Genomic DNA, 72089 nt, shown 5'->3' with positions numbered 1-72089 from the left:
CACACCTCAAGGACTGCAGCGGTTCAAGAAGGTAGCTCTCCACCACCTTCTCAAAGGCAATTAAAGATGGGCAATTAAATGCTGGCTCAGCCTGTGAAGCCCACATGTCTTGAATAAATGTGAAAAAGCAAACTGAGAGTGGTCAGTGGCACACACTATTTACCATATTTGGTGCATGCCGCTCATGTATTTGAAAGAACTCATCAAAGTGAGAAGGACAAAATTCAGCAGATCTCACACACACAATTGAGGCAGCTCTATTTCGGTTAAGGGGACAGGTAATCCTCAAGGAGAGCCCTGAGGGTCAAGTATCAGGCAGAACAGGAAATAATGCTGTTCCTGGCCCCACAAATTTCACTTGCATACCAACAAGCCCTCAATGTTGTAGAGCTCTTATGGAGACCTACTAAAGACATTTGCAGGACAGGGTCTGAGACTGAAGTGGAAGAGGATTGTGTGTTGTTTTGTTGAATCATTTGACTGCAAGTGGTCCCTCACCACATAATTCCATTTCACTAATACCTTGAACTTCTAATATGTTAATATATGTATAGTTAAGGTGTTTGTACTTGAGCATGGGAATTTTTTTTGCGAAATAAACCTAGGGGTTTCCTCATTTAGGGCTATTCTATTTCAATTTCTACTTCCTTACACACAGGAGTTTATGTTTTAAAATAGAACCTCAGAACATGTTTGTAACATATCCCCATTTTCCCAATCCCAGTAAGCCATGAACTGTGGTTTGTTCTGAGAATAATGGAAAAGGACAGGCAGGGGTTGTAGTGCATTTTAACTTCCACTTATTAAAGAGACATGAAACATGAAATGCTGGTTGCAGATAAAGTGGCAATGGTATTAGAGGTAACGTTTTTTTAAAATTCATCCACGGGATGCGACGTGAGCCAGCATTTATTGCCCATTCAAAATTATCCCAAAACTATGTGACTTTCCAGGATAGTTCAAAGGCAATTAAGAGTCAACCATATTGAGGTGAGGCAGGTCATGTACATGGCTGGCAGCTTTCCTTCCTTGAAGCATATTAGTGAACAAGGTGGGTTTTACAATAAGGTGGATTCACAGTCACTATTGCTGATACCAGCTTCTTATTTCAGATTCATTTAATTGCTTGAATTTTAATTTCACTTGTGTTGTGCTAAGGGCTGTTAATTCATGGCTCCAGTTTAATTGCCCAAGGTTCTGAATGCTAGTCCAGTGATGTAACCTTTATTTTTTACTCCACTGCCAGAAACTGGGTGGAAACAGCAGCTCAGGATAGAGTGGTAAATCTGACAGTAAATGGATGCTTCTCAGATTGGTAAAATATAGCTAGCAAAGCACTCTACTGTTGGAGCATCTCTCAGTGTGCATTCAGATAAATGTTTTGAACATGGGATAAATAGAATAATATGAAACATTTGCATAGGAGACCAAATCCTAAAAATGTGATAGAGTGCAGGAAGACACAGAAAAATTAGAGTAAGAGCAATTAAATGGAAGAGGCAGTTAAATGGAAGGGTATATACCTTGGAGTGAGGTACAGACAACTGAAATACTCACAAAGTGGCAGACATTCCAGTGGAGTGGAACAACAGATGAACTGAAAGTACAGAGACCTAGGAAAGCTGTTGTAAGAAAAAAAAAATCCGCATTTAATGTTCATTTAATTAAATACAGGTGCAAGGTTGTAATGACGGATTTAGTTAAGCTGCAGCTGGATTGAGTGTATAGTTTTGGCACAGCCACTGTTTAACTTTCACCATTATTGGTTAAAAGAACTTCTTGTTAACATGATATCTCTGACACACCTTTCCCCTCAACCATGAGTTTTTTTGTCTCCATCTCCAACCATTCCTACTCTCTCTATAATTATTTTACTCATGTTACTGCTTAGAAAAGCCTTACAACTTCCAATAGAAAGTTTTACATATTCCCCTTTAGTACTTTTAAACTTCCTTGTTACATTTTCAATATTCCCCTGGTTTGTCTTTGATAAAGACCCTAACTTTATTACATGCATCTTCATTAAGTGTTATTTTAGTTCTAATTCCAGACTTTATTAACAAAACTCTACATTTCAATGCATCACCTTCTTGCATTACAGGACTATATTTATCTGCACCTCATTTGCTGAGTCCTCACTACTGATTCGGCAACTTGTCACATTACCAATTTTATTCAAAAAATAAACTATAGACTGTGAAGTAAAGGGTTAATGTTCAAGGGTTCAGGCTAATGTTTTGGTCAAGTTGAGAGAGTTACAGATGAAGCATTTTTCAGCAGTGAAAGAGGGTAGAGCCTGTAAATGGTCAATTGACAGATTTGATGAAGTTGCCAAGTAAGAGATGTTAGTGAGAAGAATTACAGAGACCAAAGATCTCTCCTGAGAACACTGAAAAGACTCAGCGGGTCAGGCAGGGCTTATGGAGGGAGAAAGTGCTAATGTTTCAGGTTAATGTGGCAGGCAGTGTTTGGAGAGAAGCAGAAATAACAGGGTTGTTGTAATGGGAGACTTCAACTTCCCAAATATAGACTGGAACCTGCTTAGTGCCAAAGGTTTGGATGGGACGGAATTTGTTAAGTGTGTCCAGGAGGGATTCCTGACGCAGTATGTTGACAGGCCGACTAGAAAGAATGCCATGTTAGATCTAGTTTTAGGAAATGAACCGGGACAGGTGAAGGATCTATTGGTGGGTGAGCATTTGGGGGACAGTGACCATTGCTCCATAACCTTTAAAATTGTCATGGACAGGGACAGGTACAGAGAGGACAAGAGGTTTTTCAATTAGGGAAGGGCTAACTACGAGGCTATAAGGAGAGAACTTGGGAGTGTAAATTGGGATGTCCTTTTTGAAGGAAAATGTACCATGGGGATGTGGTCGATATTCAGGGATCTTATGCAGGATGTTAGGGATAAATATGTCCCGGTGAGGCAGAGAAGGAATGGCAGGGTGAAGGAACCGTGGGTGACGAGAGAGGTGGAACGACTTGTTAGGGAGAAGAAGGTAGCATACGTGAGGTATAAGCAGCAAGGTTCAGACAGGGCCCGTGAGGAACATAGGGTAGCGAGGAAGGAACTTAAGAAAGGGCTGAGGAGAGCTAGAAGGGGATATGAAAAGGCTTTGGCTAGTAGGGTTAAGGAAAATCCCAAGGCCTTTTTCAAGTACGTGAAGGGTAGGAGGATGGCTAGGGTGAAGGTAGGTCCGATTAAGGACAAAGGTGGGAGAATTTGCCTGGAGGTGGCGGAAGTGGGAGAAGTTCTGAATGAGTACTTCTCTTCGGTATTCACCAGGGAGAGGGGTCTTGATGATGCGGAAGGGGGTGCTGGTAGGGGTAATGTTCTCGAGGTTGTTGATATCAAGAGAGAGGATGTGTTGAAATTGTTAAATAATATTAAGACAGATAAATCTCCAGGGCCTGATCGGATTTTCCCCAGGCTGCTTTGAGAGGCTAGGGAGGAGACTGCTGAGCCGCTGGTAAGGATCTTTGAGTCCTCGTTGTCTACGGGGGTGGTGCCAGAGGATTGGAGGGTTGCGAATGTGATCCCCTTGTTCAAAAAAGGTAATAGGGATAGGCCAGGGAATTATAGACCGGTGAGTCTCACGTCTGTGGTGGGTAAGCTGTTAGAAAGGATTCTAAGGGATAGGATTTATGAACACCTTGAGAATCATGGACTGATTAGGGACAGCCAGCATGGCTTTGTGAAGGGAAGATCTTGCCTCACAAGCCTGATAGAGTTCTTTGAGGAGGTGACCAGGAAGATTGATGAGGGCAGTGTGGTGGATGTGGTTTACATGGATTTTAGTAAGGCATTTGATAAGGTTCCTCATGGTAGGCTTCTTCAGAAGGTCAGAGGCCAAGGGATCCAAGGAAGCTTGGCTGTGTGGATTAGGAATTGGTTTGCATGTAGAAAGCAGAGGGTTGTGGTGGAAGGAGTGCCCTCGGATTGGAAGGCAGTGACTAGTGGTGTCCCACAGGGATTGGTTCTGGGACATCTACTTTTTGTGATATTTATAGATGACTTAGATGAGGGGGTGGAGGGCTGGGTTAGTAAGTTTGCGGACGACACTAAGATAGGCGGTGTTGTAGATAGTGTGGAGGGCTGTCGGAGCTTACAAAGGGATATTGATAGGATGCAGAGCTGGGCTGACAAGTGGCAGATGGAGTTCAATCCGGAGAAGTGTGAGGTGGTACACTTTGGAAGGACAAACGCCAGGGCAGAGTACAGGGTAAACGGCAAGGTACTTGGCAGTGTGGAGGAGCAGAGGGATCTGGGGGTTCATATTCACAGTTCATTGAAAGTTGCCTCACAGGTGGAAAGAGCAATTAAGAAGGCCAATGGGATGTTGGCTTTCATAAGTCGCGGGATTGAGTTTAAGAGCCGCGAGGTTATGATGCAGCTTTACAAAACTCTAGTTAGGCCACACTTAGAGTACTGTGTTCAGTTCTGGTCGCCTCATTATAGGAAGGATGTGGAGGCATTAGAGAGGGTGCAGAGGAGATTTACCAGGATGCTGCCTGGATTGGAGAGTATTGAATATGAGGAGAGGCTTAAGGTGGTAGGGCTTTATTCACTGGAAAGGAGGAGGATGAGAGGAGACATGATAGAGGTATATAAAATATTGAGAGGAATAGATAGAGTAGACAGTCAGCGCCTCCTTCCCAGGGCACCAATGCTCAAGACGAGAGGTCATGCTTTAAGGTTATGGGTGGGAGGTTCAGGGGAGATGTCAGAGGGAGGTTTTTCACCCAAAGAGTGGTTGGTGCATGGAATGCACTGCCTGGGGTGGTGGTGGAGGCAGATACATTGAACAGGTTCAGGAGCTTGTTGGATAGGCATATGGAGGAATGTGAGATAGAGGGATATGCGGGAGGAAGGGGTTAGGTAGTGTGAGGGTGGTCTGATGGACAGCACAACACGGTGGGCCGAAGGGCCTGTTTTGTGCTGTATGGTTCTATGGTTCTATGGTTTAGTGACCTTGAAGTTTAAGAAATTTTTAATCTCATCAGAGAGATGAACAAAACTTCTACAAGCTGGACTGAGTTTCAATCTGACACTGAATTAAACAATAAAATAAAAGCAAAACATCACTAAAATAAAAGAGACACAAGAGAATGCAGATGCTGGAATCTGGAGAAACAAGCATACCTGGCTGAAGTAATGAGTCTTGGTAAGAATGTGTCAAAGATCCAGAGAGCAGTGGAAACCACAAAGGGGGACCGTCCTAATGCAGAGTTTCAACCTGAATTATTGACAATTTCTTTCCTCATCCACATGCTGCTTAACCTGCTGAGTCCCTCTAGCAGATTGTTTGTTACCACTAAAATAAACATGGTATTTAAAAAATGCTATTTCCCACTTTCTCTGCCCTTAACTGAAATACTCAATATATCTTAACAGACAATATATCCTCCTCACACCTCACTTTCCCACCTAGCTCTTTAGCATTAGCAAACTTACATTATTTCTGTCAAAAGTAATCAATACAGTTGTGAATACTTGAGAGTCAATTTTTGTGGCATCACATTATTAAAAGCCTTGAACCTGTTCTGCCATTTAATAAAATCCTTGTGCATCTGAGCGCAATCTCAGCTTCCCATCTACCTGCACTAACCTTTCACCCCCTTACTAACTGAAAATCTATCATCTTTTGACTTAAAAATATTCAGATTCTGCTTCTACTATCCTTGATCCTTTGACGGTTCTTGAGTTCATGAATCTCCAAGAAAAAAATTGTCTGGTCTCAATCCTAAATAGGTGACCCTTATTTTTAACCTTATGACATGTCTTTGGAAGATCCAGATATACTATATTTACTGCTGCACTTTATACGCTGACTAGTATCTCAGAAATCTCTACTAACTTTGTCAAATTCTATTTCCCTTTCAAGAAAACATGCTGACTCTAATATTATTATTGTTATCAATGTGTCCTATTTCTAAGTAATAACAATGTATTCAAACAATTTCCCAATCTGAAGGTTTGCTATTTTATCTCACCAAACGTCCTTTGAATAGCAGTTTATATTTACATTTGAGAATTAGAGAGAATAGTCACAGACATTCAGGTAAATTGTGAATCTCTTATGGAGAAGAAAACCAATATATACTTGTTCTGCTGGTCCTTGTCTCATCCTGGATCCATCATCAGCTTACCTATGTATTTTTGGCATTTTCATACAACCCAGTATTGTATTTTCATTGCAACCAAATCATATGAATGAACTCTAATTCCTGTCAAAGGCCTCACAAATTTAGGCACTGAAATATCAGCCTGTGGGAGTTGGGTGCAGAGGGGGTCAAACATATTGCCACTGTATTAATTCAGTTAGAATATACAGGCAATGGTCCAACAAGAATACTATGTCCAGCCAATGTAGGGTCAGCCCTCAGCAGACAGGGATCAAACCCAGTGCAAGTCTCTGTTTATATTGATTGATCCATCATACAATATAGAATCATCAGCAGGATGGATCTTGCTTTACCAACACCCCAATCTATATCCATTTCACTTTATTTTCAGAGTAAAGTGGTTTAATTTTGCACCAAACAGATCTCTTTTCCTCTCTATAATAACATGTTTCTTTGTGTACTCCACCCACACTGCAATATGATAGTTGAGAATTTCAGCACTTACAACATAGTACCAAGGTTCATCCTACCACCAGTGCCACATAAAAAAACAGAAAATATACTCTGAAAGTGTATGAGCTGAGTCAATAACCTTATAAACCACAACATCTTTATATACAGAAAAATAATAAGTTAGGGAAATGTAACCAACTAATGCAATAATGAACCGAACTCATGTCACCCAAAAAAACTGCTTCTAACACTGATGTGATAGTTTTTAGGACATAGCACTGAGTTTTGCCAAGTTGGGACAACTGCAGTATTCAGCATGATGGTGCACTCCCTCTTCATTGGTAGCATTATTCATAACCTCTTTATCTCTTGCTGAAATGAATTGAAAGAGAAGGCATGGCCTTCAGCTGGTTTTTACTTTTCACCCAAGACAGTTACATTGGACCTGACTTTACTTTTGAAAGATACAATTGGCTTCCCACCAATGGAAAATAGTTAGTAGCACAGCTGCAGCTATTTTTCTGTAGTGCTCAGAGGGCCATCATTTGAAATTTAAATCTTTCAACAAGGAAAAAGGGAGGAAGACAGAGAATTGGCCCAGAGTATTATAGAGGCTGGATATAAACTTCTTATTTTCTATAAAACGTCAGCCTCCTTTTCCTTAAAAAATAGAAGTTACTCAGCTAAATAAAAGCAAGTCCATAAGGGACACATCCAACACTTAAAAAAAGGTTTTATTAAAAACTGCTTATGATTATTAAATAGCAGTTGTTCTTAGCTACACATTTGTTGGACTTCTTTGTATTGTGTTCATTAATTAACTGAATCACACAATTTGTGTAAGTGTGCCAAGCCAGGTATAAAATAAACCAGTCACATAATAGTTTGATATGGCTGCTTTTCAGAATCCATTTTAAAAAAGTGCTTTATGCTCATTCAAACCCAGGAATATTAGGTGTTAAGGAATAGAATGCTTTTCTATTTTGGATATTTGATGATAGATTCAACTTGTGATAGAAGCCTAGATTTTCTGAGTCTGTAGCAAGGTAGCTCGTCACCAGAGTGGACTAAGAAAACATATTCCTGAGAGTAAATGTCCATTTAGCTTACCTCCAACATGGGGCTATTTTTTTCTTGGGCTATACAGTAAAGTGAGTAATATAATAGTGTGGACTGCTCGACAGTCTGTTCATTGACCTAGGAAAAGGTGAATAACAGCGCTGACAAGGAGAAAGGTGGAGAGGCAGTAACGTTTAGGGAGGTAGTGAAATTAGGGAGATAACCAGACTGAAGCAAAAGAAGTGGGCAATGTAAATAAAGATTAGAAAGAAATGTTGGAGACTTGTTGAGATGGGGGACAGAACAATTAGCAAGATCCAAGTGGATTGAAGAGAAAAGCAAAACAACACGATGCTGGAAGTCTGAAATAAAATAGAAAATAGAAAAAAACACTCAGTAGGTCAGGCAGCGTCTGTGGAGATGAAAACAGAGTGAATTTTCAGGTCAATAACCTTCCATCAGATTGAAAGTAATTGGATTGAGTCATGTGTACACAAAAATAAAATCTTAAATTCAAGCCATTGGAGGATTAGGAGCAACTATGGAACAGTGATGTGTGAATAGGACTCTGTGCAGAATTAGAGCAAGAGCCTTCTTCTTCCTCATGGCTGATTTGAAATTACAATTAAGGATCCAATTTAGGCTAGTTAACCAGGATAAAAGTTACCTTATGTTATGGGAAAAAAATTAGTGGGCTGGAAGAAAAAGAAAGGTAAATTTATTCATGCTTGATGATTTAAGGCCCCTTGTAGTTATTGAATATACTGTAGCTCCCTATGTTATTTTGTATGAGCTGTTTTTAAATGTGACCTGGTACCAGTTGAACATTATTCACTAAACCACAGGGAAACCACTGATTATTCAATGCTGTCCTTCTATTATCAGACTTGGCGAAGAATTTCTGGCACTTGTGAAAGCTCTGAGTTGATCTGTATAGTTATCTAGTCCATTGGCCCATTCAAGGTTTCCAAAAAAAGACATGGTAAATGATCAGCTACATGTGGGCATAATTCAGTAGAATGGTCTATCAACAAAAGTACACACACACACGCACACGCACACAAACTTGGCGGACAGTACATATTGAATTCCACTTTCTCTGGCATCAGGCAGAGCAGGGGTACTATGGAATAGTGGCTAAGTTACTCTTGTCTTAACCAGAGGCTTGGACTATCAATGCAGAGACTGGAGTTCAAATCTTCTGTGCCAGCTATGGAACTTAACATCAAGTAAATAAATAAATCCGTTATTTCTAGCATCAGCAGCGGTGACCAAGTAACTACCGGACTATTCTTAAAATCCAGTCTGGCTCAGCAATGCCCTTCAAGGAAGAAGATCTGGCACCCTTACCTGTCTGGCCTGGCCTTTACATGATACCAGACCAACAATTGCATTTAATTCTTAACCGCTTTCTGAAATGGTCCAGAAAGTCACTTTTCAATTGGGGACAGACAACAAATGCCAGCTTGGCTAACAACATCCATATCCTGCAAGTGAATAAAAAGGAACTAAGAAACAAAAAGATCCAAGAAGAAGAAGGAATAGTTTAGTGAAGTGCTACAGACTGCCACATTCAAAAAGAGTGGGATCAATTTTATTTTGCACCTTGTCCGATTTAGAATGCTTAGAATAAAAAAAAGAATAACGCAATCTTCAAATCAAATAATAACAGAATTTCTAGAACAAAATGTAGATAAATAATGATTTTGGTTTGTACGGTGATGAAGAAATGATATGAGGTTTTGGCACGCTTAAGGATTTAGTCTACATGCCATGATGTAAGTACTTGTTATACAGTTAAAGCTTGCTAGTTAGGTAAAGCAGATTATGGGAAAATGGGTCAAAGTGATAAGTAATGCCCAGTCCACCTTAGGTAGATTTTTAGCTTTAAAAGATTACTTTTTACAGTTCTGCAGATAACAAACAAATGAATGTCACTGAACAAGCTTTTTCAATTTATCATTGCCTAGCTCTTGAGATCTTTTTCATTATCCTGGATCTTTCATGCAAATTACAGCACTGCTGGCATATCCCTGAGCTTTTCAGTGAGTTGGTACTTGTTTGAATTTCTTTTGAAAACACTTAACCTGACATTGCTAGACTCACCTTGCCCTACCTGAGGGCAATACGTTAAATTTATTAAGTATGCATGTGGGAATGAAATGAAGCAGAAAACATTCCGCCACTCCCATCCACAAAAGGGAGATAATGCTATCACCTCAGGTAATAGTGCAGGTTGCATCTTGCTCTTAATCTTGACAGGAGAAACCTGAGCTGGGCTACGTGTCTTCAAACGATGCATGTCAGCACTGTGCTATCAGACAACCCAACCTGTCGAACTAGCCCAGTGGAAAGAAAAAGAATGATGCTATCTCGCAGGAAGTTAGTTAACTCTTGATTCACCAGTTTCACTGAAAGATATATTACATCTCCAGCTTCCTCCTCTCCCTTTGCATTAGTCAATAAATTCACTGCCACTGTGGCACCGGGATCAGCAGATGGGGAGCATCGTGCAGTCAATTCCTAGCATAGATGGAGTGAGTTGATCTTAACCAGAGCGGTAGAAAGGAGACAGCGTATCGCATGAGTTCTCCCCAACATAATAAGAGGACAAAATCAGACAAAGTTCTTTGATTCCTATCAGGTCATTATTGCTGCAAAATGTCATTGAAAACAAAGACAAGAGTAGTTGTCCTGCCTCTACCATCACACAGCTTGATGACAGCCACCCTGCAGGCTCTTTGGTGGTTTTTAGAAGGGTTATCAGATGGAAAGCTGAAGTTTGTGGAATTGACACAATGTTACACTGCAGAAACTGTCAGGTTAGCCCATTACTTATCCCAGAATGAAAATGAAGAAGATGAGGAAATTCTTCTGTTCCATTACCATGTCGTCAGGGCAAGTTTCACTCACAAATGTTGCTGCTAAACTTCTGCTGTGGTTTCACAGGCGGAGCAGGAGAAGCTCTGAGGAAGCTTGCAGAAACCTGGTGTTACCGGGAGCTAAATGGAGGAGCAAATAAAAAGTTGTTTTGAATGTGCAAATGCCCCATGAGTTTTCCTTTCACAGGAGTAAGGATTTGGTGTTGCGCGTCTTGTCATGCACAAAAACACTTGTGTGTCTGCACAATCAGCGGGCAGCTTTGAAAGGGACAGGTTGATAGGTAAAACAACACAGGTGCTGAACATTTCCCTGCAAGTTGCTGACCGATTCTAACCTCTGAATCTTTTGCTGAGATTGCAAAGAGCAGTGGTAGCTGAGAAGTGAGCTTGAGAAATGCAGTATGCGGCAGATTGTGAAACTTGCTGTTTTCTGCAGGTATTTCGGATGTAATAATATGCATTTTATTACTTATGTCAGAAATTGAGATCTAGCAACTGAGTCCTAACTGCATTTGCACTCTAAATGTCTAGCAGCAAAAAAAAACTGCCGGAGGAACTCAATGGCAACAGCATCTGTGGAGGTGAAGAGATGGTCGATGTTTCAGGTCGAGACCCTGCATCAGGACTGAGATTGTAGAGGGAAGATCGTTAGTATAACAAGGTGAGAGGGAGGAGCTGGTAGGTGATAGGTGGAACCAGGTGAAGTGCAGGGTGATGGGCAGATGGAGCCAGATGGGGGGGTGGGGAAGACAAAACATAGACCATAGAAGAACATAGGACATTACAGCACAGTACAGGCCCTTCGGCCCACAATGTTGTGCCGACATTTTATCCTGCTCCAACATCTATCTAACCCTTCCCTCCCATATAGCTCTCCATTTTTCTATCATTCATGTGGCAATCTAAGAGTCTCTTAAATGTCCCTAATGTATCTGCCCCCACAACTTCTGCTGGCAGTGCGTTCCATGCACCCACCACTCTCTGTGTAAAAAACTTACCCCTGACATCCCCCTTATACCTTCCCCCAACCACCTTAAAATTATGCCCCCTCGTGTTAGCCATTTGCGCGCTGGGAGTATTGAGACAGGTGCAGGCAGGTGGGTGTTAGGTGGAAACAGATAAGGAAAAGAAATGAGCAATGTTCCCTTTGCCTCCACTGATGCTGCCTGACCCATTGAGCTCCTCCAGGAGTCTGTTTTGTGCTCTAGATTCCTGCAATCTTGTGTGTCTCAATGGCCTAGCAGGCTGGATTAGCCTTGAAAATAAAAGCCAGCACAGTGTTAACAGAATGCTGGGAACAAAGTGCATTAGGGCTTGTGATTTTACACACAATGAGTTCCCCAATCTCTGTTATATTTTTACAGGGAAACACCAACTCCAAGACAGCTGCTCCCAGACTGTAGATCAAAACATCATACCAAGAGCTTGCTGTGGGTAACTCCATTGCCGAAGTTACTACCTATCATAAAGTATACACAGTTATAAAGGCCTCTGGGAACAAAATTTTCCGTCAATTGATTGAGAAGTGAGAAGTTGACTCTGAGAGGTGGGACTGTGAGAAAAGGATATCATTTGCTGATGAGGCTGTCTGTTTAGCATTATTGCAATTTTCTGTGGGTATCTACGTCAAGTAACAATTTGCTCAGGCCCTATCTAAACAGCATCTCCACAATCTCTAATGCCAAGGCAAAAATTAAATGCAATAATAGCAAACAACTATTGCCAAGAGGGTTGAAGCCGTACTAGTAATGTGGAAGTTGCTCTATTTTTCTGCGCAGTGTTTGGAATATATTAGTGAACATATTCAAACAAAATTAAATTCATCCATTGTACTCAACTTCAAACCACTCTTCTGAAAATCTCTTTATAAATAAATGGGATGGAAAATTCCACTCGTTAACCAGCCTGGGGCAAATGCTTTCCGGTTTTGGGGAGATCAAAAAGAAAACACTTCATTGCCAAGCAAGTTTCCCTCTATCTATAATCCTTCTGTCTGCATTTCTGCCTCATCTGATCTGCCTGGACTTGTTTCTGTTTCTCCTCAACCCTGCTAACACCTCATTCTTTTGCAAGTTTATTTTATTGTTTTCAATGATTGACTTCCAGTAGTTAAAGTTCAAGTTTCAGCTTTGGGTGAGTGAAAAGTTAATATAGACATCTTTGGAAAAAGAAACAAACATTCACACTCAGTAACTTTGTAAGTAATTTTTTTAACACTCTTTTGGTGTGGGCAAGCAGAACCAAAACATTTCACTTGTTGATGCTGGAATGTTGTTTTATTACATTCCTTCTACTATATTTTTGTGAAAACGAGCAATGTTTCAGGGATTTTTTTTGAGATTCACTTCAGTTGTGGATACAACAGGTCAAGAGTTTTGAAAACATTTCAAAATGTTGAATGGTATACATTGTTTTAACTATGCTTGATATTTCAATGGCGCTTTCCAGTAAGGCTTGCAGGCTTATTGAGGTTTTACCAAGTTAATCGCTTTTCCTTTCCCCGGCCCTAAATGCATTGGGATTAAGTTCCAATAGCCCTTCAATATTTTTCATTGACCAAGGTTGTGAGTGTCAGTGTGAGGCACAGTGCCTAGGGTTAAACTTGTCTCACCTGATGTCCACAAACAAAAACTTTCTGACTGGATCACCAGATTGCAATCAGAAGCGGAAACCTTAGCTTGTTAATCTTTCCTCCTCCCTAGCTTAAGGGTGAAGGTCAATTGCTCCAATTATAGCTGTTCCCCATTATGGTAGGATTGTCATTAGGGACATAGGAATAGAAGTAGGACGTTTAGTCTCTTGAGTCAGTTTCATTCATTAAGTAGTCTACCCCTCCTTCTACCACTGCTCAGAGTTGTTCAGAAATGCTAAAAATAAGTGAAACACACAGTCAATTGTTCTGCTTTAAATTCCCAGCATTATACGTAATAATTGAAGGCGAAAATAAAGATGTTTTTTTTCTAATGTTCTCAACACGTATTTTCCCAAAGTTCTTACTTATTCCACAATTGAATCAGGGGTGTGTGTCAGAAATTTTTTGACTGTTTTTAGAAGAGGGACTCATACTTATACATGGAAATCCTTAATGTGCTCAGTGAGTATTGCTCAGCCTCTCTCCCACTCTGAGTACCCACCTGAGTGAGGTAAAAATTCTCTGTAAGGGACAATATTTTAAGTGATTTGATACTCTAGATAGCCTTTGTACGAAACATATGGCATTAGAAAACAATGGGTGAACTGTTACAATTTTCATTTCATTCATTGTGGCACTTGCAATGCACACAAAACAGCAGCAGCTACCTAGAAAACAACAGCAGGTACATTTCAAAAGTAATTCATTGGCTCCTGAGGTGCATTGGGACTACCTCATGACAGAAAGATTCAATATAAATGAAAACTTGCATTATATAGCATCTTTAACATAGCAAAATGACCCAAGGCACATTAGAAGAGTTAAATAAAAGTTGAAAAGAGTTAAATAAATAAGAGTTTAGGGCAGATGATAAAATGTTAGAAAAGTAGGCATCAAAGAGCATATCTTATCTTATCTTATCTTATAAGAACTTCTCTGGTTCCTATCTTATTGTGATGCACAGGATTTCATCGTATGCAAATTTGTTGCAGAATTTCTGATATTATCCACTTCAAAATTGGTTTTGGGCTGATTGCGAAAAGTGCTTCCTGAATGCTTAAGCTCCTTACTTTAATGGACCAGAACGTCCAGCTATCAGCTAACTAACCTTGTATTCCATTTGGAAGGCAGTTAGATCAATGAAGTGCCTCAACAATCACTGAACCATCGACCTTCAGACCTCCCGCCCACTGGTGAACGGTGTCCTTCATTGATCCCCTGCCTCATCCCAACCTCAGCATCAGTGAGTTGCCTTCCCTTTTCAGGAATCCGGGCTCGACTGAGATACTTCAATCCACTGGGATCACTGAGTGGCAAGAGACCTCAGATTGAATGAGCACCTATGCTAACATATGAATTAGGAGCAGGAGAAGGCCACTTGATCTCCTTAATCCTGTTCTGCCATTTAATAAGATCAAGGCTGATCTGATTGGGAAGGAATAGTGTATCTAGGTTAGTCTGGAAGGCTGGGAAGGGGAAGGAATGCAGTGCTGAGCTTTGGTCTCATGATGGAAGTGCTGGGAGATGTGTGTGCTAGTATACTTCAAAAGAGAGTTAAGTTGGCGCTAGAATTAATTGTAAACATATATATATATATATATACTTTTAAATATACCCTTGCCCCCCAATAATAGACATGGGGACATTTCTCAGCTGTGTCTTTGTCTAGGGTGGGAGTGGGCGTGAAGCTGAGAAAAGTTTCCAAGAGTTTCCCCATCGGTCACTGGGAGGGAATAGCATTATATGTTATGCATCATCGGGGTGCACAGGAATCAGTCACTTGGCCTTCCTGTTCGACAAGCAGCACGGACAGGGAGTGGCATCGGAGGCCTAGTTTTTGAATTATATGTGGAGTTCGACAGGACCACCAGTGGGCAGGGAGTGGCGTACATTTTGGCCACAAACTATCAGTGAGTTGTGAATAGATGTCCAAATCAGACAATCCGTCCAAGAACTCTGAGGGCAGAAGATCAACACGTGATGTCTTTGTGCCAGATTGAATTCTTGAAGACCACAGAAACTGATTCTCAAGGAGTCCAAGAGGGGGGAAATGCATAATAATGAAATTATCTTATCTCCATTATTATAGCTGGGATTTAGAAGTACTGCTTATTTAGTCTTTTCTTTTCCTTATGTGGGAAATATAGCAATGTCAATTTGGCATACATACACAACATGATGTAAGAGTTCTACAAGACATTCAAGATACCCCCTTCTGGAAGCATATTGGCTGATGACTCTCCCAGCACCAAACTATCTCCCAGGAATAGAAGATAGAACATTTTTGGAACATTGACGTAAGTCAATAACAGTACTTAGTGTTTCACTAAACATCCCAAAGTGCTGCATAGGAGCATTTTCAAACAAAACTTAACAAAATTAGGCATTGAGCCACCTAAGGAAATAGTATACAATAACCATAAAATTTATGGAAAACAGTCATACTTGTCAAACAATAAATATTAACAATGACAGTCCCCATGGAACACTAATGACAAATCATTTTGAAAATTATAATTAAATTAAATATAAATCATGAGCTCCTCCAGACCTTAAATGCAATAGATCAATTTCTGCCTGTCTTTCCAATGTCCATTCACACAGCATTCTTTCTCACAAACCTTGTCGCTTCTATAAACCAACTTGCTGGCTCTCTCTATCAGGACTATGGGTACGAAAGTAAGTGTTTTACGGATGCTGATTTCTTCATGCCAGCAGTTCCACTACATTATGAGTTTTTGTTATGTGTGGCTTTGACCATGGAACTATCTATTATGCTGACAGCATGTGGAATTTAGATTGTTGCATGGGAGTACATTGTGATCCAGGAACAATTGCTGAATGAAGGTGAATGTTGGACTGTACAATTCAATATTGACAATTTCTGCATCACTGAAACATGTCAATTGGGACACAGATAAAATGAAGCAGCTTCATTTATCCCTATTTAGAAAACGAAATGTATTGTGGTTCACTTCTTATTATTGTCCCAAAATTAAGATTTAACTTTTAGCATAATGTGAAGACAGTTCTACCAGAGAGAAATGACTGTGGTTTTTATGAGATATTCTCACACTCAAATAACCTGCCAACATTCCCTAACCTAAGTTCACAGAAGGAGTATCTTTATGAGTAGTATTTGAAGCCTGTCTGCTCCAGAAAGGAGATGAAGTTTGGGGAATAGCAAGTAAGTAGGGATTATTAACTGGTTTGCAACCATTGAATAGAAATCAACACATTGTTATTGTATTTGAATGCAACAACTTCTTATCTATTTATTTATTTATTTATTAGTCACATGTACATCGAAACACACAGTGAAATACGTCTTTTTGCATTGCTAAGGATGTGCTGGAGGCGGCCCACAAGTGTCGCCACTCTTCCGGCGCCAACATAGCATGCCCACAGCTCCTAACCAGTACGTCTTTGGAATGTGGGAGGAAACCGGAGCACCTGGAGGAAACCCACGCAGACACAGGGAGAACGCACAAACTCCTTACAGACAGCAGCGGGAATTGAACCCAGGTTGCTGGCGCTGTAATAGCATTATGCTAACCGCTATGCTACCGTGCCGCCCCTTGTTTTTCTGACTATTTGAACAAATTCCATTAAAGTGGAAGCAAAATATCTATTTACCCACCAGAACATTGCTCTCCCTTTTCAAAATGCCCACAGTAACCTTTCAGTTACAGTTGAATTGGTGGGTTAATCTGCAGCTAAGGACCAGCATAATTCAACCAAAATAAATCAAACAGTATATTTCTACCTTCCAGGGAATGACTCGCTTAACAATGAAAATGCATGCAAGTTAGATAAGAGTAGTTGAATAACAAGTTGCCTAGAGTTTTTGGGCTAATTTGCTGCTTGGGTAAGAATCACTTTTACCAGTTATGCATATACTGAGTGAGTAGATATCCTGAACACTGCGTAGCAACTCATTCAGGCAGGTTCATCGTGGAGGGACATAGGAAGGGGAAGCATTGATGCCAGTTGTTCTCTCAGCATGCTGATTTTACATGAGAAAGGATAATCTGCTTCATAAATGACCCCAAGCTTCTGCAATTTACCCTTCAAATTTTTTGTCCCAGTCTCAGTCCAACCTCTCTGCCCAAAGCCTCCTGTATTGTCCAAATGACGCTCAAGTGCAGTACCTCACCTTTCCTTAGGGACAACACAATCTTCCAAATTTGACATTGAGCTTTGTGTAGTATATTGAGTTATGCAACCTTATGTGTTTGTCTGCCTTGGATTACCATAACGTTGGTTTATCAGCAGTTAACCAGCAGGAGGATTAAGGAAGAGAAGAATAATAGGGTTTAATATGGTTTTTATTATCAGGGTTGATTTTATAAGGTTCTTTTTTAAGTTGTTTTATAAGTTGTTAGTCGGGAATAGTGGGGGCCGGACTGCGCAGGCGTGTGATGTCGGCAGGTAAGGCACGGGCAGTTTAAAAAGCAAACCGCCATATCCAGCAGGCAGCGTCAGAGCGGGCAGCAGAGTGAGAGGGAGCAGAGTGGTCGGGCTTTGGCTTAAGGGGCTTAGGCGTAAAGGGGCAAGGCAGGTGAGTAGCTGGTAGGTAGGTAAAGGTAAGGTTTACCTGTTATCTGTTATAAATTTTTAAGTAGAAAAACTAGGGGGAAAAAAGAATTAGTTCAGATGGAGGACATGGTGGTGTGCTGCAGCTGCTTGATATGGGAGCTAGTGGACCTTGCTGCGGTCCACGATGGCCACATCTTCAGTAAGTGCTTGAGGCTGGAGAAACTTCAGCTCACAATCGATGAGCTGGAGTTGCAGCTTCAAACACTGTGCAGCATCAGGGAGGGAGAGAGTTTTGTAGATACTGTACATAAGGAGACTGTCACCCCCCTTAGAGCAGGTACTACTGGAGTCCAGGAAGTAGATAGAATGGTGACTGTCAGGGGAGGGAAAAGGAGAAAGAAAACGAACAGGCAGATAGAGCAGAGGACCCCGGAGGCTGTTCCCCTCAGTAACAGGTTTTCCACTTTGGAGGCTGTTGACGGAGATGACCTGCTGGGGCCTAGCAGCAGTAGCCAGGTCTATGGCACTGGGATCGGTCCTGCTGCTCAGAAGGGAAGGGAGGAGAAGAGGAAGACAGTAGTGATAGGGGAGTCGCTAGTCAGGGAAACAGATAGGAGGTTCTGTGGCAGTGAGCATGAATCCCGGATGGTATGTTGCCTCCCAGGTGCCATGGTCCGGGATGTCACTGATCGGGTCCACAGGATTCTAGAGCGGGAGGGAGAACAGCCAGAAGTCGTGGTTCATGTTGGTAACAACGACATAGGTGGGAAGAGGGATAAGGTCCTGAAAAGTGAGTTTAGCAAGCTAGGCAGAAGGCTGAAGAACAGGACCTCGAGGGCAGCGATCTCGGGATTGCTGCCAGTGCCACGCGACAGTGAAGGTAGGAATAGGAGGAGATGGCAAATAAATGCATGGCTGAGAAGTTGGTGCAGGAGGGAGGGTTTTAGATTTTTGAATCATTGAGATCTCTTCTGGGGAAGGTGGGACCTGTACAGAGAGGATGAGTTACACCTGAACCTGAGGGGGGCCAATATCCTTGTGGCCAGGTTTGCTAGGGTGGTTCAGGAGGGTTTAAACTAGATTGCAAGGGGGAAGGGAACTGGAGGAGTAGGTCAGAGGAAGAAGGGGATGGGGAAAAGTCAGATCTGACAGGTAGAGAGGCTTTGAGGAAGGAGAAGCAGAGTACAGGCTATAAAAGTAGTAAGGTGGATGGGCTAAAGTGCATTTACTTAAATGTGAGAAGCATCAGGAAAAAGGGAGATGAACTGAGAGCTTGGATAAGTACATGGGACTATGATATTGTGGCTATTACAGAGACATGGCTGACATCAGGGCAGGAATGGATATTGAATATTCCTGGTTTTCAGTGTTTTAAAAGGGATAGGGAGTGGGGGAGAAGAGGAGGAGGGGTGGCGGTACTGGTCAGGGACACTGTTACAGCTGCAGAAAGGGTAGATAATGTAGAAGGATCCTCTCTAGAGTCAATATGGGTAGAAGTTAGGAATAAGAAAGGGGCAGTTACCCTCCTGGGAGTATTCTATAGGCCCCCCGGTAGCAGAAGGGATACTGAGGAGCAGATTGGGAGGCAGTTTTTGGAAAGATGCGAAAATAACAGGGTTATTATAATAGGAGACTTCAACTTTCCAAATATTGATTGGCACCTACTTAGTGCCAAGGGTTTAGATGGGGTGCAGTTTGTTAAGTGTGTCCAGGATGGATTCCTGACACAGTATGTTGACAGGCCAACTAGAGGGAATGCCATATTAGATCTAGTTTTAAGTAATGAACCAGAACAGGTGACAGATCTATCAGTGGGTGAGCATTTGGGGGACAGGGACCATTGCTCCATAACCTTTAGAATTGTCATGGACAGGGATAGGAGCAAAGAGGACGGGAAGATATTTAATTGGTGAAAGGCAAATTATGAGGCTATAAGGTGAGAACTTTGGAGTGTAAATTGGCATGACATTTTTGAAGGGAAATGTACTATGGAGATGTGGTCGATGTTCAGGGATCTTTTGCAGGATGTTAGGGATAAATTTGTCCCGGTAAGGCAGAGGAGGTATGGTAGGGTGAAGGAACCGTGGGTGACTAGAAAGGTGGAACAACTAGTTAGGAAGAAGAAGGCAGCATACATAAGGTGTAAGCAGCAAGGATTGGACAGGGCCTGTGAGGAATATAGAGTAGCAAGGAAGGAACTTAAGAAAGGGCTGAGGAGAGCGAGAAGGGGACATGAAAAGGCTTTGGCGAGTAGGGTTAAGGAGAATTCCAAGGCTTTTTTTCTCGTATGTAAAGAACAGAAGGATGGCTAGGGTAAAGGTAGGTCCGATTAAAGACAAAGGTGGGAGGATGTGCTTGGAAGCTGTGGAAGTGGCTGAGGTTCTCAATGAATACTTCTCTTCAGTATCCACCAAGGAGAGGGGTCTTGATGTTACTGAGGACAGTGTTGGTGAGGGTAATGTTCTAGAGTATGTAGATATTAAGAGAGAGGATGTGTTGGAGTTGTTAGAAAATATTAGGACAGATAAGTCCCTGGGGCCCGACGGAATATTCCCCAGGCTGCTTCGGGAGGCAAGGGAGGAGATTGCTGAACCATTGGTTAGGATCCTTGAGTGCTCGTTGTCCACAGGGATGGTACCAGAGGATTGGAGGGTGGCGAATGTTGTCCCCTTATTCAAAAAAGGTAGTAGGGATAGTCCAGGGAATTACAGGCCGGTGAGCCTTATGTCTGTGGTGGGTAAGCTGTTAGAAAGGATTCTAAGAGATAGGATCTATGAGCATTTAGAGAATCATAGACTGATTAGGACAGCCAGCATGGCTTTGTGAAGGGAAGATCTTGCCTCACAAGCCTGATAGGGTTCTTTGAGGAAGTGACCAGGAAGATTGATGAGGGTAGTGCAGTGGATGTGGTCTACGTGGATTTTAGTAAGGCGTTTGACAAGGTTCCGCATGGTAGGCTCCTTCAGAAGGTCAGAGGCCAAGGGATCCAGGGAGGCTTGCCTGTAGAAAGCAGAGGGTTGTGGTGGAGGGAGTGCATTCGGAGTGGAGGGCTGTGACTAGTGGTGTCCCACAGGGATCGGTTCTGAGACCTCTACTTTTTGTGATATTTATTAATGACTTAGATGAGGGGGTGGAAGGGTGGTTTAGCAAGTTTGCAAATGACACAAAGATTGGTGGTGTTGTGGATAGTGTGGACGATTGTCGAAGCTTGCAGAGGGATATTGATAGGATGCAGAGCTGGGCTGACAAGTGGCAGATGGAGTTCAATCCAGAGAAGTGTGAGGTGGTACACTTTGGAAGGACAAACTCCAAGGCAGAGTACAAGGTAAATGGCAGGATTCTGGGCAGTGTGGAGGAGCAGAGGGATCTGAGAGTTCATATCCCCAGATCACTGTAAGTCACCTCACAGGTAGATAGGGTAGTTAAGAAGGATGTTAGCTTTCATAAGTCAGGGGATCGAGTTTAAGAGCCGCGAAGTAATGATGCAGCTTTACAAAACTCTGGTTAGGCCACACTTAGAGTACTGTGTCCAGTTCTGGTCGCCTCATTATAGGAAGGATGTGGAGGCATTGGAAAGGGTGCAGAGGAGATTTACTAGGATGCTGCCTGGATTAGAGAGTATGGATTATGAGGAGAGACTAAAGGAGCTAGGGCTGTTCCCATTGGAGAGAAGGAGGATGAAGGGAGACATGATAGAGGTGTACAAGATATTGAGAGGAATAGATAGAGTGGACAGCCAGAGCCTCTTTCCCAGGGCACCAATGCTCAAAACAAGAGGGCATGGCTTTAAGGTAATGGGTGGGAAGTTCAAGGGAGATGTCAGGGGGAGTTTTTTCACCCAGAGAGTGTTTGGTGCATGGAATGCACTGCCTGGGGTGGTGGTGGAGGCTGATACATTGGACAAGTTCAAGAGATTGTTAGATAAGCATATGGAGGAATTTAAGATAGAGGGATATGTGGGAGGAAGGGGTTAGATAGTTTTAGGATTGGTTTGAAGGGTGGCACAACATGGTGGGCCGAAGGGCCTGTATTGTGCTGTATTGTTCTATGGTTCTAATAAAGATGGCTGCACGCGGATGTACAGCACATGTCTCTGTCTCCTTCTCTGTATTATTATAATGGAGACTTTTGGTGACAATGCTGTAAAATTAACCTGGATCAGCCACTGCAAAGTCCTGTTCATTGTTTTGGAATGTATGATTAATCAACAATGCTTCCTCATTACAATTAAACCCTCCACAGCTGGGAAGAAAAACAAACTACAGATCAATAAAATGGTATCAATTGGGCATGTACTACAGCTTGAGAGACTGGAAAAACATTTTGATTCTTATGTGGTATGTTTTGAATAGTTGTTAGTGGCCAATGATATTGCAGATGAGAGGCAGATATATTGCTTGCTCTGTTGGGCTCTACAGACTTTGGATTTCTCAAAATTCTGACTGCACCAATGAAATTGATGGATTTGTTTCACACGGACTCACTAAGATGCTGTTAGGCATTTCTAACCCAACCTAAATCATCTTAACAGAGCACATGTGCAAGGAGAAGCTTATGATGAGCTCCTTGTGCTCTGGTAAAGTGATAGGGATGCTCTGGTGTTCAGCTGTATGCCTAGTGAGGTTCTTCTCAGGGCTAACTTGAGCTAAGTTCCATCTCTGCTCCCTTCAGTTGTGTAGGCAGTCGATAACCCAAATTAGTCTTCCTCTGACTGAGTTGCCCTTAGTGAGAATCTGTGCATGAGTTGTGTGTTTTGCATTTCTGCATTTTCACTGTACGTGACCTATTTTTCCACCTTTGTAGCATCTTTTCTGTTGAAACCTACAAGACATTTGTTGGTAGTTTCCAATGCAACGGCAACATGACTGCTTGTGTCATTGTTTGAAGAGTGCTTCTGAGGGCACTGTATTTGCTGATAAAATGGAGGAGGCTCACTTTGGCATTTGATTGACCTCTGAACATAAGTGAGGAGACAGAATTATTTTTGTGGGAGAGATTCAAGTTCCAGTGAGGTACAGAGGCAACAGTTGGATCCTGTTCTGGTGGTGGTGAAAGGGGCCTAACATTACTGGGGCAAAACTGGCTGAGAGATCAAGCTGGACTTGGAAAATATCTTCATCTTATAAAGCAAAGAAAATATCCCACAACATACCCTGCGGGAAGTGTTGGATAGATAAGCTTCTATCTTTAAGGAGGGCATTGGGGAGATAAATAAATTCAAAGCAAAGATCCAGCTAGAAGCAGAAGCTACTCCCATCTTCAAGGAACCTTGACCTAAGACCAATGCCTTGAAAGAAGAGGCTAAAAATAAACTGGATCACGTCGCATGTGGAAAAAAGTAATTGTAGCCTTATTAATACAAGACAGTGAGCCATTGTGGTGATGACAAGGTCATGGTAAATTGTTGCATAAAAGCTGAAACATCTCCATTACCCAAAGCAGAGAATTTATTTGTTACCTAGGCAGGCAGAAGGTATCCTTTCCTTTCAAAGGTCTTGGGTTTAACTCTAATGGGCTGGCTCAACCTCCTGAAGAATAAATAGTGCATTCTTTCTTTGATATTAAGGACTAGCTATCCACAGAGCAAAGCTACAGTCATGCCACATTGGCCCTATTTTCTCCTCTGTTCCACTCCATTCACAGGATTTCCCATTTGCTCTTCCCACTGACCTCCAAAACACCCCCTGCTACTGCAGTTGCTTAAAACTTGGACTGATGTCTTTTTCTGTCTTTTTTAAGTTCTTGTGAAAGTTCATCAGCCTGAAATGGTAATACTGTTTCTCCAAATACTGATGCTATCTGACTCTGAAAATTTCCAGCATTTCCTGTTTTTATTTATTGTAGAAGCTTTGATGAACACTGAGACTACCTTTCTATCCAAATAGATTGGACTTGTCCTTTGAAGCCAAGTTCCCTATCGAGTTTGATATTTTGTTTGGCAAAAGACAGTAGTCTAATGAACTAAAAATAGCCTGTCTAGCTCCTAGAGAACCCATGAAAGGCACTTGATCACCTCATGCAAGGCAATCATATGTGTTTTTGACAGGAGGTGATGAGAAAGATTTGAAATGTCTTTCCACCAGTAACTTCAGTGAAGATTCCACCTGTGGAGAGAATCACATCTGTTGATTACAAAATGCTTTTACTTTAAAGTGTATTTGTTGTTTAGGATGTGAGTGTCACTTACAAGGCCATCCTTAACTGACCTTATAGTGGTGAACTGCCATCTGGTGAAGCTACTCCCACAACGTTGCTAGGGAGGGAGACTCCAGGATTTAGATCCAGTGATGATGAAGATACAGCAATATACTTCCAGGTGCATCTAGGGGAGGAACTTACTGGCTCCCATGCATCCATTGCTCTTGCTGTCTTCAAGAGAGAAGTCATGGGCTTAGGAAAATCATAGAAATTTATGGCACATTAAGGCCCATTTGGCCCATCACATACGTCATGATTGAAAGAGACCTACCAATCTAATCCCACCTTCCAGCACTAGGTCCACAGCTGTGTAGCTTCAAGCACACATTCGAGTACCATCTTTCCAAGCAATGAGTTCCAGATCCTTACCACGCTCTTCTTTTAAATTTTTAAATTTTTAAAAAAATTTTATTTACAGCGTGGTAACAGGCCCTTCCGGCCCAACGAGTCCGCGCTGCCCATTTTAAACCCAAATTAACCACCCGTATGTCTTTGCAATGTGGGAGCAAACCGGAGAACCGGAGGAAACCCATGCAGACACAGGAGAACATACAAACTCCTTACAGACAGCGACGGGAATCGAACCCCGATCGCTGGTGCTGTAACATCATCGCGCTAACCGCTACACTACCGTGCCACCACAATCTTGGTGAAAGATTTTTCCTCACCTCCCCTCTACTTATTACTTTTAATCTACACCCTCTCGTTTTTGCCACTTCTACTAAAGGATGTGGATCCTTCCTATTTATTTTATCTATACTCATCATGACTTTACATACCTCAATTCTGTTTACCATAACTTCGTCTGCTCTAAAGAAAACAACTACACCCTAAACAATCTTTCCTTGTAGCTAACATTATCCAGTCTATGTAACATGCTTGTAAATCTCCTCTACACTCTCTTCAGTACAATCACATCTTTCAGGTAATATGATGACCAGAACTGTACACAGTACTCAAGCAGTATCCTAACTAATGTGTACAGTTCTTGCATAACCTCTCTTCTTACATACTGTGGCCTGGCTAATAAGAAATAGCATCCCATATGTCCCCTTAGCCACCTTATCAACCAGCCTCGCTACCTTTAGGAATCTGTATCATTCCAATGTTCCTTTGTTCCTCCATACCACGCAGTAATTTCCTATGTACTGTGTATTGTGCAGTTGGAGACAGCTTCATTCAGTCTAAATTGAGAAAAAAATGCTCTGAAAGGTGCTTTCAAACTGGGGCTTTGAGTACCTCGCTGTGCAGTGGCCGGTTGAAATAAAGGTAATTTTGTTCCTATGGAAACCACAGCAACTACTAGAAAGTGGTCTGACTAATTGAAAGATTACCGGATGCCTTCAGTAATTTATTTTTTTTTTTTTGCTGGGTTTGATGAGGACATGTGCCAACTGGAGTAAACCACAAGCTGCTTACAAATCTTGCCAAGATGATATCATACAACAGTGTCAACAAGCTGTCTTGTTTATACAAACATGCCACTCGTGATCTGAAGGCCCAAGTTCTATGGAGTAATACGGAGTCACCAAGAATAAGGTAGTCAGTGAAAACTTCAGTGTGTTCTGTTGTTTTTTTTTCCCCCAGTGTCATTTATTAGAAGGAGGTACTGATAAATCCATTTGGATTTGCATTACATTAAAACATTTCCATACTAATCTGTTAAAAATTATTTTCCTCCCAAATTCTCAGGGATTATGATGTATGGGCAAATGTTCACTCCAAACCAATTCCATTTAAAAGTTACTGACACCTCTGCTTCTGTCTGTACAGGTGTTTCCAAGCCAGCTGAGAGTTTTCCACTATTGCCTGTTTTTTATTTTGCTTCTTTAGTGTGCAGGGTACACATCTACCAGTTCAGTACTGCTCAACAGCTTACAGCTTAAAACAATGGCAATGAGAGAACTTCGAAACAGAACATAAATCAACGTCCCTTTAATGATCAAAGAGTTTCAGCTGAGCTGGAAGTCCCCAAGATTAGATGACAAGAACTAGAAGCAAGAGTAGCCCTTTGTACCTTCTCCAATATTCCGGCTGATCGTTTGCCTCAGCGCCACTTTCCTGCTCTAACCCCAGATCCCTTGGTTTCTTTAATATCCAAACAGCTATTGAGTTTGAAATTACTCCTGAAAATACTCAGCAACTGACATCCACAGCCCTCTTGGAATTCCAAAGATTCACAGCCCTCTGGGTGAAGAATTTTCTTCTCATCTCTGTCTTCAGTGCCTGACACCTTATTCTGAGACTGTGATCCCTGCTCTAGATACTACAGCATAAGGAAGCATCATCCCTGCATCTATCCTGTCTACACTATAGGAACTTTGTACATTTCTATGAGATCAGCTTTTATTCTCCTAAACTCGAGAAAGTATGGCCTCAGTCTGCTTAACCTCTCCTCATAGGACAATTTTCACATTCCAGCAATCAATCTGGTGATGCCTTGCTATATGCCATCCAGACCAAGCACATCTTTCCTGAGATAAGGAGACCAGACCTGTGCATAACAATCCAAGTGCAGGCTCACAAGGGCCCCACAGTAAGATATCTTTACTCTTGTACACAAATTCTCTTACAATAATGACAAATACACGGTATACCTTCTTTATTGCTTCATGTACCTTTTGCCTGCTTTTTTTGGACTGGGATAATCCTAACTGAAATTGCAGTATGAGTACAGTTTAATGGGCCTGAATTTGTTTGATGGCATATTAACAATGCATTAATTGTATGTGCCATTATTTAAAGAGAGTCTCCAAGGCCTTCAGCCTTGCTGGGATGGAGGCATCACTCGATCAATACCCTCGCCTAAACTGATCAGAATATTTTGACATTGCACACCCCTCCATTCAGTCAATGGCAATTGTATATTGGCAGGATTTACATTCACTTTCATGCCATTTGACTAAAAAATGATAGAATAGGTTAACTAGTTCAATTTGGAATTCTGGCCCTCAGCTGGTCCTCGGCCTGGGAGATTGCTAAAGGGATTATGGAAATGAAGAAGTTTAGGCCCCATAGCCTGGAATATGCTATATTTATTTTGCTATTTTTCATTTTTTATCAGTCTCTTCTTGCCAGTTTAGCCCATTACTACTTGAAGACAATCACAGAATCCAAATCTATATTCTACTCATCACCCCTCACCAACCACCACCACCATCTCTTTCTGCACATTGAAGTAAATGCACTTCAATATCTCCAGTAAAACCAGGATGAAAATGCTATTGTCATATCACTCTCAGCCATGAATGTGCACATGACTTTTAACTCAATTACCTCAAAGCATGCACTCAGTCTAAGCGTGTCACACATAGGGAAGAACCAAAACAAAGATGTTGTTTCCAAAAATTGCAGAGTGAGAATTCTTACTTGCAGTGCATACAATATGTAGGAGCAACTGGATGAGCCCCTGAATCGCCAAGGCACAGTAGGCTATAGACCAAGTACTGGTCAATGAAAATGGTATAGAGAGGTTTTTGATGGTAGGTATGGACGTGGTGGGTTGAATGCTTGTTTCTGTGTTGTCTGGCTCTATGTCTCTTAAATCATTGTCCTGCACAAAAATAATGCCAAACCTTTATAAAAAAAAACATCTGGCCTGTAGATTACCTCTTTCCTTCATTTTAATTGGATGACAAAACAGTGCTGTCAACAGATTCCTGCTACCTCCTCACCCCTACCACCCATTATCTCCCTCCTTATTGATGGAAAACATAAAGGGGTATTCAAAGCAAGGGAATAGTTATCAGAAGCATCAACCAATCAGTGCATCATCTCTGTCCATCAATCACCAGGCACTTCACACAACTCTTCATCTGGATAGTCACTGTTGCCTCAAACTCACACTTCTGAGTGGCAGAAACTGCTATTGTAAACATGTTTAAAACCAGATGAAGATAGGTCCAGATGTCGATTGTCCATTTCCTTCCGTAGATTCTGCCTGACTTGTTGAGTTCCTCCAGCACTTTGTGTGTTGCTCCAGATTCCAGCATCTGTAGTCTCTTGTGTCTCCATGTTTAAAACCATGTCCTTTGGATATTTCCATAATTCCTTTTGATGTAGAAGGAGGCTATTAAGCTCATCAAGTTTATGCCAGTTTACAGAGCAATTCCATTCCTCCACTAATTTTCTCCTTCATACTGGTCATGATGCACCTTAAGAAAGCAGAAGCAAAAAAAAATCAAAAACTCACATGCTTAAAAAAAAGCAAAGGAAGATCAAAATGGACCAATCTGCCATTAGAATAATGCACAAAGATAGAAAGGCTTAATTCCAACCTGTGTAGATTGCACCATGCTAATTTATTCACAGCTAATTGCATCAAACTGTAGACTTTTTTCTTTCATGTGATCTGGAACATCAAAGGATTTGATCAGTACAGAAGGAGAGTCCTAAACGAACCCACTTGACGCAGACAACATAAGACCTTAACCTTTAGCTTTCTTAGACAAGTGGTGCATGAATCATTTGATTTTCGCCAGTGATAATCGTGTGGCAAAAGGCCGTGAGCAATTTCTTCTGGCACTGTACATATGTTGGTTGGAGGAAAGGGGAAAGGTAAGGTTTGTGACCCAGTCAAAAGATAAATTAGCATTATTAATCAGTGTACCCTTAAGAATAAGGCAGAATCATGACTTCCTCTATCAAGAAATAGCTCTGCATGTACAGTTGAGATACTGCAAGCCCTTGATATAAACACACCTTCAACAGAAGAAGGATCGCAATATCTCAAAATAGCTATATCCTGTTTAGCCGGAATATTCTTGTGTTTTTGTGATAACTATCTCCAATTAGTAGTCCTTATGTTACAATAAAATGCATCTGTAAATTATACTGCAGCTTTGACAACATTCAGAATCTCAACAGCACACAATATGAAAACAAAAAGGGCAAAATCTTTAAGTATTTTTCTGTGATTGTCATAAAGAAGCAAGGAAATGTTATCTTGGTGTTTGTGACCATCTATATGATACCTTTAATCATATTCTTTTCTTTAAATCTTTTTTCTGTTTAGTAGTGTAGGCACCTTAGAACCTCTTTTTACACTACTGTATATCATGCTATAATGTTATAACTTTCTTCTGAGGGCATTGGCACTCAAGTCAATAAAGGTAGGGATGGACCCTCTACATCAGAGGATCGGGTAACCTTGAACTTTAGCTGGAACATAGAACAATTACAGCACATTTCAGTCCCTTCGGCCCACAAAGCTGTGCCAAACATGTCCCTACCCTAGAAATTACTAGGCTTACCCATAGCCCTCTATTTTACTCAGCTCCATATACCGATCCAACAGTCTCTTGAAAGACCCTATTGTATCAGCCTCCACCACAATTTCCCGCAGCCCATTCCACGCACTCACCACTCTCTGAGTAAAAAACGTACCCCTGACATCTCCTCTATATCTACTCACCAGCACCTTAAACCTATGTCCTCTCGTGACCATCAATTCAGCCCTGGGGAAAAGCCTCTGACTATCTACCCTATCAATACCCCTCATCATCTTATACACCTCTATCAGGTCCCCCCTCATCCTCCGTTTCTCCAAGGAGAAAAGGCCAAGTTCCCTCAACCTGCTTTTATAAGGCATGCTCCGCATCCCAGGAAGCATCCTTGTAAATCTCTTCTGTACCCTCTCTATGGCTTCCACATATTTCCTGTAGTGAGGCGACCAGAACTGAGCACAGTACTCCAAGTGGGGTCTGACCAGGGACCGATATAGCTGCAACAATACCTCACAGCTCCTAAATTCAATTCCCCGATTGATGAAGGACAATACACCATATGCCTTCTTAACCACAGAGTCAACCTGTGCCGCTACTTATCTTGATTTAGTTGATGCAGATTCAGCTTTTAAGATAAAGAAGCTTGCAGAGCAGTAAACATATGTTCAGGAACTGTGGTCAACCTCCACGAATAGGGAAAAATGCCCTTGGTCTGTTGAAGAAGTCTGCTAACCAGATCTGCAGCATCACAACATCTGGCTAAGTAGCATTTCTGCCAGTATTGGAGTGTGAGACAACTTGAAAGCATTCGAAAGTGGATCACCCATCACAAATGTCATAAGGGATGTTTTAACTTCTGCTGTGTATGTTCAGATAGGCATCATGAAGAGCCTAGGCACCTGAGTCATAGAGTTGTACAGCACGAGAAAAGGGCCTTAAACCCATACTTGTCCATGACGACCAAAATGTATATTCAAGCTAATCCCATTTCCCAGCAGTTGGCTCTATCCCTCTAAACTCTTGTCATCCATATACCTGTCCACATACTTCTTAAATGTATCTAATATGCCTGACTCAACCATTTCCTCTGGCAACTGGTTTCATATACAGTGTCTACCACCCGCTGTGTAAAAAAGTTACAACTTGACAAAAGCTACAACTTTCTGCATTGGCAAGTTACAGACAGTCACCTTGGGACTCCACTGATCTGATTAGTTCAGGTGATGGGATTTCCTTGGACATTCCTCTAAAATCTCTGCCTGAGAAATCCCACTACTGCATTATCCACCTATATAAACATTCCACTGAGGAACCATTCAGGAGGTCACTGGAGCTGGAGCCCAAGCCAAGTTCTCCCCCCACCCAGTTCAGGAACTCTGGGGTCAGTGTAGCACATCCAAATGTTAGGCTGTTCTTGGTTGAGTATACATTTCAGCTCATTTTTGGTTCATGTCCACACTCATTAACAGACTTATAGATCATCCATTATAGAGTCAGATATTAAATAATTCGTTAGGAGTTGTGCTGCAGTTAATCTATCATTTTATTAGGGCAGTGACAGTTTCTCAGGAAGTTTTCAAGGAAGTCTTGAAAGCTGAACTGTGAGATTTCATCAGATCATTTCATCACTGGTCTTATTATGGTTCCCTAGTTTCTGTATAATCATGGTTATGTCTTGAAAGACACTTGCTGTTTGAGTAGAAATGGTCAGAATGAAAATGGAACTCTGGTTAGTCAGAAAGTTTTATTCAGAAAAGTTCCATGATTCTGGGCACACAGTATTCGACTGAGTATGAAATACTGCTGTTTGGCACATTGGTTCTGGGAACTGAGTTGGACTACTTTTATGTCAGTAACAATGTCCTTTTTATAAAACTAATATTACGCCCTTTAGTTCTGGAATCTCTAGCTAGCGGAACCAATCTCCCAGCATTTAAGGTTGGAAGGTATATTAAGTCATTGCACAGGAAAGTCACCAAACGGAATTTGACACCAAGCCACATAAGCAGATTTTAGAGCAGACATTTTAAGGCAGGTCTTAAAGGAGGAATCGGAAAGGAACTGAAGACCATAAGGCTTTGGCAGCTGAAGGCATGACTGGCAATGCTTGAGTGATTCAAACATGGGATGATTTGATGAGGCAAGAAATGAATGAGCCTAGATATCTTGTTGGGGCTGAAGAAGGTTCCAAAGAACATAGAACATAGAACACTACAGCACAGTACAAGCCCTTTGGCCCTCAATGTTGTGCCAACATTTTATCCTACTCTAAGATCTATCTAACCCTTCCCTTCCACATATCCCCCTCTTTTTCTATCATTTATGTGTCTATCTAAGAGTCTCTTAGATGTCCCTAATGTATCTGCCCCCACAACCTCAGCCGGCAGTGCATTCCACGCACCCACCACTCTCTGTGTAAAAAACTTACCCTTCATATCCCCCTTCTACCTTCCTCCAATCACCTTAAAATTATGTCCCCTCGTGTTAGCCATTGTTGCACTGGGAAAAAGTCTCTGCCTGTCCACCTCTATCAAGTCACCTCTCATTCTCCTTCTCTCCAAAGAGAAAAGCTCTAGCTTGCTCAACCTATCCTCATAAGATAAAGAGGGGCAAGGCATGGTGGGATTTGAAATTAAGGAGGTGATTTTTTTTAACTGCTGCCACACCAGAGAAGGTTATTCATTGTAGGGGACAAGTAGGTGTCTGAAGTTAGGCACTGCCAAAAAGTCCAATGCTTGGACCAGTCATTAAGTGATTTAAACTTGAAACTGCACATTATTATACTTTTAATACCAAGGAACAGGAGAGAGCAAATAAGATTTATCAAAATAAGAAAAGCACAGGTCATTGAAACTTTTTGCCTCCATGCATAATTGAAGGAGTGTTAACCTGTCAGAGGTCTCATACTCTGGATGAAATGCTAGATGAGCAGATGAGGTCTTTGGATTTGCCTCTTCGTGGATCATCTCAAATGCTTAATTATTCAGGAAATATTTAAATAGCTACCTGATTGTAATGATCTGGATGACTGCAATATTAAGTGGCAAATGTCAAAAACAACACTTAAAAAGCAAACACTAAAGACTCCATGCTACAATTCAAGGAAGAGTGATTTCTCCTGCTGCCATTATCAGCATTCTTTGATTAGAAAACTTATGAAGTAGTCCTTCAATACATTGCTATTCAGGGAGACTTTACTTGCTTTGAATTGGTGCTATATTTGCATACATAACTATAGGCTTGCTACCTCAAAAATAACAAGCCATTTGACATTTGCTGGCAACATAATAAGATGCTTTACAACTGAAGTTTTCCTTTTATAAAACATAGCAAGTTCAATTTTATTGTATGCTGTGCAATCTTTAGCATTCTCTTGGTCAATATCCTTCTAGTACTAACAAAAAATATAAAGCACTCATCCTACTTTTTGGGACCAATTGAGTTGAATTGAGAGTTAACTACCAATGCAATGCAGCTTTTGGAAGGCTTATTGGTCCCAAAAGAAAGATGAACAGTTAGTAGTTCTTTGTTACTACTGGAAGCATATTTGCCAGGATACAGAGTCAACTTCCTTCTTCATGGCATCCTTTCCATCCACTTGATCCGGTAAACTAGACATCACTTCAGTACTTCATCAACCTAAAGGTGAATTTGTCCTTGGTTAAGTGTGTTACACATACATATACAGCAGGGGTGCATGTTGCAATTTGCTCCTGTAATTCAATTCCAGCAACTCACTGTGACTTCAAAGGAATTGAGGTTTGCTTATCAAATACAAAACGCAGCCTTATATAAACATGCGCAGTTGTCACAAATGACCAAGGTCAAATTTCTACAGGGTAGCAATAGCTCTGTCTAAGCGTCAGCCCAAGTTTCATAGATTCATAGATTCATAGAGTCATACAGCACGGAAACAGGCCCTTTGGCCCAAATGGTCCATGTCGACCAAGATGCCTCATCCCAAGCTAGTCCCATTTGCCAGCATTTGGCCCATAACCTTTTAAACCTTTCCTATCTATGTGCCTGTCCAGCTGTCTTTTAAAACCTCGACCACTTTCTCTGGCAGCTCGTTCCACGTACAGACCACCCTTTGTGTAAAAAAAGTTGTCCCTCAAGTTCCTCTTAAATCTGTCCCCCCTCACCTTAAACCTATGCCCTTTAGTTCTTGATACCCCAACTCTGGGACAAAGACTAAGTGCATTCACCCTATCTATGCCCCTCATGATTTTATACACCTCAAGAAGATCACATCTCAGTCTCCTACAGTCCAAGGAATAAAGTCCCAGCCTGTCCAACCTCTCCCTATAGCTCAGTCCCTCAAGTCCTGGCAACATCCTTGTAAATCTTTTCTGCACTCTTTCCAGTATAATAACATCTTTCCTACAGCAGGGCAACCAAAACTAACCACAATACTCCAAGTGCGGCCTCACCAGCATCCTGTACAACCGCACCATGACCTCCCAACTTTTATACTCAGTGCCCTGACAGATGAAGGCCAGCGTGCCAAAAACCTTCTTCACCACCCTGTCTACCTGTGACTCCACTTTCAGTGAGCCTTGTACTTGTACTCCACAGTCTCTCTGTTCTACAATATTCCCAGTACCCTGCCGTTCACTGTGAAAGTCCTACCTGGATTTGACTTTCCAAGATGCAATACCTCGCACCTATCCGAATTAAACTCCATCTGCCATTCCTCGGCCCACTTACCCAGCTGATCAAGAACCCCCTGTAATTTTTGATAACCTTCTTCACTGTCCACTATACCACCTACCTTAGTGTCATCTGCAAACTTACTAACTATGCCTTATACATTCTTATTGATAAGGATGACAAACAACAATGGGCCCAGCACCGACCCCTGAGACACACCACTAGTCACGGGCCTCCAGTCCGAGAAACGACCTTCCACCATCACCCTCTGCTTCCTACTATCAAGCCAATTGTGTATCCAATTAGATACACAATCCCTGGATTCCCTGTGATCTAACCTTCCAGAGCAGCCTACCATGTGGAACCTTATCAAAGGCCTTACTGAAGTCCATATAGACCACGTCTACTGTCCTGCCCTCATTAACTTTCTTGGTCACCTCATGAAAAATCTCAATCAAGTTCATAAGACATGATCTCCCATGCACAGAGCCATGCTCACTACTCCTGATCAACCACTGTCTTTCCAGATGTATGTATATCTTATCCCTCAGAATCCTCTCCAGTAACTTACCTCCGACAGATGTTCGACTCACTGGTCTAAAGTTCCCTGTTTTTTCTTTGCTGCCTTCTTTAAATAAAGGCACAACATTCTCTATTCTCCAGTCTACCATCACCTCAACCGTGGCTAACGACAATGCAAATAATGAACAAACAATTGCCTTAGCCTTCTGAGGATGTGCTTCCATAGTGTCTACGTGGTTGGACCAGGACAGGCTGTTGGTGATGTTTACACCAAGAGACCTGAAGCTCTCAACCATCTCCATCTCAGCACTACTGGTATATACAGGGGCGTGTCCTCTGATCTGAGAGCAGGTTTTCTTGGAAGGCTATCAATTTTCCTGTTAGATCAATACAAAATAAAACAGGAAAACTGCATCCAGACTGTGTGGTTCAAATTATAAGATATCTTTATTAGTCACATGTACATTGAAACACACAGTGAAATGCATTTTTTGTGTAGCATGTTCTGGGGGCAGCCCGCAAGTGTCACCACGCTTCCGGCGCCAACAACTTTCCAACCCATACGTCTTTGGAATGTGGGAGGAAACTGGGATACCCAGAGGAAACCCACGCAGACACCGGGAGAATGTACAAACTCCTTACAGACAGTGGCCGGAATTGAACCTGGGTTGCTGGCGATGGGGTTAAATATAAAATATGAGTAGGAGATGTGGCCCTCTGCTGTGGTAAAGTCGCTTACCTGTGCAAGCATTCAAAAGCAAGTAACCCAGATCTATATAAGTGCTGTACAAGTGACCTGCATGACCTGCCACAAGACAGTGCAAAATATATTCACACTTTGTGCAGCTGATCAGTCATAAGTTAACACAGCCCAAGGCCATAGCACACTATGCAAGCCTATAGTATGGGCATAATAATGCCTGCATTTAAGCCCAAAGATTATCTGAAATGCTGAATTAACATGTGTATTTCAAAAACAATTCAGGAAATAATTAAATAGCTGCCTGATTGCTATGATTCAGATGACTGCAATATTAAATGGCAAATGTCAAAGACAACTCTCAAATGGTAAAGGGATCCTTTTTGAAATATGCTCCGACTGACCACATCAAGAGCCAATGGCAATATTAACCCAAGGCCTGGGTTGGGAAGTGGGAAATGTTTGCTCCCCAAGCCAAAGTGCTGGGAATGAATCTGAGGACTGAAGAGGTCTGTTAAGATGAGCTTTGAAAGGGAAAGTAGAATATGGAGAAAATCCAGCATGAAATCCAAAAACAGAGTGTAACGCCTTTAAATATGTAAAAATAAAAGCAGTAATGAATGTGAGTCCCTTTAAGTTGAGAAAAGAGAAATTATATTGGGGAATAAGGAAATGGCAGGGAATTAAACAAATAAATTAAACCACTCAAAAAGTCTGGAGTGAATGAGGAACTCGAAGAAATTAGCCTTAATAGAAAAGTAAATATTGCAGAAATTATTGGATTGAAAACCAGTAAGTCCCCTAACCTGATGACCTGGATCTCAAGGTTTTGAAAGAGGTTACTGTGAAGATATTGGATATTGTCATCTTCCGAAATTCCAGATTCTAGAGTAGTTCTGACAGAAGATAGCAAATGTAACCCCATTACATAAGAAAGGAGGGAGAGAGAAAATAAGGAAGGATATATTTGCAATAGTGGGAGTACAATGAAAGTTCACCAGATTGATTCCTAGGTGGAGATAGGGAATGTCCTTTGAGGAGATATGAAGCAGACTGGGCCCATTCTCTCTTGAGCTTGGAAGCATGAAAGGTGATCTCAATGAAACACACAAAATTCTTATCTGGACTGACAGTGTGGAAGCAGGGATAACGTTTCCCCTGGATGAGTGTCTAAAACCAAATCACAATCTCAAAATAAGGCCATTCAGGTCAGAAGTTTCTTCATGCAGAGAGTGGTGAATCTTTGATATCCTCTACCTATCTAAGAAGGATTTGGAAGCTCAGCTGCTGAGTTTATTCAATACAGACACTGATAGGATTAAACATATTAAGGGAATTTCAATAGAGTTTGTTCATGAAAGTGGCAATGAGGTAAAAGATCAGCCATAGTATTATTGAAAGGCAGAACAGGCGCAAGGGGCTTACTCCAAGTACGATTTGATATGTCCTTATGTTGAAAATGTTAAAATGTTTCCTTATGGGTTCAAGGTGAAAGTGCTCCTCCAAACCTCACGAGTAAACCTTCTTCCTGAAGCCTCCTTCCCCCAGCAAGGATTCTTGCTGGAATCTGGACTCTCTCCCTCAATCACCTGGGTGCCAGGAACAGTTCATCAATTAATAAAAAGGGAAATAAAAAAAACAACATTGGAAGAAATGGCAGACAAAAGCCAAAGAAAAATAATCCAACTGTTACAAAAATATACACTCCTTGAAGTTTACAATCTTACTTGGTTTTGCCTGAAGCATCCACTGATTGATCAGAACTTTTACTGCTAACTTGTTTAACTTATTGCTTTGCTCACATCAGACTGAAACCATGTTGTTTAATTTCCTGTTTGCTATCCTATTTATTGGGAATTGACAAATTTCAGTTGTAATCTAAGCCACACATTGTAGGCTAAGTGAAGTAGCTCTTGAAAGGGGGCATTGGGATAGGGATATGTGATTCACACAGGGCCAGTGGTTGCATGGCTGAGAACATATCAGCTTTGTGTAGATTACTGATGTCAATGATTTCAGCATCTGGCCAATGCAGCTCACTTTGTAGATTGATCGGATGGATCAAAGAGGAGCCAGGGAGTGAATCACTTTGGTAAAATCCAGCCTGTAGTGTTTAAAGTTAGCTTACACCTCTTAAAAGGGAGGTGCTTTGTTGCTGGAACAAGTGCTGATTGATGTCATAAGACCATGAGAAGTGGAAGCAGAAGTGGGCCGTAAGTTCTTTTGAACTTGCTCAGCCATTTAATAAGATCGCGGCTGATCTGATGTGATCTTAGCTTTAGCTCCATTTTCCTACCTATTCCCCATGACCTTCATTCCCCTATGGTCCAGAAGTACATTCAATGACTGGGCCTTCATAGCTCTCTGGGGATAGAGTTCTTAAGCTTCACAACTCCCTGAGAGAAGAAATTCCTCCTTCCCAGTTGTAGATTCACCCAGGAATGCTAAAACATCCTCTTAGAATCTACCTTGTCAAGCCCGATCAGAATCCTATGGGTTTCAGTAAGGTCACCTCTCCCTTCATCTAAACTCCAATGAGAATAAGCCTACTCTTTCAGGAATTGAAGCCGACTGTGAAAACGTTGAATGGCACCACAGATTCCAAGGTTCTCACACACACTAGAGGTCTTGATGGAAGAGTTACAAAGTAGGAGAGATGTCTTACAGATGCATGGGGCCAGAAAGCCCTCCAGGCGTACATCTGGAAGACATTGGGTGCAGAAACCATTATGATCAATGGCATAAATGAAGCCCTGAGGACTTTGCAGTGCTGCAGTGGTCAAGATCACAGCATGCATCTTCAAACACTGTATTCCAGCAGCTGGACCATTAGCCACAAACATGGCTCAATTCATCATCATGCACCCACCTACAATCAGTGCCAGTATTTGTTTGCTCCACAACATCCACACACAGTGAGTTTAATTACTTCCTTAGGGCATAGAAGGAAGCCATTCAAGTCTCTACCAGCTCATAGAGCAGTCCCAACAATCCCATTCCTCAGTATATTTCCCTGTAACCTACTCCCTCACACACTCATTACTTCTGCCTCAACTGTCACCCACCGCCCCCACACCAAATCCTCCCACCAGCTACCTACATCAGGTGCAATTTACAGTTGCCAATTGAGCTACCAGCATGTCTTTGAGATGTAGGAGCAAACCAGAGCACTTGGGGGAAAATCCGCGCAGTCACAGGGAGAATGTGCAAACTCCACATAAGAGCACCAGAGGTCAGGATCAAACGCAGGTCACAGGAGCTGTGAGACTGCTGCAGGAGCTGCAGCAACACTGTCTTACCCATTAACATCGCATGGTACGGTACGGCACGGTAGTGTAGTGGTTAGCGTAATGCTATTACAGCGCCAGCGACCTGGGTTCAATTCTGGCCCCTGTCTGTAAGGAGTTTGTACGTTCTCCCCATGTCTGCATGGGTTTCCTCCGGGTGCTCCGGTTTCCTCCCACATTCCAAAGACGTACAGGTTAGGAAGTTGAAGGCGTGCTATGTTGGCGCTGGAAGCGTGGCGACATTTGTGGGCTGTCCCCAGAACACTCTATGCAAAAGATGCATTTCACTGTGTGTTTTGATGTACATGTGACCAACATATCTTATTGTGGCCGTACGCAACGCACTACCGAAGAAACACACGGAGGCAGAGGGTGCTGAACTCAAGACTCTTTACTCCAAGAACAGAAAAACATGCAAAACTCTCTACCCATGGGCAACTGTGACCCGCGGGGCAGACATGACATCCAACTGTTCCCCGAAGATCCACCCCGAACAGGTAGTTTAAAACACGCTACTGCGCGTCTGCCCCCAGCTCCTGATGGTGGTTCGAGTCCCGCATGTACAGGCCGCCACACCACCTCCCCCCCCCCCCCCCCCCCCCAGAAATGTCCATCGGGGGAGTGGAGCCCCCAGTCCGTGTGGTTTGCTTGGGTGGCCGGCCATGCTGGCGCGGTGCGGGTACCCTCACTGGTTGCTCAATGTCCAAGTCCGCCAGTTTGAGGCCGTCCACTGTAAAAGTCTCTTTCCGGCCACCCACCTCCACGACACACGTAGATCTGTTGTGCCAGATCACCTTGAAGGGTCCTTCGTACGGCCGCTGTAGAGGTGACTTGAGCATGCCCCTGCGAATAAAAACATACTCACAGTCTCGGAGGTCTTTAGGGGTGAAGGATGGTGTGGGACCATGCCTGGAGGTCGGGACAGGTGCCAAGGTCCCTACCTTGTCCCGCAGCTTCATTAGCACCTCTGCTGGAGTTACTGCCGAACCTCGGGGCTCTGGTACGAACTCGCCCGGGACCGTCAGGGAAATGCCGTAGACCAATTCCACCGAGGAGGTGCCCAGGTCCTCCTTGGGGGCTGTGAGGATGCTCAATAAGACCCAGGGAAGCTCATCTGTCCAGTAGGGGCCCCTGAGGCGCGCCATCAAGGCCGACTTGAGATGCCAGTGGAATCGCTTGACCAACCCGTTGGACTGGGGATGGTACACTGTGGTGTGATGCAACTGGGTGCCCAGGAGCTGCACCAGTGCTGTCCACAAACCAGACATGAACTGTGCTCCTCTGTCGGAGGTGATGTCCGTTGGGAGGCCGAACCCGTCGATCAAGTTTGCAATGAGCGTCCTGGCGCAGCACTCAGTGGACGTGTCTGTGAGCGGTACGGCCTCCAGCCATCTGGTGAACCTGTCTACCATGGTAAAGATATACCTGGTGCCCCAGGAGACAGGCAGGGGGCCGACAATGTCCACGTGGAGGTGTTGGAACCTCCTGTGCGTTGGCTGGAACTGCTGGAGGGGAGCCTTCACGTGCCGCTGGACTTTGGCGGTCCGGCAGTGTACGCAGGTCCTGGCCCAGTGTCCGACCTGTTTGCGCAAACCGTGCTAGACGAATGTGTCCGCTACTAGCTTGATGGATGCCTGGATGGACGGGTGGGCCAGGTCGTGCATCGTGTTGAACACCCGGCGCCTCCATGCTGCTGGTACCACGGGTCGTGGTCTGCCAGTAGACACGTCGCACGGGAGTTGAATCGCTGCCAGGCCGATGGGGATGTCCTCCAACTGGAGTCCCGAAATGGTGGTGCGGTAAGCCGGGATCTCGGTGTCCGACTGTTGCGCTTCTGCCAGCGCTGCATAGTCTATTGCTGAGGACGATATGCCTGCTGAGTGGAGGCAGGGGCGAGACAGTGTGTCGGCGATGACGTTGTTCTTCCCTGCGATGTGGCGGACGTCCGTGGTGAACTCTGAAATAAAGGACAGGTGCCTCTGCTGCCGAGCCGACCATGGGTCCAATACCTTGGCTGGTGCGAAGGTGAGGGGCTTGTGGTCTATATACACGGTGAACTCCCTTCCCTCGAGGAAATACCAGAAATGCTAGACAGCCAGGTAGAGTGCTAGCAACTCTCTGTCGAAAGTGCTGTACCTCACCTCTGGTGGCCGTAGGTGCTGGCTGAAGAAAGCGAGTAGTCGCCACTGGCCCTCGACGAGCTGCTCCAGGACTCCGCTGACCGCCGTGTCGGAAGCGTTGACTGTCAGTGCTATGGGTACATCGACCCTCAGGTGTACTAGGAGGGTCGCCTTTGCCAGCGCCTCCTTGGCCTGCTCGAAGGCCTCTGTGAAATCCACGTCCCATGCCACCTCTTTGGCCTTGCCGGCCATTAGGCTGAACAAGGGTCTCATGATGCGTGCCGCCGCCGGCACGAACCGATGATAAAAGTTGACCATCCCTATGAACTCCTGCAGGCCCTTGACTGTGCTGGGCTTGGGGAACTGGCGGATGGCCTGGACCTTGTCCAGTAGGGGAACTGCGCCATGTCGGTTGACTCTGTGGCCCAAGAAGTCAATCTCTGTCAGCCCGAATTGGCACTTCGCGAGGTTGATTGCCAATCTGTGGTTGCTCAGGCGTTGGCAGAGCTGACGCAAATGTGCCACATGTTCTTGGTGTGAACTGCTGGCCACCAGGATATCGCCCAAGTAAATGAAAACGAAATCCAGGCTGTGTCCCACCGAGTCCATGAGCCTTTGGAAATTTTGGGCAGCGTTCTTGAGACCGAAAGGCATCCTCAGGAATTCGAACAAATCAAACGGGGTGATGAGGGCTGTCTTGGGCACATCGTCGGGGTGCACTGGGATCTGATGGTATCCCCTGACCAGGTCAATTTTCAAGAAGATGGTCACTCCGTGCAGGTTCGCCGTGAAGTCCTGGATGTGGGGCACCAGGTATCGGTCAGCGATTGTGGCGTCATTGAGCCTTCTGTAGTCTCTGCAGGGCCTCCAACCTCCTGCGGACTTGGGCACCATGTGCAGCGGGGATGCCTACGGGCTGTCCGAGCGGCATATGATTCCCATCTCTTCCATCTTACGGAACTCCTCCTTGGCGAGTTGGAGCTTGTCGGGTGGGAGCCTGCGAGCTCGGGCATGCAGTGGTGGTCCTTGCGTGGGGACGTGGTGCTGCACGCAGTGCTTGAGGTGACTATGGAGGGGAATTCTGCCAACACCCTGGCGAATTTGTTACCTGAGAGGGTCACGGAATCCAGGTCGACGGCCGGTAGCTGGGCTTCTCTGAGCTGGAAAGTCTGGAACGTCTCGGTGTGGACCAAACGCCGGCCCTTTAGGTCGACCAGGAGGCAGTTGGCTCATAGGAAATCTGCCCCTAGTAGTGGCTGTGACACCACTGCCAATGTGAAAGTCCAAGTGAAGTGGCTGGACCCGAAATGCAGTGGGATAGTTCGTGAGCCGTACGTCCAAATACTAGTGCCATTTGCAGCGGTGAGCTCAGGGCCTGGGACCGTGTTACGAGTGTCCATGTTCAAGGGGGGCGGTACGCTGACTTCGGCTCCGGTGTCTACAGGAAAGTGCCGCCCAGAGTGTCGGTCCCAGAGGTACAGGAGGCATTAGCGACAGCTGGCCCTGGCATTTCCCGGAAAAACACATGGTGGACGGCAGGGGCGCGTGCTTGAACCCCATCTTTGGTGATAGAAACACCATTGTTCGGAACCTTCGTCCTTTTCCCCCCGGGTCACGATGGCTTCGATTGCAGGGCCCGGGCTTTGGTCCACGCTGTCATGGCTAGGCCGATGGAGGCTGCTCTACGTTGTTTACTCTGCCAAAGGACATCAGCTTTAGCCGCGACCCTACGTGGGTCGCTGAAATCCTCGCTCACGAGGAGGAGGCGAATGTCCTCTGACATTTGCTCGAGGAACAACTGCTCAAATAAAAGTCACGGCTTATGGCCGTCCATGAGCGCCAGCATATCGTTCATGAGCTCGGATGACATGCGGTCGCGCAGACCGTCCATGTGTAGGAGCCACACGGCCCGTTCGCGGCAGGAGAGTCCAAAGGAACGGATCAGGAGCACCTTAATCTTAGTGTACCTGTCCTCCATTGGTGGCTGGTGTAGGAAGTCGATGATCCAGCCTGCCGTGTCCTGGTCGAGCGCGCTGACCACGTAGTAGTACCGTGTGGCATCGGCTGTAATGTCTCTGATATTGAACTGGGCCTCAGCCTGCTCGAACCAAACGTGGGGCTGAGTGGCCCAGAAAGTTGGGAGCTTCAGAGAGACCACGCTGTGCGAGTTGCTCGAACTCATGTCTGGTTGCTGAGTCGCAGGTTCCAGATGCCGTCTGGAATGTCGGGGTCACCAATGTGGCCGTACGCTATGCGCTACCGAAGAAACACACGGAGGCAGAGGGTGCTGAACTCAAGACTCTTTACTCCAAGAACAGAAAAGCGCGCGAAACTCTCTACCCATGGGCAAATGCGACCTGCGGGGCGGACGTGACGTCTGATTGTTCTCGGAAGGTCCACCCCACCCGCGGCTCCCAATGGCGGTTCAAGACCCACATGTGCAGGCTGCCACATTATCATCATTTATCATTATCGTAAGGCCTAGATTCACACCTGGCACAAACTGTTCAACCATCGTCAAACAGTTCTGCACAACACTCACTTCCGAACTACATTTATCTTCCAGGACAAGGTGGCAAAACTAAAAGCAGTGGGAAAAGTTGAAGAGAGCCAGACACGCAACTGTGTCATGAACCCTATGGAGGAAGCAGTACAGGCCATTATTGAGACAGCCTTTGCTGCGGCTCAGACCAAGCCAAGACATAGCGGCACAGTGGTGCAGCTAATAGAGCAGCTGCCTCACAGCACCAGTGACCAGATTCAATCCAGGCCTCAGGTATGCTCTGCGTGGAGTTTGCACGTTCTCCGTGTGACAGAGCAGGATTCCCAGTGTTAACAGTTTCCTCTCACATCCCAAGGATGCACAGATTTAATTGGCCACTGTAAATTTCTCCTGGTAGGATCTGGAGAGAATAAAGTGGATTCGTGTAGGATTAGCGTAAATGGGTGACTGATGGTCTGTGTGGATTTGTGGGCCGAAGCATATTTTTGTGTGCTGTATCTGTCTACAGCTTGATGGCTCTAAAACCATTGCAGTGATTTTGAATCCTCCTTCTCACTTTGTAAGACAGGATATGAGACCAGATGTATATAATGACTACTTATCGAAATGATGCACGAAAATTAATAGAGCCTGGACTAGATAATTCAGAGATATTAAGTGCAGCTTTCAGTGAAGAGTTCAACAAATGAAGAGACAAGAGATACTTAGTCAATTACTTTTACAACTGTATATTTCAAATATGTAATTAATATCTTGTATTTTTTTTTAAATAGAAGCATCATAACATATAGAAAGGTAGAAGTGCATCTTTAAGGACTGAATATGCCATGTGTACCTTTAATACATTGTTCCAGGAGTCCTTGCTGTTTATTTGAGAGATTGCTTCATTAAAAGATGTTGTGTTGATAGCTCGATATTTGCTTATTTGCTAATTCATGCAGTAACATGAAAGAGCCTACAAATACAGCACTTTATGCAGTTTTCATTTCAGATACTCAAGAACTCTGTCCTCACCAGGAAATGGACGAATTGCAATTGACAGTGATGTTAAAGATAAATTACCATCAATCTTTCACTTGCAGCCACAAGCTCAGTTACTCACATTGCTGACACACGCTGGCATGAGTAGTCCACGATCAAGACATGGACAAAGCCAAAGCCAGTACCAGCTTACTACAGAGTGAAACTGCACACAGATTCTGCTGCAAAGGACTCAGATGAGAACATTGATTGCACAGACCACAGGGAAGATTGATGGCTATGCACAATGAAATGCAGGGTGTATAGACTGAAGTGCCTGGAAACCTGCGCTTAATGTCAAGGCATGTGGAGGAAGCCAGCTTTAACCTGGCATTGGGTTTTGTGCAGGGCATAGGACTGATTTTTTGCATCATGTAAGCAAAAGCCAATGCTGTTCACATACCTATCGACTCAAGCCTAATGTAGGTCCCTTGGCCAACTTTGCAGCTTCCACTGCAGTGTAAACCATACAAACAGCTGTGGATTGCCGTGTGCAAAGGGGTTGCAGGTTTTTATAGTATTCTAGCAATCTGTCGTCCAATAGGTTAGCAAGTTTCCTGAGGGGCTGCCCCAAGGGTAGGGGCATGTGCTCTATGGGCCACCCTTTGGGCCTCTCCAATCCAAGGTCTTTGCAGCCTCCTCTCTGCCGACTGACCTGGTCATGATGGAAAACTATCACAAATCTTGTCATTGTTCCTCCAAAGGTCCTCCGGCACAAGCCAGGCATGTTGTTGCCACACATCAAAGCTCTGCCCTGATTTTAAGTGGGAAGCTAATTCTCATTCTATGCCTGGGTTGTGCCCTGGAGTCAAAAGCCATGAGTTCAGCCCTATGGTCTACCATGGTGGCCCAAGTCTGACTGACATAGGTGACTGGAGTGGAGTTATCCCAGCTGTTGATAGGATACTGAGCACTGACCTGCATGATCCACTGCCTTAGCTCATTGACTAACTGGATGCTAAGGCAGTGGAATCCTTTTCACTTCCACCAAAGGGAAGAGTTGACATAAGACACCCACAAAGTGACGTATGCAGACATCAGCGCCCCAGCAAAGACATCAGCTCCCCCTTTCCACCCACTGAGGTAATGTCATGTAATTATCTTTTCCTGAATAGCGACCTCCCTTATGCAACAGATAATGGGAACTTGCAATTTATTGCAAAAATCTTCAGCTCCAGTCTCAAGTGAGGCAAATGAATTACAATCATCTTGACAGCCACTGACAATGCTGGACTCTAAGGCTGGACTTGTGTCTTGCTAACACATTGTTCCTTGCTGGGGTTCATGTAAGAGAATAGATCCTTGAACACACTGGGCAGAAGTGGCTTCCTATTGATAATTCTACCACCTCTCATTCACCCTCTTCACCTTCTCTGCCTGCCTTCTGTGTGACCTCTCAGTCATCCTGCAGTGAGGGGAATGTCAATTGACACACCCACATCTGGGGACAATGGCATAGGGCAGGCACTGTAGTGCAGCGGTTAGCATCACGCTTTACAGCACCAGAGACTCGGGTTCAATTCCGGCCACTGTCTGTAAGAAGTTTGTATGTTCTCCCCGTGTCTGTGTGGGTTTCTGCCGGGTGCTCCGGTTTCCTCCCACGTTCCAAAGACGTATGGGTTAGGAAGTTGTGGGCATACTACTTTGGCGCTGGAAGCGTGGCGACATTTGCGGGATGCCCCCAGAACACTCTACGCAAAAGATGCATTTCACTCTGTGTTTCGATGTACATGTGACTAATAAAGATATCTTATCTTATCTTATCTTGTCTTGTCTTATCTTATCTTATCTTATCTTATCTTATCTTATCTTACTTGGCTTGTGCAAAACCCATGAAGCCAAGGAAAAGCTTTCCATTACATGCCACACTGCTCCCAAAACAACTTTACAACTTGATAACAATATAGAGAGCATTTGTAGAATCAAAAGCAGCAGCCAGGAATTGTACAGCTAATGCTGGATAAGCCACTAAAATTGTATTGTTGGAGAGTCCTTCCTATTGCTGAACATGCGTTGCAGAAGATAAGGGAAGGCCATGAGCTGGAATCAACATTGCAATTAAATGATATCATGTACAGTCTTCCCTGGTGAATATTCACCATGTATATGGACATCGCAGTAACTGGAGTGAGTGCAGAGGAGATTCACCAGGATGTTGCCCAGGATAGAACATTTCAGTTATGATGAGAGAATGGATAGGCTGGCTTTGTTTTCCTTGGAGCAGAGGAAGCTGTGTGGGGATCTGATGGAGATACGCAAAATTGTAAGAAGCCCAGATAGGATAGAGAGTAAAAACTCTTCCCCATGGCAGGCTGTCTAAGACCAGAGGGCATAAGTTTGTGAGGAGTAAGAGGTCTAAAGGGGATGATACGAGGATGGTGGGATTTGAGGGTGGTGGAGACAGATTCTCTCAGAAAATTTAAGCAGCATCCGGACAAACGTTTGAATTGCCGTAGAAGGCTATGGATAAAGTGCTGGTTAATGGGATTGGCATAGATAGTTAATTGATAGTTGGTAAAGACATGGAGGGCCAAAGGGCCTTCTTCTGTGGTATATGACTCTATAACTCTATCTATGACTCTACATGGCATCCAGAATGATTCACCTCACCCTTGTAGTGGTCAAAAAGCACAAATGATCCCAATTTCTCAGTGACTGTATGCAATGCACAGCAAATTCCTTTCTCTTCCAATTCACCAAGTTACTTTGGTACAATCTAGTGAAATAGTGTTTTTGACCATTGTCAAACCAATTTCTCATAACACAACTCTTCACATTTATAATATTGTCTGTCATGTAGTATAAATGCAATGCACAATTTAAGATTGATTCTAGAGCTTACCTGACTGCTCAGAAGGTCATTGGAGGTATAAGAACAATAAAAAAAAACGAGGAGGAGGCTATATGCACCCTCTGACAATCAATAATACTTGGCCTCATGTCCATTTCCATTCAATCCCATTATACTTTGGTTTCCAGGGAGTAAAACAATCTTTCTTGGCCTTATGTTGTAGCCCGCAAGTGCAGAGCATTCCAAAGAACTGTTGTATGAGGACACTTATTTTCAGTTCTTGTTGATTGATCCACTGTTTTGAGTCTATACTCTCCAGTTCTTCACTCTGCAGTCCAAGGAAGCTAATTCTCATTATCTGATAGAATGTGTGGTTAGTATCGAGCAGTACAGGTCCAGAAGGTACCAGCTTCATTTTGATTTAGCTGAGATCGTTCATCTTCCCGAACAGAATGGTATGGCTCTTCATTGGAAAAGTTGTCTGGACCAAATTTCAGAAAACCCTGACCATCCTTGAAAATAATTGTATCAACTTCAAGGATCTTTCAAGAGAACTCAGTTCTTGGAGCAAAACAATTGCAGATTCTGGAATTGTGAAACTTAAAGAACTTAAAGATCCTTCAGTTGAAGAAAAGGTTTGTAAAGCAGAAATGCTGCACTTACCACAGCACAATATTTATATTCAATTTTTAGTAAAACTACAAGACAAACATTTTAAACTTGTAATGGAGAAGATGTGGTGTTTCCTCCATTTATCTCAGTGAATCCACATGAAAGACATTCAGCCAGAAAAATTGAAATTTTTAACAACTGAAAGGAAAGAAAACTCTCCTTTGAAGTCACCAGAAGCCCAAATTTAACTGCCCTCCCCACCAGAAAGAAGGCAGTTAAAATAATGGGAGTCACTTGCCCCCATTGAGCATGTACCCTCAATCCCAGTCCAAATAAGAACCCACTCACTTGAGCAGGTGAGCAAGGTAGAAACTAGAAGGAACTGGGCTCCTGTTCTGAGTGTGTAGATTGTGTCCAAATTTGTCATCAGTTCCTGGTCTGGAAAATCAGTTAGAGACCTGATCTGTTGGGGCTGGAGTGATGGTGCTTGTATTTAGATCCCATCTCTCATAAGGTAAAACCAGCTGGATTCAGAATAAGAAGATGCCAAAATAGTTAAGTTTGACATTTATTTTCCAGATTTCCCTCAGATCAGAGGAGGTGAAAGTGTTCCTCTGGAGTTCTCAAGGAAGCATTGGGCTTCTCTTGCGCTAGTCTACTCCCCACAAACCATTCCCCCCTCCCCACTCACACCATGACAACTTCTCAAACAAAGACCTAACACTCAGATTCCCCCCATCCTCCTCAGTTTTGTCCAGGTGTCTGTGACATGTATTGTAAGCACAATGCAATGAACTGTCAAAAGAGACCAGCTACAACTTATGGTAGTAAGTGGCTTGTCTTGGAATTAGATTTCTCCCTCCTCTGGCATGTTAAAACTATGAAATGCACAGCAATGAAATCGGGCAAAAAACATGTTAAAACGGCACTATGGCAGTTGGCACGCAGAGTCATGTGCTGAAACAGGACTTGTGCAGTTCCCATCGGCAGCTGCATGAAGAGCTCACAGCTGCCATGCCATTGCCATGCTGATTGCTAAGAAAATCTTCAGGCCATAGAGAAGCTCCCTCCATGGAAGCCACAGAGCAGCTGCATTGAAGGCTGCCATGGAGGTGAGGCAAAATGTGAGAGATAGGAAAAGAACAATTTCCTCTGTGTGGGCACTGCTCCATGCAATGGGTCTGTTGACTGCCCTCACACCACTGTGAGGTGTGGGATGATGAAGGGGGCAGAGAATGCACGTGCAGCTGTGATGTGATTTGTAAAATAAGGTTGCGAACAGGAAAGGGAAAACCAGTTTCCATTATCGTAAGCACTGAAAACTAAGGCTGGCAGATGGTGTGTGCAAGAGAGTAATGTCACAGTGCAGGCACTTTATGTCTGACTACCAATCTTGTGCAATGTGCTCCAATTTATGTTAGTAAGAGAGGACACATGCAGTGTATCATTAGATGCATGACTGATGCCAGGAAAATCTCAGTGTGCCTGTGGGAATCACACACAGAAGTGCATGGATCAATTTCTTGATGGGCACAATTTCACCTAGATCAGTTCACGCAATCAATCCTTTGAGTTAAACCACTTTTATGTGCCATTTATGCATGAAAAATGTGTGCAGATTGATCCAAATTTCTAGGCTTGCATTGACTAATCTTTCTTTTTGAATCAATATTATTACATCACGCAAATATTGATTTTTGATTTGGGAGAAATGGAGCTTTGATGAATTGGCTAACTCTGTGAAAATCATAATGGATTAGTGTATTTTATTACCTAACAGAGCATGATGGCACCATGTAGCACAATATTTATGATCACCATACATCTGAATTTCTGTGAGAAGTTACTTGATAATGAAAGCTGGAGAAGTGCAACGTGGATTGCGAAGTCTGTATTTTTCTTTCCAAGTCTTATGTGCATCTGGCACTAATGCACAAAGCCAGGCAGATATGCCCTGTGGCAATTAATGTGGCAGACCTGTAATTTTTAAGCGTGCCGGCATAACCCCTTTGTTGTCACAGTCCCTTCATGCGGAAGCTGTTCTTCAGAACACATGCAAGTCCTGTTTTCCCCTTTAGTTAAAGGCAACCTAAATGAGCAGGTCCCCTGCCAAAGTCTGGATGTGGGAACTAGCCTCTGGTATATTCTCTTCAAGTTAAAGATATCCCTTGGATCAATCTCCCTTGGACATCCAAACCCTAACCCCAGTGACAACTCACACCCAAAACCAGATTGCAAACCCAACTCTTGAATTTCATCTTCTTCCTAAGCTATTTTTCCCTCATGACCAACACGATTTCCCATACTCTCCCGCACCGGTTACCCCACCACTTTCTCTCTCCCACCACTCTCACATGACTGGGGCCTGTGAACTACCTATTTTCCTTTGCACACTCTATTTCGTGCCTTAGGACTATAAAATAATTTCTATACCTATTTATTTACCTAAAAGACCCTCTTCATTGAACAAATAATTGGTTAACACAAAATTGTATCATGTCATTGTAACACTTGCAGCATGTTTACCAAATTCCATGTGCATTATCTTCACTTCAGGCATCAGTTATATAACTAAGGGAAACCAGACCTCAGTGGTGAAGTACTTGTCATTCTTCACTGGTAGCACAACTGGTAGTACAACTGGTAGTACACTGGTACACAAGCACGGTAGTGTAGTGGTTAGCGTTATGCTATTACAGTGACAGCAACCGGGGTTCAATCCCGGCCGCTGTCTGTAAGGAGTTTGTACGTTCTCCCTGTGTTTGCGTGGGTTTCCTCCTGGTGCTCCGGTTTCCTCCCACATTCCAAAGACGTACGAGTTAGGAAGTTGTGAGCATGTTATGTTGGCGCCAGAAGCGTGGCAACACTTGTGGGCTGCCCCCAGAACACTCTGCACAAAAGATGCATTTCACTGTGTGTTTTGATGTACATGTGACTAATAAAGAAATCTCATCTCATCTTAAAAGAATCAAAACTAACATGAGTAATTTGTTTTATGCAACAAGTGCTTAGGATGTGGGATGCATTACCAAGCATATTAATGGAGGCAGATACAATTACTGCATTCAAAAGGGAGCTGGATACATTTTGAAAAGAAGGAATTGTAGGGCTATGCGGAGAGGGTAACAGAGTGAGAGTACCTGGGTTCTCTAACATAAGGACAACATAAACTCGACAGGCTGAATGACCTGCTTCTGTGCTAAAGCCAATCTGCGAATTCTGTGATTCATATTTATTTATAAAAACACATTTAATGGTATTTTTCCATACAGAGCTCACAGTGTTCATTTATTAAGCCAGCTTCAGTTTCCATAACATTTTTGTCTCACTAGAAAACAAGAGTGAGATGATTCGGTGCAGACTGATACCTATTGAACTTATGAAGAAATAATCAAATCGTTGTTTAAGGGACCAGTTTTGAACTGTGAACTGGGTCATCAATTATGCTATTTTCTCCAACATTCCCAGTAAAGAAAGCATGCCTGATCAAATTAGCAGATAAACCATCAAAGTGATTTTCCCAGAAGAATTAAAATGGAAATACTGTATATCTTCCGGAATGGAGTCAGCATTGAAAATAGTGAAGATAGTGGAATGATCATTTATTTTAATTTGAAGGAAGATGTGTTTCTTATTAAACCATAATTCAAGCCTCTCCAGCATGAAATGCACTACACATTACCTTTTGTCCAGTTTCAATGGCATGGTAATGCTCAGCAAGTGGTGCTAATGCATCGGGTTTGAATTCTATGCATTAATTTCCTTTGAACCTATGAGTGGCTGCTGATATCCAGGATAAGACCACCTTGCAGGGAATAAATTTACAATGCCTGGAATGTTGCTTACGTTCAACATAAATGAAAAAGCAAATTGTGTGTTAGATTTTGGATGTTTGAAAATTTTAACATCCCAGTAAAAGGATAAAAATTCAAAGAAAACTGCAATGAATGCCGAAGAGACTAAAGTTCACTGATATACTTACTAATTATGTTGGAAATTCTTTCTTTTTCAATCTTTTTATTGATTTTCAAATTAATACAGAATAATACATATAACATCGGTAATTATATACGTAATACAAAGAGATCGGGAGGACAATCATGACATATATAGTCATAAAGAATAAAAAATATATATTCTAAGCCCCACGGTTTCTTAGTAAACGAACATATTACGAAAAAAATCAGAACGAGAAAGACAAAGATTTATTATATAAAAAAACCCAAATTGAAAAAAAAAGTTATAAGTAATAAAACGAAACAAACTAGAAATAAATTTCAGAAGAAATAAAAACTGGACTGACATTTCTTGATAAACAAAGAGCATTATTATGTCGTCAACTCCACTCCTCTAAGTTCAAAGATTATTGAAAAGGGATCTATATCATATGAAAATATTGAATGAATGGACTCAAACTTCCTCAAATTTAAGCGAAGAATCCACAGTGCCACTCCTAATTTTTTCTAAGTTTAAACATGATATAGTTTGAGAAAACTATTGAAAAGTAATGGGAGATTATGTTGGAAATTTATCAGAATTATCTACCACTTACTGTTCAACATTCATCTCCCAGATATTGATGGATGCTCTAATTTCCCCTTCAAAATGTGTTCTTATTTACTTCTTGTTTACTCACATAACCTTCTATTCAAGAAGAAACTGTGAAATAAATGAAGGTTTCTTAACTGAGAGAGTCAAATGAAGTAGAATCAGATTACTTGGCTCCAAACAGCAATGCCACCAAGATAGCTGGTCATGATATTATGAAACCTTAGTTGTTATTATTGTTGACTGCAGATATTCTCCTCCACATTAATCACAGCCTTAATCCAGCTCAGTGCTGTGTTGCATTGTCATTCATGACATTGTGCCCAGAGCAAGACATTTAATACATCACGTCTCCATAAACGCTTAACATACTGCGATCTCAGGTCAGATCAAGGGCACAAACTTAAAATGGGAACTAAATCATTCAGGAGTGAAATCATGAAGTACGAAAGGGTTGCGGAATTTGGAATTCTCTCTGGCGAAGTAATTTGAACTTTCAAGACTGAATATAATGGACTTTTGTAAAGTAGCGGCATCATTGGAAATGGAAGAGAGTAGAGATACAAATTCAACATGAGCTATTTGAACATCAGACGGGCTTGAGGGGCTATCTAGCTTATTCCTTCCTGTTCCTTTACCTTTACCTGGTCTATGATTAAGGATGGCAATATCATTCTCAAACCTGAATAAGCAACTCAGTACAACAGAATGCTGGTGATATCCTCAAAAATCCACTGTGGTTAATCATCCCAGACACCACAAATCGATCCTCTCTTTGATCAAGTGTTCAATTATTCTTGCCTTGAGTTGGGATCACATAGCAACATCATATTAGCAGAGCACATTTCTTATGTTATACTAATATTATGCTATGCTATTATTATATTACGTTTATGCTATGTTATGTTATGCAAGCTCATTTCGATGACAAATGGAATACTGGTAGCACTCTGTTTCTCTCCTCTAGAATGGTGCTTGACCTAATCAGTGTTTCTAGCATTTTCTGTTTTTGTTTCTGCTTTTCAGCATCTGCATATTTTTGTTCCAATCAATGAAAAACAAAATGTAAGCACGAGGAATGACTGTGATGTTCACTAAGTCCACAATGCTGCTGCAGAAGTCCTCGGTGCATTACTGTCTTGGAAATTCACAGTGGCTTCTAACAATGTGGAAGTACCGGCCTGGATGTCACTCCCAGGTTTGTGTGGTCAGCAGACAGCACAAGGCACATAAAGGTTGAAGCCTTCACAGTGCTTGTGTGGCCTACTTCAGCCTTCCTTAGGGAGACCCTAACTGAGCAAGTAGCAGCCTGTGGAATGCTGCCCTAGGAACCTACCTCTGGTAGACCCCCTTTAAGTAATGTGCTTATGTTGTACCCCCTCAGTCCCTATTCTGCAACACACCTTTCTCTCATTCATGCATTGAGGCACTGGAGAACAGCTGGTTATTTGAACCTGCACCGGGTAAAGCAGCATTTCTCCACAGTAGTGCCTACTCCCCACAGGCGGCAGATTAACTCCAGAGTGTCTATGGAATATTCTATCCTAAATATTGTTGCAATGTGTGCACAGAGTACAAGCAGTCATGATACAATTTTTAAAGTGATACTAACCAACATTACACAAGCTACAAATAGTACAGAAAAGCGCTTGGGCTTCGTGTGCTAGTGTACTTCCTAGCGAGTAACGCACCACATCTCAACAGTTTAACACGCTCAAGCTGATGCCATTTAATTTCTCAGCACGTGTCCTGATGACAGATTCCACAGCTGGAATTAGACTGAACAGATGGAGTTATCTGGCCACCACTTAACTTTCTTTTTAAACACTGGAGAGAAATTAGCAGTTATCCAGTCCCAGTTACTGAACCTGGAGAGCTCTAGTAAACCATGACTAATGCATCCGTAATATTCTCCTTTTTCATAACCTTGGGTGGAAATTATCCAGTCCTGGAAATTCATCCATATTAAGGTTTGAATGGACTGCCAACTTTTCAAAATCCAGTCTAACACATGTAGAATGGTCAATTGACCAAGATGTCCAAAGGCTGATGTTACCTGGAGCACCTCACAAGCGACTCCAAGGGTTATTTTGGCTGAAGGATAAAGACAAGCACTAAATGGATACAGTATTCACGAAGATAGGCTGTTCTGGAATTCTGGATTTAGCACAAAGTGACCGCGTGGAGGTGCTAACCAAAAACCTGAGGACTGAAATTTGTCATGCGCACAAGTCAGTGGATCCAGTAATATTGGTTTATTGTTGTCACTTGTACCGAGATACAGTGAAAAACTCGTCTTGCATACCATTCGTACAGATCAATTCATTACACAGTGCATTGAGGTAGTACAGAATGCATTGAGGTAGTACAGGGTAAGAACAATAACAGAATATAGAGCAAGGTGTCACAGCTACAGGGAAGTGCATTGCAAGTAGATTGTGAGGTCAAGAGTCCATCTCATCCATTCTTGGAGGTTGGAAGATCGCCAGCCCTGTAAGAAGATTTAAAAGAACATTATTAGTAATATTAAGTGACATAAAATTTAAATTTAAAAGTGTAGAACGATTATAATAAAAGTAATGAGTAGGTCTGCAGAGAGCAGCTTGCAATGAGTCGCCATGTTCTGGTTGTGAACACAATAAATGGGTGAAGCTCCACCAGGCGTTAAACAAATTTGACCAAAGAGGTATTTCTCCCTCCCTTACAGGTTTAACACCCAAGAGGTGACCAGATGCAACTTTCAAGGAACAGAATGTGAGGCTCCTTGAACCCACTTCTACCAATGACGTACATGGCTTTCAGTGGATTGCAGCACAACTCAAGGTTTAATACCATGGAACCCAAAGGTTCTCACATGCAGTATTGGAGCTCCGAGTGTTGGAGGACAAACGTCCTGAACAAGCAAGTGTAAGGAAGTTTTGCTGCAATTGTACATCAGTTTATAGGGACAATACCTGGCAGCATTATGGTCCTTTCATCTAAGGAAGGATACATTTGCCTTGCCGCCGTTGCAACTTTGACTTATTTGACTGAGCTGCTGCTATACTCATTCAGGTTTAAAAGAATGAGAAGTGATCTCTTTGAAACATTCATTAATTCTCAGAGAAATCGACAAGAGTAGATGCTGAGAGGCAATTTGCTTTGGTTGGAAAATCTACAACTGGGGGACATCGTGACAGGATAAAGTTTGGTCATTTAGTACTGGGATAAAGAGAAATGTCTCTATTCAGAGAGCTGTGTATCTTTGGAATTCCCTCTGCCAGAGGGCTTTGGATGCTCTATAGATGCTGAGATCTATCGTATTTGGACACTAAGGGAATCAATGGATATGCGCTTGAGGTTGGACTCAATAGATGATTAGCCATCAACTTATTAAATTTCAGAGTCATAGAGTCATACAGCAGGGAAACAGGCCCTTCAGCCCAACTCACCCATGCCGACTGTGTTGCCCAGTGAGCTTGTCCTATCTGCCTGCATTTGGCCCATAGCCTTCTGAACCTCTCCTATCCATGTACTTATCTAGATGGCTTTTAAATGTTGCTAATGTGCCTGCCTCAACCACTATTTCTGGCAACTCATTCTAAATATGCACCACCTTTTATGTGAAGAAGCTGCTCCTGATGTCCATTTCAAATGCCTCACCTCTGATCTTAAACCTATGGTCTCTTGTTTTTAGCACCCCCTCCCTGGGAAAAAGACTGTGTGTTTTCACCCTGTCTATGCTCCTCACAATCTTATATATATCTATGAGGTCACCTCTCAATCTCCCATGTTCCAGGGAATAAAGTCCTAGTCTACGCAACCTCTCCTTGTAACTCAGGGCCCCAAGTCCAGGTAACATCTTGGTAAATCTTTTCTGCACTCTTTCTAGTTTAATAACATCTTTCCTATAACAGGACAACCAAAACTGTACACGATACTCCAAGTGAAGCCTCACCGATGTCTTTTATAACTGCAACATTACTTCCCAACACCTATACTCATTGCTCTGGCTGATGAAGGCCAGCGTACCCAATGCCTTCTGCACCACTCTATCTACCTGTGCTACCACTTTCATTGAACAATGCAATTGCACTCCTAGGTCCCTCTGTTCCGTAACACTCCCCAGGGCCCAAGCATTCACTGTATAAGTCCTACCCTGGTTTGATCTCCCAAAATGTAATACCTTACACTTATCCAGATTGAAAGCCATTTGCCAGTCCTCAGCCCACATACCCAGCTGATCAAGATACCCCTGTAATTTTTCATAATCTTCTACACTATCTATAACCCCACCTATTTTAGTGTCATCTGCAAACTTACGAACCATGCCTTGTACATTCACATCTAAATTGTTTATATAAATTACAAACAACAAAGGTCCCAGCGCCGACCCCTGTGGCACAGCTCTAGACACAGGCCTCCGGTCTGAGAAACAACCCTCGACCATCACCCTCTGCCTCCTACCACTGAGCCAGTTATGAATCCAATCCACTATCTTGCCCTGGATCCCATGCGATCTGACCTTCCACATTAGCCTGCCATTAGGAACCTTATCAAAGGCCTTATTAAAGTCCATGTAGACAACATCCAGTGCCCTCTCGGTTACCTCCTCAAAGAACTCCGAGAGATTTGTCAGACACAACTTCCCATGCACAAAGCCATGCTGACTGTCCCAAATCAAAGCTGACTTGAGAGGCTGCACAGTCTCCTCCTGCTTCTTGTGTTCTCCCTTCACTAGCCCACCCTACTTTTCCCCTTGTTCTACTCTCCTGCACCAGGTTGTGTTTTCTTCCCACTCCTCATCCAGACCAAATGCAGACCTTAGCAAGATAACGTTGACTAGGCAATCTCTTTTCCTTGGTGACTCCCGTAATGTGAAATAGCACATTACTTAGAGAAACAAAGGACTGCAGATGCTGGAATCTAGACGAAAAACACAATGATGCTGGAGGAATTCAGAAGGCCAGGCAGCATCTGTGGAGGAAAGCAGGTGGTCAACATTTTGGGCCAGGACCCTGGCAGAGTCTTGAAGAAGTGTCCTGACCCAAAACGACTGCCTGCTTTTCTCCACAGATGCTGCCTTTCCTGCTGAATTCCTCCAGCATCATAGCACATTACTTATTTTAGGTTAAGTCTTCAGAGGATACCTGTAATAAATATATTTTTGAGTGTTGGTGAAGTCTTGTAAAGATCATGGAGTTACACAGCACAGAAACAGGTCCTGCAGCCCGCCAAGTCCACACCAACCATCTAGCACCCACCTACACTAATCTCACTTTATTCTTCCCCACAATCTCATCAAATCTCCCCCCATCCCCAGCTTCTCATGGAGTTATAGAGCACAGAAACAGGACTTTTGGCCCAATTTGTCCATGCTGACCAAAATGTCTTCCTGAGCTAGTCCCATTTGCTTGCATTTAGCCCATATTCCTCAAAACCTTTCCTATCCATGTACCTGTCCAAATGCCTTTTAAACGTTGTAATTGTACCCACCTCTACCACTTCTTCTGGTAGCTCGTTTCATATACCCACCACCCTCTGTGTGAAAAACTTGCCCCACAGTTCCCCTTTAAATCCATACCCTGGAAAAAAGATTGACAATTCATCTTATCTATACCTCTCATGTTTATACAAACCTCTGTAAGGTTGCCCCTCAGCCTTCAACGCTCCAGGGAGAATAGTCGCAGCCTATCCAGTCTCTCCTTATAACTCAAACCCCCCAGTCCCAACAGCATCTTTCTGAATCTTTTCTGCACCCTCTCTAGCTTAATCACATCCTTCCTGTAGTATGGCGAACAGAACTGCACACAATACTCCAGGGACAGTCTCACCAGCATCTTATACAGCCGTAACGTGATATCCCAACTCTTGTACTCAGTGCTCCGTCAGATGAAGGCAAGCATGTCATATGCCTTCTTCATATCTTGTTTACCTGTTTCACCACTTTCAGGTAATTATGTACATGTACCCCTTGGTCTTTCTGTTCTACAACACTCCTCAGGGCCCTGCCATTTACTGTGTCTGTCCTGCCATGATTTAACTCCCCAAAATGCATCATTTCCCACTTGTCTGAGTTAAATACCATCTGCCATTCCTTGGCCCACTTTCCTATTTGATCTGGATCCTGTTGTAGCCTTAGACAACCTTCTTTACCGTTCACCACACCACCAATTTTGATGTCATTTCCACAAAATTACAAATCATGCCACTGACATTCTCATCTAAATCATTAATATATATGGAAAAACCAGTGGACCCAGCACCAATCCCTGCAGCACACCCCTAGTTACAGGTGTCCAATCTGAATAACAAACCTCTACCACCACACTCTTAAAATCTTTCCACCAAACCAATTTTGCATCCAACTGGCTAGCTCACCCTGGATCCCATGTGATCTAACCTTTTGGACCAGCCTACCACACAGAATCTTGTCTAAAGATTTGCTGAAGTCCGGGCAGATAATGTCTACAACCCTGCCTTCATCAATCTTCTTGGCCACCTCTTCAAAAACTCAACCAAATTCATGTGACAATTTCCCACACACAAAGCAAGCTATGCTGATTATCCCTAATTTGTCATTCCCTTTCCAAATGCAGATAGATCCTGTCTCTCAGAATCCCATCCAGTAACTTTCCGACCACTGATGTTAGGTTGTAGTTCCCTGGCTTGTCTTTACAGCCCTTCTTAAATAAAGGCACAACATTAGCCACCCTCAAGTCTCTCTGGTACCTCACCCATGGCTAAGGAAGGTACAAAAATCTCTGCCAGGGCCCCTGTAATTTCTTCCTTTGCTTCCTACAACATCCTAGGATACACTTGGTCAAGCCCCGGGGATTTATCCACCTTTGTGCGCCTCAACACCACCACTCACTACACATGAAGTGCAAATTACACTGGCCAATTAATCTACCAACCTGCTCTTTGAGATGTGGACGGAAAGCAGAGCACCTGGAGGATACCCACACAGTCACAGAGAGATTGTGCAAATTCCACTCAGACAACACCTGAGGTTAGTATGGAACCTGGGTCATTGGAGCTGTGAGGCAACAGCTCTATTGGTTGTGCTATTGTTCTACCCCAGCAGTCCCAGTGTTCCAGAGGTCCTCCTCACAGGTCCAGCAACAACACTCAAGAAGAGGTCACTTTCCCTTTAAGTAATCCATGAAATTGAGATCAATGTCGCATTCACTACTTAACAGCTATTGTTATTAGAAGTGAGTGTTTGATGAGGTATTAGCAGCCAAAATGCTTTGCAACCACTTTCATGAGGCTAGGGAAGATGAAGAAGGATTAAGGACCAAAGGGAGGCACTTAAAATTATGAGGAATAAAGGAGAAGGTTCTGGCAAATGTTTTGGTAACCAAAGGTCACAGCTTTGAATTGTTGAGGTGAGAAGATTAGGGGAGAGAAAAGAAGTGAATAAACTAAAAGGGAATTGCCAATTTTCTCTCTATTCATACACAATAGTTTTGATTTAAACAAGAGAAATTTAACAGGAAATTAAAATGTCAGTGATTTGAATAACCTGTATGTGGTTTGGTGTTCATTTGTATGTACGCCACAAATTATCAACTGCTCCTTTGATGTGTTAAGCATAGGTTGTTGATTTTACGTAGGACAATTGAATTAGGCAAAGCAAGAGCTTTTAGTAGGAGCACTCAGCGGTGGAGGAGCAGTGAGCCGTGAGTTACTGGAATTGGGCTCGGCAGAAGAAAGGAATGATGGAAGACTCTGCACTCTGAACTGACTGAAATCAGCCATTCTTTCCAGGTTGGGGGGCATTCTTACCTCAGCATAACCTATGCAAAGTACCATCATTAAAAACAAATCTGTTGAAACATGAAGTTTTGAACTGTCTCATTGTCAGCAGGAGCAGAAATACAATGAGATTTGAACCAATGCCAAAATCAGAAAACTCCTTTTGAATTTACAAAGCTCAACAAAAGTAGCCATTAATTCTACAGGCTATTTTTTTGGCAGCAACGACTGCACTTAGCAAATCAATTCACTTTGAAGTCAAATCACTTCTCCAGTGCAATTCAAGTTTCAGTAATTGATGGGGGTAGAGGCAGATTTGGTGATGACTTTACCATTCATGCGAAAACTGAATTTGAAAATGAAAAGCATCATCTACTTTGTGCTATTTCTTTGACTTTTTACTACAACCTGTTCAGAATTGTGTAACAATTTTTGCCCTTTGATTGAAGTTCACAGAGGTGATTAGCACAAAGGCATTTACCTTACTTGCTAGCCGACCTCATTCCTGGCCCATTTGATTGACCTCTACCATTTATGAAGCAGACACTAACATCTCCAAACCTCCATGCCTGTTAGATGAGTGCCCTCTACAATGAAAAAACTGAACCACCAATTAATTTCCCAGAGTTAAACAACCACATTTTGAAATAAAATACCTCCATGTAATCCATTTCCTTTAGTGGAATAATTTCAAAGTACATGTCTAATTGCCTTTTGTAAGTAACTGTAGAACCAGCTTCCACTGCTCTTTCAGGTCACATATTCTAGACCTTAATCATCCTTAATGTCGAAAAAAGTCTTCCTTTTCCCTCTTTGATTACTGTCGCACTCACTAGAGGAAGCAGTTACTCTCTTGTTCCAGCAAAATCCTTTGCGATTTTGAATACCTTTATTAGATGTCCACTTGAGCTTCTCTATCTCTGAAGAACAATCCCAGCCTCACCAGTCTCCTCACCCAGTGAAGTTATTCTTATGATGGTACACCTCCCCTCTAAGTTTTCCCAGGCCTTGACTTTATTTTAAATGGATTTTCCAGGATTGCACACAATATTCAGGCCCAGGTCTAATCAGTAATTTGTAAAGGTTTAGCATGACTTATTTGTTAATCCCTATTTACAAAGTCCAGTATCTCACACACTTTCTTAATCACCTTACTAATTTGCCCTACCACCTGAAATATACAAGCAATTCATTTTCTGTAGTCATTTTCATATTGTTAAATGTGAATGGTTGCTGGTTGTAGTAAGGCAACATTGTTGGAATACTTCATCTGCTATCTTTATACATATACCAGAGTCACGAACAGAAGGTGTGTGTATATCAGCTGAACAGATAGACTGCAAGAAACATCTGTGATCTCCACTTTTACCAGAGCTCAATATAAAATTACCTATTAGAGTCAGAAGTACATTTTTATGTATCTATTAAATATGAAATCTGGCCAGCATAGAAACTTCAGATGTAACATTAGGCAGATATTTTTAATGCCAATGAGACACTGATACTCCAATTTATATTTTTGTCAATACTCAGGTTACTTTTAGTTAGGCACGTGCAGTCCCAATTCAGAATCTTCTATAGATAAGCCATTGGAAAGCTTTTCCATTTCTTCAGTCAGGTCTCCAAGTATTTTACAGAACTTATAGTAATGAACCAGACCATTTGGCCCATCAGATTTGTGATGGTGCTGGTGCTTTATATGAGTCTTTGGCCAAACCTTCAATTCCATCCTCCCTCATGTTCAACATTTCTGCTGTTCTGCTGTCAATGTTTGTCCTTATTTGACATTAAGTTTGGTTTTGTAAACCTTGATAGGATGCACAATTAAGGAAAGTTGGGTTTAGAAAGCTAAATTAATTTCTACTGCATTTTTGTAGTTATCATGCCAAGGCACCAAGAGACAAGAATATTTCTGATCCTTTATGTCTGGTATCTCCAGACATCACAAGCAATGTGCTGTATTTTTCCCTATACAAATGTACATGATGGCTTCAGGAACTTAAGCCACCAAGGATTTGATTCTTGCATGTATACCCATTAAAAGACTATTTTGAAAGCAAGCCTTCATGGGTAAGGAGGCATAGTCAACTGCCTTATCTCCATTTTTAATGAGACAGCATATCTGCTCCATTGTATTGACCTTGTTATACTACTGTGCCCCTCAGAGCTAAGGCATTGCAGCTGACAGATGGAAATCAAATGACTTGGAATGAAGAATGAGCCATAAATTTGGTACATAGAGAATGAAGAAGAAATCTTCCGACATGAAGATTAAAAATATCTAAAACAAATTGCAAGTCATTGTATGAAAGATTATGCCCATAGTGTTTGTAATTACACTGTTTCATTTAAAACCTGCTGTGTCTGAAAATTCTTAAAGATTTGGTTGAAGTAATGCAAATAGCCAAACTTGAGCAGATTTAAAACATCTGTCTTTTTCCAGTGGTAATATATGTTACAGTAAACTTTCTGACTCAGGAACATCTCATGTAATCAAAACAACTTTACATTGTCCACTTATAGCATGACAGAGTCCAATTTGATAGTCTGATTTGCCAATGGCCCAACTCATCAATGTTAACTATTCTGAAAGGTTCGCTTGATGTTTCAGCCACACAAAAAAAAGCAGGAAAAAAGCAATTTGTCATGTTTTCATGTACTCTTAATGAGATGTAATTAGGTGGTGGAGGGTTTGTATCATTTTCAATCAAGTTAGGGAAACCACATCATGTCGGTAGTCCCAACGTGAATAATTAGTAATTTACAAAAAAACTGAAATGGCACTATAAATGAAGGAGCACATATGAGGTTAAAATTGTGTGAGAAGCACAAACCAGCAGGCTTTCCAGACAATCTGGTTGCTGTTTTCTAAAGGAGATAATTTAGATAAATCCTTCTGACTGAAACCATCCTTCAGAAAAGTAAATCAAGGGAGGTCAGGACCAAAGTCAATAAAAGCTGCCCTTAAATCTGTGCGTCAGTAGATTTGACTTGGTTGCAAATATTTATAAAGCTGAATTTTACAGAGTTTAACAGGACATAAATCCCTTTTATGTACATTTTTTCTATAGTTGGCCTGTGGTTCATATTTGTTGCAAATCAGGAAAACTTGGTATTTCACAAGAATTTGTTCCAAAGTAATGTCCATTAAATTGGAGCTTTCAGGGGCCCAGAGCTTTGTTAATTTTAGCCAACTATTGTTACCTTGACATTATAAACTTTTAGATGCTTGCATTTATTACCACAGCAGGAACATGCACATGTAGCGTGGCACCTGCAGATTTTGCCAGCAGGCAGGCAGTCAGTCAAAATGTCCAATCTCAGGCTAAGCTTTTTCCCATATTAGGTCAACTTCATCCCCTGAGCTGTGTTTACAGGAAAAAAAATATGCAAATGCTCAGGCTGTGTTTGAATTATGCATGTAGGTCAGGTGTGTTGCATGTCTTTAACAGTTCGTCATCCCTGACCTTTCAGTGGCCGATGTAAAAGATTGTTGTGGAGAGGAAGGAAGTTTGAATGACCAAACTGTAAAAACAAATTTAAAAATCTCATTGTTTTGTTGTTTCATATTTTCTTACCCTCATTCTCTTTCTCTTTCATTCTTTCTCTTTTTATCTTTTTCACTCTATTTCTCCTTATTTTGTTTATTATTAGAGTACACAGTATCAAAGCAAGGAAACTATACTAAAACTTCAAAAGCACTGGAGTTCTCGCTCAATTCTGGACAAAAATATCTTGGATATGATGCAGTGGAGGCTTACTAGAATAGTAGCAGGTATTCAGTTAGGGATTCCATTAGATTGAGTGATTGGCGAAGCTGGGATAGTTCTCCTTCACACAATGATAATTAAGGGAAGATTTAAGATAGTTGTTAAAAATATGATGTTTTGATGGGATAAATGTAGAAAATCTTCCACTGATATGAGGGTTTGTAACAGGCACAGATTTAAGTTAATGAAATTTGAATTTATCTAACATTTTTAAGGCCTCTTCAAAATGTTCCAAATTGAACTGCTAATAACTAAGCACACAAGGCTGACCCAAAGCATACAGTTGGTGTCACTTTAATTCTCCTTCACTCTCACATGCTGACATTTCAGCCTTTGGCCCCTTACACTGTTCCAACAAAGTTCAACCAAGCTTGAGGAAAAGTATCTCAACTTCTCAATAAGCATGTTACAGACACCCGGACTGCCTTGAACTCAATAACTCAGATGAAGAATTGTCAGTTTGAAGCTTTAACTCTGTTTCTCTCTCCATTGATGCTGCTCGACTTGCTGTGCATTTCAGCATTTCCTGTTTTTATTCCAGATTTCCAACATCTGTGGTATTTTGCCCCTTCAAGGTTTTATACCTCACAGTTCCAGAATTCACTTTTTTTTTCTTCTTTTCTCTTTCTCTGCATTCATTGATTACTAGGCAGCTCACCTGTGATCAAAACATCTGCATCATCCTCACCCCCAGACATTTCTTTTGTTCACCCCTCCTCCCTTCTTTGAAACTTAACTATGTTTTGTTTCTAACTTTTCCCAATTCTAATGAAAGATCATTGAGCTGAAACATTAACTCTGCTTCTCTTTCCACAGATGCTACCTGACCTGCTGAGTATTTCCAACATTTTCTGTTTATATTACAGAAATTTAGGTATTTCTGTGGTGTCATCACTGTGAAAGGAAACCAACAGTAATGATAATGAAAAAACAATTGTCTTGGAATTGGTCAGCACCTGCATAAGTGTCTTAATTAGTCAGTACACTGGGAAGTCTGGCCCTGAGAGCTCAGTGCACAACTTTACACAAGGAAAGGCCTTTCCTTTGACTACTTCCCCACTGCAGAATGTAGTGGGGAATCGGGTAAGTCCAGGTATAGGCCAGGTCTGCGGTGTCCACGGGGTAGTGGTGGAGATACACAAGCTGGGGGTGAGGGTCAGGGACCAGAAGACTAAGGGTCTCTGCCAAACATTAAGTGGAGGTGTTGGATAATGAGAGCAGAATTTGGTACGTTACTTTGGATGGACAGGGTAGGTGAGAAATGGTTGGTGTGGAAGGAATATGATTCATAGTTGAGAGTTTCAATCACTAGTCAGTGGGGGGAGTTGATGGGAAGTTGGGAAGATTTTAAAAATTGGGATAAGTGTGATGTTAGTGTAAATGAGTGGTTGATAGTCAGCATTGACTCAGTGGGTCAAAGGCCTGTTTTCATGCTGTATCTCCCAATGTCTCTATGATTAATATTAAACTGTCAGCAGAGATAATTCCCATATTTCCAAAAAGAAGCAGGAGGAAATGAGAGGAAATTCCTTTACATTTGCGACCTGGAATTCACTGGATGAAAGGATGGTGGAAACAAATGCAGTAGTAAATTCAATTTTAACTTGAAAAGGGAAAATATGCAGAGATATAGAGAAAGACCAGGGAGTGTTACAAATTGGTGAGACTGGGTATGTTACTTAATAGGCAATCAAACTGATACCACTTGTTTTCCTGACTCCCAATGCTGTAAGATACTCAGAGTGAGTCTAACTAGTGAATGAAGCAAATTTATTTTATTACCACTGTCTTTGTGCCCATGGCTGGAGTGCAATGTAACAGAGACTTTAGCATAATGATTCTGGGCCTGGGCTCAGTTCAAAATAAGTCCCTGAGGTGAAAGGACAATTTACTAATCACTGCTCCACCCTGTGCTAACACTCATTGTTTAAACAAATATATCAGCAGACGTTTCCAGAAACTAAACAATTCTTTGCAAGCACTTTATTTTTAAAAGGCCCACTGATAAATAGCCTTCACCTTTGAAATATTTGATTTCTACAATTTGTAAAGTTTCTTTTGAAAGGTAATAGTTTAATATTAAGTTGAGGATATTAGGCAGTATTTTCAAAGGTGGATTTAAAATCAAAATGTTTCCAAAATGTGTGTAACTTATGAGATGGCACAAAAGTAGTGTAGTGGTTAGCGTAATCCTATTACAGTGCCAGCAACCTGGGTTCAATTCCGACGGCTGTCTGTAAGGAGTTTGTACGTTCTCCCCATGACTGCATGGGTTTCCTGTAGGTGCTCTGGTTTCCTCCCACATTCCAAAGACATATGGGTTAGGAAGTTGTGGGCATGCTATGTTGGTGCCAGAAGCGTGGAGACACTTGCAGGCTGCCCCCAGAACATTCTACGCAAAAGGTGCATTTCACTGTGTGTTTCAATGTACATGTGACTAATAAAGACATCTTATCTTATCTTATCTTATTTTATCTTATCTTATCTTATCTTATCTTAAAATGATTATTATGTGGAATCAATGGATATGAAAATCAAGAGATGTAAAACACTCTGCCATCATGCTATCAGCCATGTTATAATATAGCAAAAAGTTAAGAGGATAGAAATGTGACCTCTGTTGTATGGTTGTATATGGGAAACACACAATATATGAGATTTGATCCCATTGAATTTGAAGATTTATTTCAGAAGATCTGCATAAACTTCGTACATTCAACAGAGGGTTATTTATTATCCCAAAGAATGATCAGTGCATGCAATTGACCCCTAGAGGAAGTAGGACAGGACTGTTGGAACCATTTAAGAAGTAAAAAGGTGCAGTAATATGGAGAGGTTTGCTTGGAAGAAAGTATAGTGATATCTTGGATAAATGGGTTAACATGGACTGAAAGACCTTACTTAAGACAATAGAGTCATAGAGGTATACAGCATAGAAACAGGCCCTTTGGTCGAGCATGTCCATGCTAACCAATGTCTCTTCCTGATTTAGTCCCATTTGCCTCCATTTGGTCCATATTCCTCAAAACCTTTCCTATCCGTGTACCTGTCCAAATGTCTTTTAAACATTGCAATTGTACCTGCCTCTGCTACTTCCTCTGATAGTTTGTTCCATATACCCACCACCCTCTATATGAAAAACTTGTCCTTCAGTTCCCCTTTAAATCTTTCCCCTTTCATGTTAAACATATGCCCTCTAGTTTTAGACTCCCTTACCCTGGGAAAAAGACAGTGACCTTATCTCTGCCCTTAATACTTTGTAAACCTTTATAAGGTAACCCTTTGGCTTCCTTCACTTCAAGGAAAACAGTCCCAGCCTATCCAGTCTCTCCCTATAACTCAAACCCTCCAGTCCTAGCAATATCCTTTTGAATCTTTACTGCATCCTCTCTAGCTGAATCACATCCTGCCTATTGTATGGAGACCAGAACTGCATACAATACTCCAAGTGCGATCTCACCAATGTCTTGCACAACTGTAAGATGACATCCCATCTAAGAAAAGCAAGCATGCCATATGCCTTCTTCACCACCCTGACTGACTGTGTCACTATTTTCTAGGAACAATGTGCTTGTACAACACTTCCCAGGGCCCTGCCATTTACAGTTTATGTTCTGACCCGATTTAACTTCCCAAAATATATCACTTTGCATTTGTCTGAGTTAAATTCCACCTACAATTCCTTTGCCCACTTTCCTGTTGTAATCTAAGGCAATCTACTTTACTGTCCACCACACTACCAGTTTTGGTGTCATCCACAAATTTACTAACCATGCCACCTGCATTCTAATGCAAATCGTTAAAATATATGACAAACAACAAGGGCTCCAGCACTGATCCCTTCAGCACACTTTCTTATCATCTTGTGACTCCACTTTTGACCTCCATCCAGGTAATATTTTCTGGCTGGAAAGTATATGTTGAATATTTTCGAAGGAAGGCACACTTAATGAGTCATGAATTAGGCTGAGCTGTATCTCCATTGGCTCCATTCACTGTTGAAGTTTTGGCCTTGGTGGACTTGCTTCTGCAGATTCTTAGGAGAATCAAGTATATTAGTAGCACCATAATGCTATCAAAAGATGCTGAACTGTGGATTTGCACTTGTACTACACTGAGGGATTATATCAGTCTAATCCCTGCCAGTAACAATTGTGACATGGTCATTTAACAATGGAAGAAGTTACTCAGGTTGAGCATTTCTAAGTGGTTGTCCCTAATCCTTGATGTGCACCACTGATCACTTGCACATAGCTGTAATATTCAAAATCCATTTGCTTGTTGATCTCCAAAGTTTGGATGCCTAACTGTGAAAAAGACACCATTCTGATCTCTATTAAGTAAAATGCTAGCATTAACAAAGGAAGAGTCCTATGATTCTGAATAGTTTAGCCGGGGAGAATAGGACTGAATAATTTGCTTAGATTGCATAACTTACAGTGCAAACATTTTTGACAAGGCACCAAATATTTGATGTGTGCATAAACTAAATGGTTAGTCAGGAAAATTGTTTCTCACCAACTGAGAAATATTGAAATAGTTGCAGGACTGAGTGACACAAAACAGCACCTTGGTCTTTTACTGCTGGGAAATGAATTTCAAACAGTCAGATAGATAAGTCAAAAATGTCGATTGTACATTGGCTGTAAGAAACAAAACTGAAGCTCTATGCAAGTAATCAAAATGATCCCCCAGAAATGTTACAGGCAATAGAGCTGTTCATCCCTCTGGGATTCCATCCATTATGTCTTTGTGTCTGTCCGATGTGATTGGATTTTTTGAGGAGGTAACAAAGTGTCTTGTTAAGATGTGGTTTACATGGACTTCAGTAAAGCTTCGATAAGGTCCCACATGGGAGACTGGTCCAACAAGGTTAAAGCCTATGGGATCCAAAGCAATTTGGCAAATTAGATGCAAAATTGGCTTGGGAATAAAAGACAGAGGGTGTTTTTGTGATTGGATGCCTGTGACTGGTGGTTCTCCACAGGGATCAGTGCTGAGACCCCTGCTATTTGTAACATACATAAATGATGTGGATGTGGATGCAGATGGTATGATCAGTAAGTCTGGAGATGATACTAGTTGTTGACACTGTGGAGGATAGTCTTTGGCGACAGGATGATGTTGATGTGTTGGTGAAATGGGCTGAGAAATAGCAATTGGAGTTGAATCCTGATCAGTGTAAGGTGATGCATTTTGGGAGTACTGATGAGGCTCGGACATACACCAAAATGGTATGGTCCTTGGGAATATTGAAGAACAGAGGGACCCTGGTGTGTAAATCCAAAGACCCTTGAAGGTGGCAGAGCAAATTGAGAATGTGATTAAGAAGGCCTTCATTAGTCAGGGCACTGTATGCAAGAGGAGGGAGGTTATGCTCCAATTTTATAAAACTTCAGCCAGACCTCAGCTGGACTACTTTGTGCAGTTCTGGTCTCCTCACGATAAGAAGGATGTGAGAGTGCTGGGGAGGGTATAGCGGAGATTCACCAGGGTATTGCCTGGGATGGAATCTTTTACTTATAAGGAAATACTGGAGAGAGTAGGTCTGTTTTCCCTGGAATGGAGGAGGTCAAGAGGGGAAACGTTTGATGTATATCAAATTATGATGGTATAGGTAAGGTAGACTGAAAGAATCCTTTCCCCTAATCAGAGGGGTGAATAAAACTGGAGGGCAAATATTTAAGGTAAGGGGTAAGAGATTTAGAAGGGATTTGAGGGGGACTTTTTCACCCAGACTGTGGTGAGTATCTGGAATGCATTGCCAGAGAGAGTGAGAGAAGCAGAGTCACTAACAGCATTTAAGAGGTGTCTAGATGCACACTTGAAGCGCCTAGGCATTGAAGGCTACAGACCAAGTGCTGGAGGATGGGATTAATATAAATGGCTGCCCACTGGTTGGCTGGAATATGGTGGGCTGAATGGCCTGTTTCCATGCTCTATGGCTCTATGACTCTATTATGGTTGTGCTACAATTAAGTCAAAAAGCAAAATACCGCAGATGCTGGAAATCTGAAATAAAACTGAAAAAGATGGAATGCTCAGCTATGGACAGAGAAAAAAAAGTTAATGTATAAAATCAGTGTCTGTGCCATGCTCTGTCAGAGGCCCCATCTTTTTAATGACCAATCGAGTTTCCAGGAGGACATAGAATTTGGAAGAAGAGCTGTGATGTCCTGAGCAACATTTACCACCTCAATCAACATCACAAAAACTTATTAACTGATTATCTTAAAATTAATGTTTGTCAGAGCTTGTATACAAAATGGCTATCACGTTTTTCACAGTAAAGCAGTGGCTAAACTTCATAAAGAGCTTATTTGGCAGCAATGGGGGCACTTGGGAGCAAAAGGCTCTATCTAAATGTAAGTCTTTATAAACAAACTTCTTCTGGTTTCTATCAATTTGTTTTATTCTTGACATATAATAGCATTTCTGTTCCAAAATGTTATTTTTCTTCCATGTCCAGTGCCAGGAATTAGGACAGGACAGTGACTGAACTCTTGTCCTTCAACAGCACAGCTTGTTTACACAGCATCTAAGAGAAAACTAGGCCAATAAGTCAGAGAACAGGACAAATTATGGAAATATTCTGCTCATTTTGAAAAGGGCCATTTGAAAAGTTCATCAGGTTATGTTGAATTGAGGCTCCAACAAAAGACCCACTGCCTTTTTCTGTTTCAAATCTACATTCTGTCCATTCCTTATCCATCTTAAAATACTGTCGGAAACTGTCACCTTGTCACATCCACTTTCATAAAGGCTGAATTTGCTTGTAAGACCAATATCCAAATAACATCCAAAGCATGGAAATAGTGTGGGAATGGGACAGGAGTAAGTAGGAGTAAAGGAATCCAAAGCATGTATATTACGTTAACATACATAACCAATAATTATTTGTAAAAAGTCTATTTTTGAGTTGGGAAATGGCTATCTTCTTGAACAGACTGGAGTTACAGTGAGTTTTAAATTAAAATAAATTGGTTTATTATTGTCACTAAATCTCAGAGACGTCGAAATCTCTAAACCAATTGTCACTAAATCTCATCACTAAACAGCAGAGGTCTAGTATGGATCCCTCCGGAATACAACCAGTCACAGACCTCCAGCAAGGATAAGACCCATCGATCAGTACCTTCTATCTTCTATGGGATAGCCAATTCTAAATACAAATGGCCAAGTCACCGTAGATCCCATGCATCTTAATCTTCTGGATGAGCCTAGAATATGGGACCTTGTCAAATGCCTTACTAAAATCTATGCACACATCATCCATTGCTCTACCTTCATCGCTCATGTATGTCACCAGGTCCCTCCAGTTTGCTCCACAATTCAACATGATCATGGCTGATCTATGTTGACTTCAACTCCTCTTCTATGCCAGTTCCACTCCATTCTCAATTCCCCAGTCTTTCAAATATTCATCAATCTCCACTTTAAATATATCTGATGATCTGGCCTCCACCACCCTCTAAGGCAAAGAATTCCAGAGATTCACTACCCTCTGAGAGAAGAAACTTCTACGCATCACAGTTTTAAATGACCTCTCCCTTACTTTGTAGTTATGTCTCCATATTCGTGACTCTCCAGCTGGTGAAAACATCTCAACATCTACCCTGTCAAGCAACCTTAGGATCTTATAAGTTTGGATAAGATCACTCCTCATTCTTTCTAAACTCCAAGGAACACAGATTGTTTGGCCAAATCCCATTACAACAAAACATTGATCACACTGATAAATATCATATCCAACCCATGGGAAATATTCTTTCAATTTAAGTTGCAAGACCTTCATATCTGTACTATTCTTAGTATAGATATTGCACAGGAATGTTCCAGCAGTTTGAGGTCACTGCATTGTCAAAGTAGTACCATAAATAACTTGATTTCCATCATCATTTATCTGGGATTTTAAGTTTGCAGCATTGATTAGAACTCCTTCATAGCTCCCCTAGATAAATACATAATCAACTGTTTCTGAGCCATATCAATCTAGAATCTGTTTATCACAATCTTTGGTGTGCGAAGTCAGCTGGTATCAGCTGAGACAGTGCTTGGCCCACTACAGTTAGTTTCAGTGCTCTGAGTGAGAAAGCATTAAAAACAATCAAAGTTTTCAGTCATAATTGCTATCTAAAGAGCTCTGGGCAAACGTCTATTTACTTTACCAGTCTTAAATGACCAAGATTGCAGGCGTTTTATAAAAAGATAGTAATTAAAATACTTCATTTGGTCTGAAGTTTACTAAAAGGCCTACAAAATATCTGAACTTTTTCTGAACACAGGGCCCGAACATAATTCTCAGTCATTCCCAGGCTACATTTCTCAACAGTCAAAAATGAACAATTAAGGGCTGATGTTGGGCTGGTACTTCAGCTAAATAAAACCTTCAGGTGGGAAGAGCATAATTAGACTGGGAGAACATAAGCAGAGGGTAGGATAGTGTCATATACTTCATGAGTTATGCCCAGCAAGGCACTCTCATATGGAAAGTGTAATACTTTCCAATATAGTTGACTTGGATGAAAATATGGATGAGTGGGTTAGTAAGTTTGCAGACGATACAAAGATTGGTGGCAGTATGGATAGTGCAGAGGATTGCCAAAGGCTAGAGCGGGATATAGATAGGTTCCAGATATGGGCGGAGAAATGGCAGGTGGAGTTTAATCCAGCCAAGTGTGAGATGTTGCATTTTGGGAGATCAAATGT

The 72089-nt window shown here is 42.3% G+C and overlaps 1 long non-coding RNA gene across 2 annotated transcripts; it reads left to right on the top strand.

Annotated features, from left to right (window-relative positions):
• Nucleotides 1-12547: 12547 nt before the first annotated feature.
• Nucleotides 12548-61903, top strand: LOC127568579 (uncharacterized). Of its 2 annotated transcripts, none has more exons than XR_007956032.1 (3): nt 12548-12656; nt 54578-54777; nt 61776-61903. It is a non-coding gene; the product is annotated as an uncharacterized LOC127568579 (long non-coding RNA). The 2 variants fall into 2 exon arrangements; XR_007956033.1 differs by having other exon boundaries at nt 12575-12720.
• The last annotated feature ends 10186 nt before the right edge of the window (nt 61904-72089 follow it).

This window comes from Pristis pectinata, chromosome 3, assembly GCF_009764475.1.
Source record: "Pristis pectinata isolate sPriPec2 chromosome 3, sPriPec2.1.pri, whole genome shotgun sequence".
NCBI classification, from domain to species: Eukaryota; Metazoa; Chordata; class Chondrichthyes; order Rhinopristiformes; family Pristidae; genus Pristis; species Pristis pectinata.
Note: the sequence above shows the minus strand (reverse complement) of the source record. Positions and strands in the feature narration are given on the sequence as shown.